The sequence below is a fragment of the Diadema setosum genome, chromosome 15 (assembly GCF_964275005.1).
Source record: "Diadema setosum chromosome 15, eeDiaSeto1, whole genome shotgun sequence".
NCBI classification, from domain to species: Eukaryota; Metazoa; Echinodermata; class Echinoidea; order Diadematoida; family Diadematidae; genus Diadema; species Diadema setosum.
In genome coordinates this window covers 2,191,675-2,263,763 of record NC_092699.1, presented here as the reverse complement: position 1 = coordinate 2,263,763, position 72,089 = coordinate 2,191,675, and the positions used below count along the sequence as shown (strand labels likewise).

The 72,089-nt window shown below is 37.4% G+C and overlaps 1 non-coding gene across 1 annotated transcript; it reads left to right on the top strand.

Moving 5' to 3' along the window:
* The first annotated feature begins 55,462 nt into the window (after nucleotides 1-55,462).
* Nucleotides 55,463-55,563, top strand: LOC140239361 (small nucleolar RNA snR51). Its single transcript, XR_011901978.1, has one exon. It is a non-coding gene; the product is annotated as a small nucleolar RNA snR51 (small nucleolar RNA).
* The last annotated feature ends 16,526 nt before the right edge of the window (nucleotides 55,564-72,089 follow it).

Sequence of the window (72,089 nt, the reverse complement as noted above, 5' to 3'; positions counted from 1 at the left end):
TGCCTTAATTCATTCTTATTTTTCTCTTCATGACGACTTTTCTCTCATTCCCTCAATAGCCTGAACATGCTGCGACCAAATAGAAAACAAAAAACAAAACAAAACAAACCAAAACAAATCCGAAAAGTGCTACGCAATCACATTCAGGATAATGACGGAAGAAGTCTGTAATGAGCATGTGTTGAATAAGAAACGGAAAAGTTTCAAAAGGACGTGGAAGCAGTTGAATGAAAATGACTGAGAAACAGAGAAGGGAATCGAGCTCCAACACACAGAGAAAAGAATTGCCAGTGCACTCCCGTTATACCAAATTCTTCTGGAGAAGTTTTTGTTTGTTTGTTTATGTTTTTTATTCATCGAAATGCCGTCACAAGCGAACAAAAATCATGCAGTATACAATCATTGATTGATGAAAACACACAAATCCTCCGCTTATCATCACATGATGTTGTTTTATACTCATCAATGAAAAGCAATATTCATTTGTAATTTTTTCCAAGATTTGTTTTTTTTTTCATTTCACATTTAAGAGACAGAGAGATCGTCAATTTGTTTGTGCATTTGTGCTTACTTTGAAAACACATGTTAAAAAAAGTAATGATTAAGAATAGGTTTAAGGTTGCACTTTGATACCTTCGCTCTTCCAAAGATTCGTTACACCGATGTCCAAAGGTTTGTTATTCCAAAATGAAAAACAAAAATTGGAGTTAATTCAGGAGGTTTGTCATTAGAAATGTTCTTCGAAAAATAGATATTAAGGATCATTGTTTTTAGGTCCGTTCTTCTAAAAGTGGAATGGGCCTAATATTCGTTTAGGTGAAAACGGTTACTATGAGGTTTTGAAATTGGAGGATTTTAGTTGTTAACTTGTTTCTCCGCATTTGGATAAGCGAACATAATTTTTCATGTTCCAATTAATTAGCCTTTCGGTTAACCTTCGGAAATTTCTATCATTTACCGAATAAAAAAGCTTTATAATTATACGAACTCTATCAATTTTTGTATTGACAAACTGTATGAATAACGAGCCTCTGAAATGACGCGCTACAAAAGGTTTGTTATAACAAACCATATTGTATAATATCGAAGTCACAAACATCCATCCAAGTTATATGGACTTATTATGGACTTGTTATGACGAAACTTCGCAGTATCAAACCAATTATCACTTCTGACTAATATAATAACACAAATTCTCCTCGATAACAGTGTGTAACACAAGGAGCAAACACAGAGGGATTTCTTCCTAACGTATTCGTTTGCCCTCCCCAGCTAAACTTCGTATTTCTATAACGGAGCACAGTTTTGTTGTTTTTCTATATTAATTCTTTGTCATAATTTTAGCTGTGACCATGTTCGTTATATAAAAAGCAAATTTTGCATTGTAGACTTTATAATTATAACAACTTTAGGACCTGAATATTTACTTCATGAAAACGAAATTTTGATAAATATATTCGTTCTCAAGGATGGACTACGTCACTGAGATTACACGTACGTTTGTACGTTCATTTACGAGAGATGGGAAAATTGTTTTCTTTGATTCCCCAGTATGAGAAGATAAACAAGCTTATATAATTGAGAATTGGTAATATCTATTCAGGATTTTGCAGAGGAGTTTGTTCTCGACATGAAATTGCTGTTTGTTGAGAGTAGAATGCGTTTCCAACTCAAGAGAGCTGCATTGTTCAATATCTTGTTTGTTCCGAACGTCCGTGAGCTACATGCGAACCTCCGTGATGAAAACTATGCTATGTTTGCTGGGTTATAGAGACTGCCCAGATGAGATACATCTTAAAAAGGTATTATTATTATTTGGGAGTGAGGATTAAAGTATGGGATAGTGAAATAAGAGGTGAAAATATTGAGTTTCTGTAAAATGCGCGTAAAGTTAAGAAAGTGTTTAGCGGAAGAGCAATATTTCCACAGAAATGACGAATTTAGTTAAATCATCAGTTGTCTACCATTTACAGGTTAAGAGTACAAGCTTAATATTCTGCAATCACGTACACATGTCCCTTAAGATATTTCGTTAGGATTTTGAACTGAATCAGATCTTTGGAAAGTATGCTAAATGGTATTCAAATGTATGTGCAGTACTATTCCTCACGGACGTTCGCTGCTCTGGACATGGTAAACTTCAGCGATTGATAAAAACTTGTTCCTCTAGGAAAATCCTAGTATAATTGGGTTCATATTAAAGCTTGAGTTATACTCTTTCAGGTAAGATGAATGATTTGGAGAATGTCCTACTTTTTAAATTTTGCCTTGTTTTTGCACAATTGTACATCGTTCAAAATTCTGACCCATATATTTTATATATATATGTGTGTGTGTGTATACATGTATATTAACACTGGAAGAGTAATTTTTACATTTTTTTTTCTAAGAGCCAAGTTTAACACTAACACGTAGACTTTAAGGTTTTGAGGGTTAGGAAAAATCCGGTTCCCAATCGGAATTCACCGATCTTGACCATCTAATTTGCATAAACAAAATGGCTGCCCAGCCACAGAAATTGTCAGTTTCAGACTGGAGAAGGATCCATTGGGATGGAAAGTAAAGCTTGTAGAATAGCCGCGATCACACACTGGCAAAAGATAAAGAAGTTTAAGATCGCGATCTCTAAGATCTCAAAAGGTTTGTTCAGATTGGCAAAATGTCGAAAAGTTTAAGATCGCAATCTTTAAGATCTTGAAGTTTTACAAGTGCGTGTGACTGCAAACTTTCTGCGAAACTTCCAAATACAAAGTTTACTAGGAATGGGTAAATTGGCACCTCGTCTACAACCACCCTGTCCACTGTCCACCTAGTCTAATGCCATCTCGTCTAAACTCACTTCGTCTACTACCAACTCGTCTACCAACCATTTTGTCTATATGCCAATTAGTCTAATTGTCATTTCGTCTACTAGCCATTTTATCTAATGTCCAATTTGTCTAAGTCACATTTCGTCTAACACCCATTATGTCTATTGACCATTTCGTCTATTAATCATAAGGTCTATGAATAAAATAGTCTACAGCTCATTTTGTCTAATAGCCAATTGGTCTACAACTCATTATCTAATAGTCAATTAGTCTAATAACCAGTCAGTCTACTCCCAACTGGTCTACTGCCAACTGGTCTACTCCCAATTGGTCTAATCCCAACTGGTCTACACCCAATTGGTCTACTCCCAACTCGTCTACACCCAACTGGTCTACACCCAACTCGTCTACTGCCAACTCATCTACTGCCAACTAGTCTACTCCCAACTGGTCTACTACTAGTTATAGTTTTTTTTTTTTTATTTAAGTCTACTTCATCCAGTTTCTTTTTTCCCAGTGAAATAGGTTGAACACTCTTGGTGCCCCATTTGGTTTAAATTTTTATGTTCTAATTATGACAATTTTTTAGGAAAAAAAGATAATGTCACAGTGTGAAAAACTTGCTGTGTTATTTTTGTGGTGGATGTGTAATTTATATCAGAAGCAATCACGCAGCATTTATATGTCCAAACTTCAACACTCCATCTATTCAACTTTGATACACAATCATAAGTATGGTAAAAATGAAAAGGAACACATTAGAAGTACATTATCAGTATTCTTTATTCTGTCTGCCACGTACTGATGTATGTAAACGGTTAAATGCACAAAAAAAAGGTTGAAACATATACACAAAAATATGATTCATGTACAATATATAGCTACTACTAAGATGAATAATTTACTTGCCTGCAATGTACTCAATACACGTTTCGCGAGGAACCCTAAATAAGCATTTATTTGTCCAAACTTCAACACTCCATCCATTCAACTTTGATACACAATCATAAGTATGGTAAAAATGAAAAGGAACACTTTAGAAGTACATTATCAGTATTCTTTATTCTGTCTGCCACGTACTGATGTATGTAAACGGTTAAATGCACAAAAAAGGTTGAAACATATACACAAAAATATGATTCATGTACAATATATAGCTACTATTATATAAAAAAAAAAAAAACTTTGACTATTATATAATGAAGGGATCATGTATTTTTACATTAATTAAGTTTTGGGGCAGTGGCTCTTCTCTAAATTTTGGCAAGATACGGAAATTTAGAAAATATTTGACCGGCGACACGTAGTATTTCATTACTACATCGGATGCCTTTCCTGATTTCTCATTTTTTGGCAGAAGAAGGTCATTGATATGGATTTTATCTTCAAGAGTGAACCTTGTATAATAAATAAAACATCCTAGCGTGATCATTCAATGTCCATAAAGCAAAAACACGGGCGACACATATTTCACGCAATTGCGCCGAGATAGTGGGTTTGACCCAAGTGTGACTGAGGTATAAGGGATCACTTTGGGGTCGTTCTGTCCGAGACTCTGTCCGTCCGTCCGTCTGTCCGTCTGTCTGTTACGCGTTAAAATCTTGAATTTCTAGGTGCCATTAAGTGCTCCAATTTCAATCAAACTTGGATGGAAGATTGGTAATACAGACTTAAAAATTTTGAGGTATGCAATGGTCAACACAAGGTCCAAGGTCACCGGCAGGGGTCAATATCCTTTTTGAGGTCAACGTTAAGTTTTTTGAGCAAGTTTCTATTATGGCCCATAACTTTGCATCCATTTACCCAATAATTGGGACTTTTCATGTTTACGTTTAAAGTCGTTATTTATTCAAAAATAAATCAAATGTTACATCACACAACAGTTCAGTTTCTCTCCATTTTGTGTCAATCCTCTTCCTTACAAAGCAGATTTCCAAAACTCCATTCAAACCATACACACTTCATACTTCATGTATAACTCAGCACAAACACACACACACACACACACACGCGCGCACAAAACACCTGTTATTTCAAATTATAGTCAACATTCACGAGAACAACAACTAAAAACAATACGAAATTTCCATGACATTCATTTATTCATGTCAAATTCTAAAAGTACATTTAATATCGGTTATTATATGCACAACTATACCACCATACGTCTACGAGTATGTCTGCTAGTAATTACAATCAAGCAATTACAACTCAGCATTCAAATACCGCACCTTGCCATCGTGTGATAACAGTCTTTCGCTAAAGGATATTGGTAAATTGCTAATTTTGTGAATCAGTAGAATGATCTGAACATTGCGTCTTTTGGGCCACACTCTCGAAGGTTACCGAAACAAAGAGGTCACCCCGGCCACTGGACAACAACCTACTGCATCTCTCTCACAGTTACTGTAACCACATCCCAGCACAACATACATGTAAACGTAAACACACACACACACACACACACACACACACACACACAGACACACACACACACACACACACACAGACACACACACACACACACACACACACACACACACACACAAACGGAACACAGTACTAGTATACGCGAGCATCCGGTGTCAATCCATCCAACTACACGCCCACATCGCGCGGATCGTTAGTACCTTCACTAGTGTACCAAACGCAATGAAAATCAAATTACACTCGTACTCGATAATTCCTCATTCGGGATCCCGCCAAGATCGCTGCATGCATGCGCACGGAGGTACGGGTGGACTGGGGTGGTCGGTCGAAATGTAATTCTGTTTCGTATGACTGACAATTCGTTTGTGATGGAGGATTGTAACTGAGCTAGTTTATCATTATTTAGTTATTTTACGGTCAGAATGTAGACTGGATAGTCATGTCTCACCATTGATTAGTATGTCTTTATATTCAGCATGTGCGGAATAATTAACAACTAGAATAGTCTAATATTGATTTTTGTGCTAATCAAGGGCAGGGTTTAATATGAATAGTTCATGACAGTGAGACGGACTGGACACTAGACGAAGTGGTATATTCATTATTAGCATGACCAGATGGAAATGATCAGTTTGGGTAAATTGTTGAGAGTAAAACTATATCAGTTGGGAGTACACCAATTGGGTATAGACGAGTATAGACCAATTGGGAGTAGATAAGTTGGGAGTAGACCACTTGGGAGTAGACCAATTTGGAGTAGACCAATTTGGAGTAGACCAATTTGGAGTAGACCAGTTGGGAGTAGACCAGTTGGTAGTAGACCAGTTGGGAGTAGACCAATTGGGAGTAGACGAGTTGGGAGTAGACCAGATGGGTATAGACCATATTGGGTATGGACAAACTAAGGGTTGGACGATATGATAACTAGACAAAGTGAATGTAGACTAAATGACTTGTAGACGAGGTGGGAGTAGACTAACTAGTAGTAGACAAAATAGATATTAGACGACATGGCAAATAGACATTGTGAGTGTAGACGATTTGGCTATTAGATGAATTGTTTTGTAGACGAAATGCTCCTTAGACGAGTTGGGTATTAGACAGTACGGGTAGTGGGCAAAGTGACTATTAGACAATATGGGTACTGGACAAAACGAGTTGTAGACCAAATGCGTATTAGACGAATCGGTAATAGACGATATGCCAGTAGACCAATTGGAAAATAGACATAGTGGCTGTAGACGAGGTCACTATAAACCTAGGAATCTGACTCGGATGTTTTAAGAGTATATGCCATCCCCGCCAAACTTCTCGATCTCTTACCAGTGTGACCGGACAACAAAACTTGAGATCGTGAAGACTTCGCGATCTTAAATTTTGCGATCTTTTGCCACTCTGATCGCGCCTTCTCATGATAAAGTTAAATAACGATGTTAGAATAGCAGTAAGGGAGTAGAAATGAAAACAAAAGAAAGAAATGTGGCATACATCTAGCTAGATTTGATCGTTCTACATCTGTTTGTAGAATGTAACTTTGTCAACTTCCAAGACAGTTAGAACTCTGAAATTGCCTCGGCCAGTGCAATCTGCGAAATAAGGGGTTCACATCTTTCTGGTCCTTTTTGTTTTGTTTGTTTGTTTTTTCGTTATATGTGGATAACATGCCGCCAGTGATAACCACCAGGTATTGATGCATTTTTTATTTATTCTTAACTGAAGGACGCCACGCTTCCTTGTCTGTCTGACTTTGCTAAATGGGTAAATTATCCGGTCCCATTCCTCGAAAAATTATATTGGTATGCATCTTAATCAGCGAGAAGTGATATACCTTATAATCCACTTCCATTGATTATGTCATTTTCTGTTGATCATTATAATTTTAGGTATCGAGCTTAGATCCATGTTCCATGTTAGTCTAGAAGACACATTTATGATAAATCTCACCAGTGTGATTCAGATCATAGAAATGACATTCTTAGCAAATAGGCCTCTAGCTTTAAGGACCAGTGGTTTGTAATAACTAATGAATACTGAATACTCATACGAAACCATGTTACATACAGAAGATTCCAGTTCGTATAAGAGGTAAATGGTCACCGTTTTGCCTCTCATGAAATGCTTTATCAAGTATAGGTTTTGAATATCCATGTTGTCACTTGAACTTCTGCCCAAGAATTAGGACATGGATCTTTTTATAGGGGACCTGGTTTTTCCACCACCTTGCGAACATGAGTTACTTTTGTTCCCTTGAGAGATAACATCGATCCGATAGCTACCTTAAAGATGCCTTCTTCCTTATAGATACTGGAGTTGTGCTTTTTCTGCCAGACTGATACTGACAGTAGCAGTCTTAGAAAAGCAAGAGATCAAGAACTCACAGTCATCAAGGATGCTGCTTGTACGAGAAGAAAACTAAAGGATTTCAAGAACATGGTTATTTTCAGTCGTCTTATCAGTCAGTAAGAATAAACTTATATTCTTTTCAAAAGATGCATCACGCTCGTTTGGCAGAAAATATGTTCCGCCCATTTTACAGACAAAAGTAAACTGAACGCTCGCGGAAGCAGTTCAACGACAATACTCCTGTATAAAAAAAAAAAAAAATAAGAAGAAAAACCTTCTTACTGTGCCAGTAGACAATGGGTGGGAACGTTTTGATCTGGCCTAAAGCCTGCACTGATGTATCTAGCTCCAATCCTGCAAAGTTGCCTTGAGATGATTTCATGTGCATACAAAAGTAATGCAGAACGTTTCGATGCAAATATCACAAACCAGGCCTACGATGTACAGCAGTGCGTGCATGTTAGCAACAATGTGATGATGCAAACCTTGCATGAATGTAGATTAATTCAGCTCGATTGGGAAATAGACTTTTCAACTCAGATTATGTTTTTTCGACAGCCAAAATATAAAGGTGTTAATGACTGAAGATTTACAAAGTCATCTGTCCTTTCTGTTTCCGATATTCCAGGATTTTTCTAACAATTTTTTTTTTCAGCCTGCAGAGCGAGTAAAGAGAAAGACTAAAAAACACATAATTTATGTTCGCAGACGAGATTTATGATAGTTGCCACTTTATTTTACATTCAACTGCAGAATCAAAAATATTTATATCAATTTATCCAATAAAAACGACAAAGTACTGGAAAAGATGAAGTGACCTTGCACTAATTTATCGAGCAATGTATTCTGATGTGATTGCCCAATAACTTATCCTTCCTACATGACGCCATGATACACTTTGCTAGCAAGACCTTGTTTTGGTGGAAAATATGCATAGAAAAATGATAAATATTTGCATAATTTATTATGCAAATGAGATGATAGAGGTGTGTTGTTTAGTAGTAGCAGTTACTTTTTGTATCTCTTAATCACAACAGGAATCTTCATTATTGCGGCAGTGCGTTGTAGAATCTCGAAACCTGCCTGGTCTACGGCCTCTTGAATACCAATTTGCAAAAATATTTCCGTAAGTGTTATTCAGTCTGTTCTTCTTTATTGATTGATTCCAGTACTTGATTTACCTCGGACTCTGACGACACTACCTTGTTTGCCCGATAACTTACATTTGTAGCTGTTTTTCAGTACGCCAAGGTACATGTTGATAGCAAGACTTTGTTTTAGGGAAAATATTCATATAAATGGCCAACTATTTGCATAATTCATTATGCAAATCAGATTATTAAGGTATTTCAAATAGCGTTTTTTGCTTGTATCTCTTTATCACAAAAGAATCATCAACTTAGGTCTTGATATGATAACTATGATTCATATTCGCGGCAATGTGTTGTAGAATCTCGAAGCCTGTCGTAGTTTAGCCTCTTGCATACCAATTTGCATACGTAATTGCCAATATTGTTATTCATTTTTTTTTTCGAATTTGTTGATTCCGGTACTTGATTTCCCTCGGACTCTGATGACACAATTAATGACACTTTGTTTGACCGATAGCCTATCTATTTTTCATTACGCCAAGGTACATTTTGACAACGAAACTTTGTTTTAAGGACGTTCCTCAGTTAACGTGAAGTCCATGTCATTTTCTTCAAACTTTCCATGCCGTAACTCTGACCCATCCGAAGCCCAAATATGTAAATAAAACCAGAGGTTCATGTGCTTGTTTTTCTTCTACGGGACTTTTAGTCTAGTGGGATTTGGGGAAAATGTGACTGTCAGAGGCATTTTTTTGGTAAAAGTTGGGAACCGGTTTATTTTGTATAATTCAAGTACGCTGAATCAAAATATTCCGGTTCCCAAGCGGAATCTTGAGTCTAAGAGCATCTAATTTGCATAAACAAAATGGCCGCCAATTCATAGGGTGTTTCGATGATCTAATTTTCATAAAATCTCCCTAGACATGCAGAAACAGTAATAATTCCAGAAATTAATGTGCAAAGACAATAGCTAGGTCATCAATTGTTCATAAATTTCACTTATATATGCAAATTAAGAGGTGAAATATGCAAATTAGGAGTTGCCGCTGATACAGGAATGCAATAGCGCATACATATGCACGTGTATAATACCTATATGTTCACTTCTGTTTTTGATTATTTTAACAAGTTATCGGACAAACAAAAAGTACTTGGTGTCGTCAGAGTCGAATCAAAATGAATCATTTCAAAAGAATTCAATCAATTCAAAGGAATTGAATTACACTTATGCAATGCAAATTGGTATACAAGACGATACAGATCTGGCAGGGTTCTAGATTCTACAACGCATTGCCGCAATATATGAATCTCAATCATAATTCTGATGATAGTTATGATTGTATCAAGACCGGTTCACGATTCCTAGTGTGATAAAGAGATACAAAAGCCAACTCTCTCTAAGTATTGAAATAAAACATGCATCTCATTTGCATAATACATTATGCAAATATTTTTTCCATATTCTCACATATTTTTCCCTAAAACAAAGTTTTGCTATCAAAATGTACCTTGACGTAGTGAAAACAGATATGCTAGCGGTCAAACAAAGTGTACATGGTGTCATCTGAGTCCGAGGAAAGTCAAGTTGTGGAATCAACCAATTCAGAAAAAAAAATGAATAACAATATTTGCAATTACGTATGCAAATTGGTATGCAAGAGACTATACCACGACAGGCTTCGAGATTCTACATCACAGTGCCGCGACATATGAATATGTTCATTATAGTTATAATATCATGACCTAAGTTGATGATTCTTTTTGTGATAAAGAGATACAAGAAAAAAACAGGTATTATAAATACCCTAATAATCTAATTTGCATAATGAATTATACAAATAGTTGCGTATCCGGGCACTTACCCCCTGGGCAACTACCCTCCGGATAACTACCACCCGGATAATTACCCCCCAGGTCTATTCCCCCTTAGGGCAACTACCCCCCGGACAATTACCCTCCTAGGGTAATCACCCTCCAGGGCCATTACCCCCTAGGACAACTACCACCCTGTCATCTACCCTCCTAGGGCAACTACCCCCAAGGGCAATTACCCCTAGGACATCTACCCCCTGGATAACTACCCCCTGGGAAACTACCCCCTGGATGTTGTAATTTTTCCATAAGTTCATAACACCATATCAGAAGATGCATCTTTCTCTTACACTGTCATCATTTGTGACCCTGCACCTCAAAACAAATAAAAAGTCGCCAGATATGAATTTTTGTAGTTAAGACCATATTCTGAAAGAGCAGACCTTAAGCTTTAAAATGATGTATAACTCAAATCAAATGGACTCTCCTAACCTATCTAAATATTGAAAAGAAAGCACAAACTCAGGAAAAGTGGGAACTGAGAAAAGAGGCTCTGAAGTACAGTGTCTATTAAAGCGCTTAATCTTTACCAAACCGTGCTGGCTGTGCGATGAATGGGACAAAAAACAGGAAGTAAACCACCAGATTTACAACAATGAAGGGATTATCAGATTAAACTGAAATTAAGCATGCCTCATTAACACATTCTGTCCATAATTAATTCCAATTTTCAAAGCAGTAGCACTATCCTTTCAAAAGTTATTAGAGTTGAAAGTGAAGAGTGTGGACAAGGTTTTTCAGAAATGAAAAAGGGATTCTAAAGACACGCCTAATCACATTATTCTACCAAAAATGTTCGAGATAAACTGCTTAGAAAACACACTTTCCTGCCCATTTTATGATACCAAATTTTAGCATAATGTAAAAGAAGAACCGCTCTTTCAGAAAATATGAAAAAGTCAAGTTCGGCTAGGTTGACCCATTTCACTTATTTCAGTCCTCACGCAAAATCAGTGTGTGCGACTTTATGTTCGTTTTGAGGTGCACGGTCACATTTACTCTTTTGGCTTGTCATTTTCTACCGTTATAACACATTAGACGACAAACATAAGAAAAGGAGAGTTGATTTCACTGCAATTCATATTCTCTTAACATTAGAGAGGGACCCTTCGATATAAAGCCATAATTTCTGATAGGATCCGGGCGCGGTTTTATGAAATTATCAGTCCTGACAAGCTGTCAGTTCCACACAATTATCAATCGTTGGAGGTCCATCAAAGCAGGTCCATGGTAACAAGTCAGTGACTCGAGCTTATTAATCAAGCAGAACCCATGGTTTTATTGAAATTATTAGAGACTAACAAGATGTCATAACTGGCAACTTTTATCAAACGGTGCCCTAATCTGTCATAAGAGTAACATTACAGCTTGTTTTACATACAAGTAGAATTGTGCTAGTTTTCAAATTAAATGTTCTCGACACTTTTAGAGGAAATCCAGTTCAAATATAAGTTAGTCTCATTAGAAAGAGTAAAATATTACGAGTTTAACGGTATTTCTTTTTTTTTTACAAAACACCCCTAGTTGTTAACGAAGTCTTTTGTCCTGCAACCTCTTTTTGAATAGATCTATAGAGAGTTGTAGTTGACAGAATCCTTTTTACATAATAGGGCTGCTCTGTTTTATCCCGGCCATTTCAAGAGTATTTTTTTTTTCCACAAAAACTTGAATCCTTCTTGGAATAACATGCTCTTTAATATTTCGTAAGGGGTTTCTAATTATTTCACCCAAAAGATGTTTAAAACCTGAAGTTAGGTCTCGACCAAAACCAGATGATATTATTTTTTTTTTCAATTCAAATAGCAAACGTTGTTCAAAAATAACAATGAGAGACGTACTTTTCTGGGGGAGAGTTATTGTAAGAGGGGTGATTGTTTGGAGCCTAATTTTAATATGGAGTAATTGTCAAGGGAGGCCATGCTCTGCGGTGATCATACCAAGGAGGTGACAATCTCTTTCCACATCCTTGATATACTAGTTGATAATGCCCAATAATGCAGTAGGGCAATTCTGAAATGAGCGTTAACGGTATAACAGTAAAATAGTTACAAAATTGATGAAACAATACAAAGAAAGCACATTAAGACAGAGATGAAGTACACAAATAAAGATACAGTGCACTCCCGTTACAACGAACACGGTTATAACGAAATTTCGTCATAACGAAGCAAAACTTCTGGTCCCAAAATTATCGCCATTAAAGTCTGTGGTACAAAATGCGCTTATAACGAAGACGGTTATAACAAAATTTTCGTTATCACGAAGTCTTTTCTGAGCGCCACTGACAAAGAAAAACAAAAGAAATGTGCTCCGTTATAACGAAATGCGGATCGCATTCGAAAATGCATAGCGGAACAAGCATTTTTAAAGCATCTCAGTCTGCATGAGCGAACGCATCATTGAATGTTCACTCCCGTGTATCACGCACAGTTTCCGAGGGGAACTTGCGTTATTGTAATACAGTAATCTGAATTCAGATAAGGTTTGTTTCATTGTTCCGAAGTCCTTTAATACAAAACACACAGATTCTGATACAACTGAATGTCCGTTAGTTCGGAAATGAAAGAGGGTTTGTTATTAAGCATATTTTGGCGTTATTCCAAAGGTTCGTTAATCCGATAATAAAATATAGTCCTTATTCTTATTCTTATACGGTTCGTTAGTCCGAAAATGACAGGAATTCAAAACGTTCGTTCATCGGAACATTACAAAAAGTATCGTTAATCCATGGTGGAAAAAGGAGAGTATACACAACAAAACTTAAGAATGGCAATTCTTATAATCGTCTTAAGATAAATAAATCTTCGAAATAACAAGCCTTTCTCATTTTTTTTTCATTAACAAAATTTCTTCGGAATAACGAACCTTATTTCATTTTCGGATGAAAAAGCCTTCGGAACAACGGACTTTCTGAATAGTGAACCTTTCTCTCTTTTTTTTTAATTTATAAACCTTCAGAATGACGAACCTCATTTCATTTTCAGATCAACTAACCTTCGGAAAATGAACAATATATTATTTTGATCTAAATTATGAACTCTCGGAATAATGATTCTGCGGAAATGCGAACCTTCACATAAACAAACCATCGGAATCCCGGGGATGGCGAAACTTCGGAATAAGGAGCCTTCGGAGTAACGCACTTTAGTAAGAAAAGAACCTTTGGAATAGCGAACTGTAACCAAATCGTACACCGTCATTTTCTACACATGTGTGACAACACAAACACACTAACAACTTTATGCTCTTTTTAAAATGTAATACTTAAACGAAATTAAAAAGGTAATCTCCCATTTCACGTAGCTTTCCAGCGTATGATGAGGATTCAACAAACATAATTTTTTATGCGTGGTTTCCTTCTTTTCGTTATACATTGCATATTATATTTGTTCGGTTATAACGAAATTTCGCTAAAACGAAAAAAAAAAAAACAAAACTGCCGGTCCTGAGCATTTCGTTTTAATGGGAGTGCACTGCACATGAACACACACGAGATAAATCCCTTGTTATGAGAGAAAGAGGAAAGGTGAGTTATGAATGACAGGAATAGACTTCCTTCACGGTGGACAGAGAAAAGCGAGAGGGAAGAGGAAGATGATGGGTCAAAACCAGGGCACGTGAGGCATGAGATATAAGCTCCTCAAGTGTAACATGGAGTTGTGGTAAACGATAGACGATTGTGGTTAAGAAAATATTGCAAAAAGTTTAAGTCATTCTGAAGTGTAACATTTCTTCAAAATGTCTTTAGTTCAATGGTAAAGGCATTCAAACTTAAAACCCTTTTTATACTATACTATCAAGAGAAATCCAAAATTTCGGAACAGTAAAAGAAAATACAGATTTAGCGAAAATAGTTTTGGTTAAAGGCATTGACATTTACTGGATTACCGGGTAGGATATGAAGGGACAGCTTCGTTTTTTATGAACATAGAGTCAAAATACAGAGGGAGAAATTAAGCTTGTACATAAATCGTCCTAAATGCAAACGATACGAATCGTAAATCCTTAAGAGGTTGTTTTCATAAGATGATGTATCAGTATGGCATCTCCGTGATTCCTGGCAAATAATACAAAGAACTTCGTTTCCTGTAGTAATGATATTCTTTTTATTAAAAGTAAGATTGGTGGTGGGGGTGGGGGCAATGACCCGGGAGGTAGTTACCCAGGGGGTAATTGGCGTGGTGCACTGTCCTGGGGGTAATTTTCCTCTTGTTAGTTATAGGGAAGGGGGAGTTGTAGGCCTATTTATCCGGGGTAATCATCCATTGGAAGTCATCTGGGGTCTAGTTTTCGGAGGAGGGGGTAATTAACCTGGGGATAATTATCCTGGTGGTAATTATCTGGAGGGGGGGTAGTTATCGGGGGAGGGGTGATTATCCGGGGGGTAATTATCCGGGGGGTAATTATCCGGGGGGTAATTATCCGAGGGGTAATTATCCGGGGGGGGGGGGGGTAGTTATCCGGGGGGTAGTTATCCTGGGGGTAGTTACCCAGGGGGTAGTTCTCCGGGGGGTAGTTACCCAGGAGGTAGTTCTCCGGGGGGTAGTTACCCAGGGGGTAGTTCTCCGCGGGGTAGTTATCCAGGGGGTAGTTCTCCGGGGTGTAGTTACCCAGGGGGTAGTTTTCCGGGGGGTAGTTATCCAGGGGGTAGTTATCCGAGGGGGTAGTTATCCAGGGGTAGTTATCCGAGGGGTAGTTATCCAGGGGGTAGTTTTCCTAAGGGGGAATTGCCCAAGGGGGTGATTGCCCTAGGAGGGTAGTTGTCCGGGGGGTAGTTGTCCTAGGGGGTAATTACCCTGGAGGGTAATTGCCCTTGGAGGGTAGTTGTCCGGGGGGGTAGTTGCCCTAGGGGGGAATTGTCCTGGGGGGTAATCATCCGGGTGGTAGTTATCCGGAGGGTGGTTTTCCAGGGGGTAGTGTTCCTAGAACCAAATAGTTGGCCATTTCTATGGATATATTCCCTAAAACAAAGTCTTGCTATCAAAATGTACCTTTGTGTACTGGATTACAGCTAAGTTATCGGGCAAACAAGTTGCACATTATGATGTCGTCAGAGTCCGAAGTAAATCAAATACTGGAATCAATCAATAAAGAAGAACTGAATGACACTAAAAGGGAATTTGTTTGCAAATTGATATTCAAATGGCCGTAGACCAGACAGGTTTCGAGATTCTACAACGCACTGCCGCAATATATGAATATGCTTCAGAACAGTTATAACATCAAGACCAGGTGTGATTAAGAGATGCAAAAATTAACTGCAACTACTGAACAACACACCTCTATTATCTCATTTGCATAATAAATTATGCCAAAATTCACCCATTTTCTATGCATATTTACCACCAAAACAAGGTCTTGCCATCAAAGTTATCAGGCAATCACATCACTATACATTACTCTATGGATTAGTGCAAGGTCACTTTATCCTTCCCTGGACTTTGTTGTTTTCATTGGATAGATTGGTTTATAATTATTTTCTGTTGAATTTAAAATCAAGTGGCAACTTTCATAATCTCGTCTGCGAACATAATTTTTGTCTTTTTTATCTATCTCTTCACCCACTGTGCAGGCTCAAGCAAAAAAAAAAAAAAAATGTAAGAAAAATCTTGGTATCTCGGACAGTGTCGGAAACAGAAACGAAGGATGAACTTTGTAATTCTAGTCATCAACACCTTTATATTTTGGCTGTCGAAGAAACATAATCTGAGTCGAAAAGTCTATTTCTCAATCGAACTAAATTGATCTACATTCATGCAAGGTTTGCATCATCACATTGTTGCTAACATGCACCCACTGCTGTACATTGTAGGCCTGATTTGTGACATTTGCATCGAAATGTTCTGCATTGATTTCGCATGCACATGAAATCATCTCAAGAAAACTTTGCAGGATTGGAGCTAGATATATCAGTTGTACAGGCTGTAGACCAGATCAAAACGTTCCCACCCATTGTCTACTGGTGAAGAAAGATCAGGTCTGGCACAATGAGCAGGATTTTCTATTTTTTTATCTTTTTTTTTTAATACAGGAGTATTGTCGTTGAACTGCTTCCGCGAGCGTTCAGTATACTTTTATCGATAAACATGGTGAAATGGCGGAACATAATGTTTTTGTGCCAAACGAGCTTGTGTGATTCATCTTTTGAATTGAATTTAAATTTATTCCTAAAAAGGCGACTGATAACAACCATGTTCTTGAAACCCTTTAGTTCTCTTCTCGTACAAGCAGCATCATTGATGATTGTGAGTCCTTGATCACTTGCTTTAATAAGAGTGCTACTGTCAGTATCAGTCTGGCAGAAAAAGCACAACTCCAGTATCTACGGAATAAGGCCTCTTTAAGGTAGCTATCGGATCGATGTTATCTCTCAAGGGAACAAAAGTAACTTCATGTTCGCAAGGTGTTGGAAAACCCAGGTCCGCCATGAAAACATTCTATCCTAATTCTTGGGCAGAAATTCAGGTGACAACATGGATATTCAAAAACTATACTTGATAAAGCATATAATGAGAGGCAAATTTACGTCTGATACGAAGTGGAATTTTCTGTATGTAACATGGTTTCTAATGAGTATTCATTATTCCTTAGTTCTTACTACAATCCACTAGCCCTTAAAGCTAGAGGCCTGTTTGCTAAGAATGTCATTTCTATGATCTGAATCACACCTGGTGAGATATATCAGAAGTCAGACAGACAAGGCGGAGCGTGGCGTCGTCCATTTAAGAATAAATTGAAATGCACCAATACCTGGTAGTTATGACTGACGGCATGTTATCCACGTATATTGAAAACGAAAACAAAAAGGAACAGGAAGGTGTAAACCCCTTATTTCGCAGATTGCACTGGCCGAGGCAATTTCACAGTTCGAACTGTCTTGGAATTTGACTATGTTCTATTCTTATAACAGATGTAGAAGGATCAAATCTAGGTAGATGTGTGCCACGCGTCTTTTTTTTTTCATTTCCTCTCCCTCACTGCTATTCTAACATCGTTATTTAAGTTTATCATGATAAGGCGCGGTAAGAGTGGCAAAAGATCGCAAAGTTTAAGATCGCGAAGTCTTCACGATCTTTTGTTGTCCGGTCACACTGGCAAGAGATCGAGAAGTTTGGCGGAGACAGCATTATAAAATGAAATATCCCTACCTGTAGTGGGAAGTTTCGCGGAAAGTTTGCAGTCACACGCACTTGAAAATCTTCAGGATCTTAAAGATTGCGATCTTAAACTTTTCGATAATTTGCCAATTTGACCGCGCCTTTTGAGATCTTGGAGATCGCGATCTTAAACTTCTTGATCTTTTGCCAGTGTGTGATCGCGGCTATTCTACACGCTTAACTTCCCAATGGATCCTTCTCCAGTCTTAAATATATATGTATATGTATATATATATATATATATATATATATATATATATATATATGTATATATATGTACATATATATATACATATACATGTATGTATGTATATTCATCTAACAGACTTAGAACATAATTTTGTTTATTCATTGAGGAATCAGTAATGTTTGTTGTGACATTTAAGGTATTTTTCGTCGACTTGCAAGAAAAAAAAAAACGCCTCAAGAGAAAATATAATAAAACCACCTATTAGTAGAGGCTACTATGTAGTCCCGTGAGATTTTCGTGCCAAAATTGATTTTTTTTTTGGCTAACTTTGTTAATTTTGGGGTGCTGAATCCAAAAAACTTTGGTTCCATTTTTTTCAACCACGTCTTCAGCCACCATTTTGAATTTCAAAATGGCCGCCATAGCAAATTGTATATTTTGGTCTTGGGTAACATGGATGAACTCTTGGGTAAATTTGGGTTTATCCTCCAACTTCATAATGATTCAGAAAGGCATAGTATAGGTTCCTTTTTAGTTCAGTTTCATACATATCAACGTATATGATTACATTCTCATGCAATAACATCCATGATGAAGATGGGGGAGGGAAGAGAAACTGCGGGAGGGGGGAGCTAGTAATCATCGATTTTGATCGATGAAATTTCTCTATAAATATTTTAATTTAATCAGATTTAAAAAGGCATTCTGGATCGGCATTTAAAAATCAAAAGATGTGCTATTTCCATCATAATCAATTCATTTTCCCAGTCCATACATGTGCAAAATTGTTCTAGTATCACGGTTTGAATTGCTCTATCAATAATTCTTTGATGTTCATTTTATCATTGCCAACCCTATAGTCCTTCTCATCACTTACCATCGTCACCTCTACCATCACGACCATCACTGAAGGAAACCGAAACCCAAAAAGAAATGTGAATTGAGTGAAAGCAGCAACATTAGTAGAACACATCAGTGAAAGTTTGAGAAAAATCGGGCAATCGATGCAAAAGTTATGAATTTTTTAAGTTTGGATGTTGGAACCACTGGATGCATGACATCATGTGTGGGCAACAACATAAAGAAAATATAAAGAAAACAAACATGTTTTCACTTTTCTTGAGTAATGGAAGAGCATTTGATTAACCACTTTCAGAAAGTAGGGGGAATGATTACTACCCTTAACATTAATTATGTCAGTATCAATTAAGTTGATGGAATGTATAATTTTATCGATTTTTTTTTTTGGTGGAATTCTCTTCATATTTTCTTTACATTGTTGCCCATCATGGTCTCTAGTAGTCCCTTTATTCAGTGATTACAACACAAAAAATATAAAAACGAAAACTTTGCATCGATTGTCCGATTTTTCCTCAAACGTTCACTGATGTATAATGCTAATGTTGCTGCGTTCACTCAATCCGTATTGGTCTTTGGGTTTTGGTTTCCTTTAATATCAACCAATCATCACTACCATCATTGCTTTTATTAGATTACCATGTACGACCATAAACATCATTACTATCATTTCACAACTGGATATCATCTTATCATCATCACCACGATTATCACTTGTATTACCATCGTATACATATCACCACAAGCAATATATCTTCCACTACTATCAATACTTTTTTCCATGTCATCAATCCATCAACAACAACTTCACGAAATCTCTTTCAAAGTTATCAGCATCATCATCATTATCATAAGTCTAAATTTATTTAATGTGACCGTGCATCTCAAAACGAACATAAAGTCGCACACACTGATTTTGCGTGAGGACTGAAAGTAAGTGAAATGGGTCAACCTAGCCGAACTTGACTTTTTCATAGAATAATTATTTTCTGAAAGAGCGGGTCTTCTTTTACATTATGCTAAAGTTTGGTATCATAAAACGGGCAGGAACGTGTGTTTTTTTAGCAGTTTATCTCGAACATTTTTGGTAGAGTAGTGTGATTAGGAGTGTCTTTAGAATCCCTTTTTCATTTCTGAAAAACCTTGTCCACACTTTTCACTTCCAACTCTAATAACTTTTAAAAAGATAGTGCTACTGCTTTGAAGGTTGGCATTAATTATGGACAGAATGTGTTAATGAGGCATGCTAAATTTCAGTTTAATCTGATAATCCCTTCATTGTTGTTACTCTGGTGGTTTACTTCCTGTTTTTTGTCCCATTCATCGCACAGCCAGCACGGTTTGATAAAGATTAAGCGCTTGAATAGACACTGTACTTCAGAGCCTCTTTTCTCAGTTCACACTCAGTTCACAACAAATGGTTTATACACATTTAAAGTCATGAACCCACCTGGGAATCTGATACCAGTTAAAGCCTGGTGTTTGTTTCTATAATATATCGATCATGAAGTTTATAAAAAGTTGCGAGTATAACAAGAACTCTCGAGTTTTGGAGCGCGCTCGGTGACCAGCTATTTTGTACGTGTGAATGCGGCTAGTGTTCTTACAAACAAACAAACAAACAAATCAGTGTTTTGATATTCAATCGTTTCTCTTCATCATTTCAATTACGTGTGCTAGGCCATGTGGGCATTGGAGGGAGGTATAGAGTATGAATATATTGCCAGTCGCAATGCTTATCTAGACTGGTGATAATGATGATGATGCTGAAAACTTTGAAAGAGATTTCGTGAAGTTGTTGTTGATTGATTGATGACATTGAAAAAAGTATTGATAGTGGTGGAAGATATATTGCTTGTGGTTTCGGATTAACGAACCTTTGGAAAACAAAACTTCGGAATAACGAACCTTCGGAATAACGTACATTCGGAATAACGAATCTTTGGAATAACGAACCTTCGGAATAAAGAACCTTCGGAATAACGAACCTTCTCAATAATGAACTGTAACCATGATATTTTGGGTGCTATCATCGTTCAAACTTATAGTTATCAGTTTCCTATGAATGTATTTCATAAAAACTCGAAAGTAGCCTCTGTGACTCTGAACTAATGGTCGTTGCTCCAACTTAATGAAAAGATCTTAAATTTGGCTAATATTTGGCAAATTGATTTTCATTTGGTTATCGATTGATATTATTAAAAATAAGTGAAATTATTTTGTGCCAAATAACACATTATAAAACGATCGTTTCAAATCTCTTCTACAAATGTGTTTTACTTGAGAATCGGAGCTGTGGGTTTGATTTTTTTTTTCTCTCTCTCTATCACATAGTAAACATATGTGACCCGCTACAACAAAATGGTCCTAAAGTCGCGCACGGTCGAAGCCGTGAAAATCGAGTTTGAAGTTAGAGCATCAAAATTGGTCAAAACTTACGATTTTCTGAATTTGACATATTATTAGAGTCTGACATGTCTTCTATCATCTGTTGAAATTTTGAAGCAAAATGATGAAAGGAAAGACCAAAAAATAGCGTTTTTCTGGGCCATGTTTTTTTGGCGTTTCAACGAAGCAGAAACTGGTTCGAACATTTGGATTGAGCGCCACACATAGGCTCCGCCCCTAACAACGACCAGAGTGATCTCATTGGTCAGTTTGCTGCTTGCCGCTAACCGAAGCGTGAAGCTCGCACACTGCCCAGTCGACTGGTGCGTGCGGGCGGGTTGCGATTTTTTTTTTCCGTAACCCTAACGCGTCGAAATTGCCCATTGTGTCACTTGAGCAAAGACTATCAGTGTACAAGTTGGTTTTTGTACGCATGTGCGTGGACTTCTGTTAGGCCTTGAGTTCGTACTGTTACACAGTATATACAGAGTACCATTGGCATGGTCGTCTGCTAACCACAGAATCAGATTGCAACGTGAGAATGGGACGCCGTCCTTCAACCAGAAACATAACAACGGGTTTGTGTGTATGGGTATGTGTATGGGCGTGTGTGAGTGTTTGTTTGTGTGTTGTGTATGTGTGTGTGTGTGTGTGTGTGTGTGTGTGTGTGTGTGTGTGTTTCCACTTCACATGTCATCGCCATCGCGTTCCGCTTTGCCTTAGGTGGTATTTCTGTAGTTTTGTTCGCCGTCTGCTGACACTTTTCCTGTGTCTCGCGAGACTTGCGCCAGTAAGGATGCATGCAAACTCGACGTCGTCATCAATATCTTGCAAAAAGTAAATTGGAAATCTAATTGAAGCTTGGAATAAATCATAATCAAAGTATTATATCTACGTAGCGACACGTAGCGGTAGGTTAGTGAAGCAACCTTCTTTGTCAAATTTGTAATCTGGTATTTACATGTAGATTAACGTCTGTATATATCTTCATTTTACTCATGTTTGTATTCCCATATACAACACTATAATCTTGCATATCTTTTGTGTCATGTGTAATCTTTGTGTATTGTATTTACTGGTATATTGTTATTTATACTCTTTGTTTGCTACTCTCATACCCCGAGAGGGGGTCGAAAGAGTCAATAAAATTCACAAAATTCACAAATATTTAGGTCTGCAGCGATTGCTATTGTTAACATTGATCATGTTTATTAAGCCCCACAAAACCAGATTAGAAGAGGGCACTTGGTCTTGGGTAACATGGATGAACTCCTGGGTTAATTTGGATTATCCTCCAACTTCACAATGATTCAGAAAGGCGTATTATAGGCTTCTTTTTAGTTCAGGTTCATATATCAACGTATATGGTTACATTCTCATGCAATAACATCCATGATGAAGATGGGGAAGCCGGGAAGAGAAACTGCGGGAGGGGGGGGGGAAGCTAGTAATCATCGATTTTGATCGATATCGATGAAATCTCTCTATAAAAATTTTAATTTAATCAGCTTTAAAAAGGCATTTTGGATCGGCATTTAAAAATCAAAAGATGTGCTATTTCCATCATAATCAATTCATTTTCCAAGTCCATACATGTGCAAAATTGCTCTAGTATCACGGTTTGAATTGCTCTATCAATAATTTTTTGATGTTCACTTTATCATTGCCAACCCTATAGTCCTTCTCATCACTTACCATCGTCACCTCTACCATCACGATCATCATTGCAGGAAACCAAAACCCAAAAAGAAATGTGGATTGAGTGAAAGCAGCAACATTAGTAGAACACATCAGTGAAAGTTTAAGGAAAATCGGGCAATCGATGCAAAAGTTATAAATTTTTAACGTTTGGATGTTGGAACCACTGGATGCATGACATCGTGTGGGCAACAACATAAAGAAAATATAAAGAAAACAAACATGTTTTCACTTTTCTTGAGTAATGGAAGAGCATTTGATTAACATAAGTCAGTATCAATTAAGTTGATGGAATGTATAATTTTATTGATTTTTTTGTGTGTGGAATTCTCTTCATATTTTCTTTACATTGTTGCCCATCATGGTCTCTAGTAGTCTCTTTATTCAGTGATTACAACACAAAAAATATACAAACGAAAAACTTTGCATCGATTGTCCGATTTTTCCTCTTCACTGATGTATAATGCTAATGTTGCTGCGTTCACTCAATCCATATTGGTCTTTGGGTTTTGGTTTCCTTTAACAGTCAGGGAGACAGCCGATTTTTAGGGAATGGAGATATTCGCGAATAATCGGGAAAGTTGGACTCAATGAACTATTCATGACCTTTCCGCAGTCTCTGGCCGAAGCTCGACGCGTACAAAGTCAATGGCTATCACTGCATCGTTTTGACATGCATGTCTTTAAAAATTCACCATAAAAAATCCTCATTTAATGTTGATATTGAAATTTCACCCAATGAAAGATGAACAAATAAAGTTTATCTCCTCCAAAAATCAATATTCACATATAGTGAGGAAAATTTGTAATTGAAGGATGAAAACGCGGATCCAAAGTGTATTTTTTGAATCTCCGTGTGATAGTTTCTTTCAAGGCGTTCTTATTTTGCAGCGATTATTCAATGAAACACTGGGACGGACTGTGTGTGTGTCTGCAATGCGCTATGCAATGAATCGCGTTAACACAGTGCACGCACGTATACCGTGCGTACGTGAGCGCTGTTACCGCTGAGCTTCAACGTCTATGGGAATTGTGGTAGCCTGTCATGCTTTTGCCGATATTTCTATCAACAATTCAGTTATTTTTTCGTCAAATGATCAAGAGTTGGTGAGAACTGGTATTGTACTTAGATAGTCCGGTCCCCTAAACTCCTGGTTTGCCCGTATTTCTGTGGAATGTCCGAATGAAAAGAGCAAGAGACGGAAGGCACCGCCACCGTAGGTGTTCTAATCGGTTGCATGACAGTGTTATCGCTGGAGCTCTCGCACAGCTGTCGAACGTCAACTGCGGACCGCCGGAGCTCCGGGGTTCTTTCTTTTGCTAAATGACCATCAGTGTCCTCATACTTTCTTGCTCTCTTGCGATCATGCTCACTGGTTTAAAAGTTACAAGCCTCATGCAACCACAAGGTTACCTCATCTAGATCATCGCAACATCACACGTACACTATCACGGTAATGAACCAGGGAACTATAATTGCGACATTCACCCTCACTTTGTCTCTAGAAATGTTTGATCAACACGTCACAATCACATATGCTTTTAACTAAAATAGTTGAAATTGAAATAGAGTTAATAGATGATGATTGCCTCTCACTATTAGTCTTGTCTTGTGAAGGTTTGTTCTTCAAACTTGCATGTCTCTTCCTCGAGCTCTAACTTCGATCAAAACATAGGTCTGCATGACCTTGCTTCGCCTTCCAACAACACAATGTCGATGTGTATGGTCAGTTCACTTGCTGTTTTGTCTTTTCTGCCTTTTCTGGGGGTCGCGAAAGGTACTACATGTTTAAGTGATTGGGGATTTTGCTTATCAGCATCATCACTGATCACGGGTACGCAGCAACAGAACGATGGAGGAGAGAGGGGGAGAGAGAGGAGCGCTAAAAATAGCTACACACAACGATCCGTCCTCCAACTCGATGCGGATGACCCTCCGTGTGTGTACGCTCGCGTGTGTGTACATGTGTTTCTCTCTCTCCCTCTTGGTGAATTATTCTCATAGCGACTGGAAAAAGAACATCTGTAACGGTTCGCTCTGACCATATCGCGTCGCTCCGTTACGTAACATCTGCTCGCGGCTCAATGTTCCCTCTTTGGGGGGATTTCAATCTTCCCTCAAAATAGGTAGTCTCCCTGACTGTTTAATATCAACCAATCATCACTACCATCATTGCTTTTATTAATTACCATGCACGACCATAAACATCATTACTATCATTTCACAACTGGATATCATCTTATCATCATCACCACGATTATCACTCGTATTACCATCGTATACATATCACCACAAGCAATATCTTCCACCACTATCAATACTTTTTTTCATGTCATCAATCCATCAACAACAACTTCACGAAATCCCTTTAAAAGTTCAAGTTCAGCATCATCATCATTATCATAAGTCTAAATAAGCATTGCGACTGGCAATATATTCATACTCGATACCTCCCTCCAATGCCCACATGGCCTAGCACCCGTAATTGAAATGATGAAGAGAAACGATTGAATATTAAAACACTGATTTGTTGGTTTGTTTGTTTGTTCGTTTGTAAGAACACTATAGTAGCCGCATTCACACGTACAAAATAGCTGGTTACCGAGCGCGCTCAAAACTCGAGAGTTCTTGTTATATTCGCAACTTTTTATAAACTTCATGATCGATATATCATAGAAACAAACACCAGGCTTTAACTGGTATCAGATTCCCAGGTGGGTTCATGACTTTAAATGTGTATAAACCATTTGTTGTCGACTGACACCCAAAAAGGGAAGCCATGCGTGATTTGTTGTCTCGAAGTCGTGCAGTATCGTACACATAAAAAGTGATGAGATATTAGAGCTGTGATAGAAGTTTACCAGTATATGAAGTTTATCAATATCAGCATAGCCATATGTTTACTATATGAGAGAGAGAGAAAAAAAAAATCAAACCCACAGCTCCGATTCTCAAGTAAAACACATTTGTAGAAGAGATTTGAAACGATCGTTTTATAATGTGTTATTTGGCACAAAATAATTTCACTTATTTTTAATAATATTAATCGATAACCAAATGAAAATCAATTTGCCCGATATTAGCCAAATTTAAGATCTTTTCATTAAGTTGGAGCAACGAGCATTAGTGATGCTGATTGGTGATGATGATATCCAGTTCTGAAATGATAGTAATGATGTTTATGGTCGTGCATGGTAATCTAATAAAAGCAATGATGGTAGTGATGATTGGTTGATATTAAAGGAAACCAAAACCCAAAGACCAATATGGATTGAGTGAACGCAGCAACATTAGCATTATACATCAGTGAAAGTTTGAGGAAAAATCGGACAATCGATGCAAAGATTTCGTTTTTATATTTTTTGTGTTGTAATCACTGAATAAAGAGACTACTAGAGACCATGATGGGCAACAATGTAAAGAAAATATGAAGAGAATTCCACATAAAAAATCAATAAAATTATACATTCCATCAACTTAATTGATACTGACTTATGTTAAGGGTATCATTCCCCCTATACTTTCTGTAAGTGGTTAATCAAATGCTCTTCCATTACTCAAGAAAAGTGAAAACATGTTTGTTTTCTTTATATTTTCTTCATGTTGTTGCCCACACATGATGTCATGCATCCAGTGGTTCCAACATCCAAACTTTAAAAATTCATAACTTTTGCATCGATTGCCCAATTTTCCTTAAACTTTCACTGATGTGTTCTATGTTGCTGCTTTCACTCAATCCACATTTCTTTTTGGGTTTTGGTTTCCTGCAATGATGGTCGTGATGGTAGAGGTGACGATGGTAAGTGATGAGAAGGACTATAAGGGTTGGCAATGATAAAGTGAACAAAAAATTATTGATAGAGCAATTCAAACCGTGATACTAGAGCAATTTTGCACATGTATGGACTGGGAAAATGAATTGATTTTGAGTGGAAATAGCACATCTTTTGATTTTTAAATGCCGATCCAAAATACCTTTTTAAAGCTGATTAAATTAAAATATTTATAGAGAGATTTCATCGATATCGATCAAAATCGATGATTACTAGCTCCCCCCCCCCCCCCTCCCGCAGTTTGTCTTCCCGGCTTCCCCATCTTCATCATGGATGTTATTGCATGAGAATGTAACCATATACGTTGATGTATGAACCTGAACTAAAAAGGAGCCTATACTACGCCTTTCTGAATCATTGTGAAGTTGGAGGATAAACCCAAATTAACCCAGGAGTTCATCCATGTTACCCAAGACCAAGTGCCCTCTTCTAATCTGGTTCAATGTTAACAATATAGCAATCGCTGCAGACCTAAATATTTGTGAATTTTGTGAATTTTATTGACTCTTTCGACCCCCTCTCGGGGTATGAGAGTAGCAAACAAAGAGTATAAATAACAATATACCAGTGAATACAATACTCAAAGATTACACATGACACAAAAGATATACAAGATTATAGTGTATATGGGAATACAAACATGAGTAAAATGAAAATATATACAGACGTTAATCTACATGTAAATAGCAGATTACAAATTTGACAAAGAAGGTTGCTTCACTAACCTACCGCTACGTGTCGCTACGTAGATATAATACTTTGATTATGATTTATTCCAAGCTTCAATTAGATTTCCAATTTGCTTTTTGCAAGATATTGATGACGACGTCGAGTTTGCATGCATCCTTACTGGCGCAAGTCTCGCGAGACACAGGAAAAGTGTCAGCAGACGGCGAACAAAACTACAGAAATACCACCTAAGGCAAAGCGGAACGCGATGGCGATGACATGTGAAGTGGAAACACACACACACACACACACACACACACACACACACACTCACACATACACACAAACAAACACTCACACACGCGCATACACATACCCATACACACAAACCCGTTGTTATGTTTCTGGTTGAAGGACGGCGTCCCATTCTTATTGTCTGATTCTGTGGTTAGCAGACGACCATGCCAATGGTACTCTGTATATGCGTACTCTGTATATACTGTGTAATAGTACGAACTCAACGCCTAACAAAGTCCACGCACATGCGTACAAAAACCAACTTGTACACTGATAGTCTTTGCTCAAGTGACACAATTGGCAATTTCGACGCGTTAGGGTTACGGAAAAAAAAAATCGCGGGCGGGTTGCACTATGCCTAGCCGCTTCTCCTGACATCCTGGTCACTGATTGGTCGGTGAGGAGACCGCCGACGCTGTGCTTGAATGAGCATTTCGGGGGTTGCTAGGGCTTAACTTCTATTGTCCGGAGGTGAATACTGACTTGCGTGTCTCTTGATTGTGATTGCGTCGCAAGGAGAACTTTTAGGGCGCTTTTCTCGAAACAGTGATTTCCCAGACGTCTTGACATGCTCTCTTTTAAACATCGATATCTCCGCAGCCGATTACTTTTATGAGACGTGTTGTATATCGATTTAAAGCAGAAAGATTAGTGAATTGTGTCATGCAATTTTCAAATAATCGACCTCGCCCGGCTTTAGGATCATTTTGTTGTAGCGGGTCACATATGGCTATGCTGATATTGATAAACTTCATATACTGGTAAACTTCTATCACAGCTCTAATATCTCATCACTTTTTATGTGTACGATACTGCACGATTCGAGACAACAAATCAGGCATGGCTTCCCTTTTTTGGTGTCAGTCGACAACAAATACAACAAAATGAATGGTTTATACACATTCAAAGTCATGAACCCACCTGGGAATCTGATATCAGTTAAAAGCCTGGTGTTTGTTTCTATAATATATCGATCATGAAGTTTATAAAAAGTTGCGAGTATAACAAGAACTCTCGAGTTTTGGAGCGCGCTCGGTAACCAGCTATTTTGTACGTGTGAATGCGGCTAGTGTTCTTACAAATAAACAAACAAACAAATCAGTGTTTTGATATTCAATCGTTTCTCTTCATCATTTCAATTACGGGCGCTAGGCCATGTGGGCATTGGAGGGAGGAATCGAGTATGAATATATTGCCAGTCGCAATGCTTATCTAGACTGGTGATAATGATGATGATGCTGAAAACTTTGAAAGAGATTTCGTGAAGTTGTTGTTGATGGATTCTGACATTGAAAAAAGTATTGATAGTGGTGGAAGATATATTGCTTGTGGTGATATGTATACGATGGTAATACGAGTGATAATCGTGGTGATAAGATGATATCCAGTTGTGAAATGATAGTAATGATGTTTATGGTCGTCCATGGTAATCTAATAAAAGCAATGATGGCAGTGATGATTGGTTGATATTAAAGGAAACCAAAAAAGACCAATATGGATTGAGTGAACGCAGCAACATTAGCATTATGCATCAGTGAAAGTTGAGGAAAAATCGGACAATCGATGCAAAGTTTTTCGTTTTTATATTTTTTTGTGTTGTAATCACTGAATAAAGAGACTACTAGAGACCATGATGGGCAACAATGTAAAGAAAATATGAAGAGAATTCCACCAACAAAAAAAAATCGATAAAATTATACATTCCTTGAACTTAATTGATACTGACATAATTTATGTTAAGGGTAGTAATCATTCCCCCTACTTTCTGAAAGTGGTTAATTAAGTGCTCTTCCATTACACAAGAAAAGTGAAAACATGTTTGCTTTCTTTATATTTTCTTTATGTCGTTACCCACACATGATGTCATGCATCCAGTGGTTCCAACATCCAAACTTTAAAAATTCATAACTTTTGCATCGATTGCCCGATTTTCCTTAAACTTTCACTGATGTGTTCTACTAATGTTGGCTTTACTTGGCTTTACTTTGGATAAACACTTAACTCTTAAACACCATATCACAAACATTTGTAAGTCTGCATCATGGGGTATTTTCAAAATAGGGAAGATCAGGCGTCTGCTTGATCAATCATCAGCTGAGCGGCTCGTCCATGCCTTCGTCTCTTCCTATCTGGACTACTGCAACTCCCTCCTTGCCGGCCTCCCTCTTTCCCACATATCCCCTCTCCAACGTATCCAAAATTCAGCCGCTAGATTAGTCTCCCTTAGTAGGAGACATGACCATATATCTCCTGTTCTCCGCTCACTCCATTGGCTTCCAGTCCATTCCCGTATTACTTTCAAGATCCTACTTCTGACGTACAAAATCACACGTAATCTTGCACTCATATATCTTCAAAACCTAGTCTCTCTCCGCTCCTCCTCTTTTGCCAGACCCCTCCGTTCATCTTCCTCTCTCCAATTACTTCATGGCCCACGTACAAAAACCCGTTATATCGACCGAGCCTTCTCTTCCGTTGCTCCCACTCTTTGGAATAAACTCCCTCTTTATATTCAGAATGCCTCATCTGTCGAATCATTTAAAATTCTTCTCAAAACTCACCTGTTTAATAAGCTGTAATTTTTTTTTCTTTCTGGAGGCGCACACAGTTATCAATTATTGTACCATTGTATCACATGTCTTTCTTTTTCTTTTCTTTTCTTTCTTCTTCTTTTGTTACTGTTAACGCTGATTTTGTTAATGTTATTGCGTTTTTAGTCTATTTGTATGAGTAGCAAAAGTGCGCTTATAAACGTCAGTATGAAGCGCCATATAAATGCAATTATTATTATTATTATTATTATTATTATTATTATTATTATTATTATTATTATTATTATTATTATTATTATTATGTTGCTGCTTTCACTCAATCCACATTTCTTGTTGGGTTTTGGTTTCCTTCAATGATGGTCGTGGTGGTAGAGGTGACGATGGTAGGTGATGAGAAGGACTACTATTGGCAATGATAAAGTGAACGTCAAAGAATTATTGATAGAGCAATTCAAACCGTGATACTAGAGCAATTTTGCACATGTATGGACTAGGAAAATAAATTGATTATGATGTAAATAGCAATTTTTTTTATTTTTAAATGCCGATCCAAAATGCCTTTTTAGAGCTGATTAAATTAGAATATTTATAGAGAGATTTCATCGATCAAAATCGATGATTACTAGATCCCCCCCCCCTCCCGCAGTTTCTCTTCCCTCCCCCATCTTCATCATGGATGTTATTGCATGAGAATGTAATCATTATTATATGAACCTATACTACGCCTTTCTGAATCATTGTGAAGTTGGAGGATAAACCCAAATTAACCCAGGAGTTCATCCATGTTACCCAAGACCAAATGCCCTCTTCGAATCTGATTTTGTGGGGCTTAATAAACATAATCAATGTTAACAATAGCAATCGCTGCAGACGTAAATATTTGTGAATTTTGTGAATTTTATTGACCCTTTCGACATCCTCTCGGGGTATGAGAGTAGCAAACAAAGAGTATAAATAACAATATAGCAAACCAGTGAATACAATACTCAAAGATTACACATGACACAAAAGATATACAAGATTATAGTGTATATGGGAATACAAACATGAGTAAAATGAAAAGATATAAAGACGTTAATCTACATGTAAAGAGCAGATTACAAATTTGACAAAGAAGGTTGCTTCACTAACCTATATACCGCTCCGTGTCGCTACGTATATAATATAATACTTTGATTATGATTTATTCCAAGCTTCAATTAGACTTCCAATTTACTTTTTGCAAGATATTGATGACGACGTCGAGTTTGCATGCATCCTAGTAACGCAAGTCTCGCGAGACACAGGAAAAGTGTCAGCAGACGGCGAACAAAACTACAGAAATACCTCCTAAGGCAAAGCCGAACGCGATGGCGATGACAAGTGAAGTGGAAACACACACACACACACACACACACACACACACAAACACTCACACACGCGCATACACATACCCATACACACAAACCCGTTGTTATGTTTCTGCTTGAAGGTTGGCGTCCCATTCTTACATTGTAATCTGATTCTGTGGTTAGCAGACGACCATACCAATGGTACTCTGTATACTGTGTAACAGTACGAACTTTACGCACATGCGTACAAAAACCAACTTGTACACTGATAGTCTTTGCTCAAGTGACACAATTGGCAATTTCCACGCGTTAGGGTTACGGAAAAAAAAAAATCGCTGCCTGGATACGGCAATTTTCAGTCGTATCATGACAATATCTCTGTACAATAACATTTTCATGGCGATAACATATCTGTGACGTCATCTAGGCACCATTTTTGTGATTTTCAATGATCGATCATAACTACATAATTGAATGCTATTCTTTACATTTTTCTTTAGACATAAAGTTAAAGTCACGTCTGATCGTGCTGTACTATGCTAATTACTTAGGTCACCACGGCGTGCGCGTCTCGCGTATAAAAAATAAAGAGAATAAAAAGACAATTTTTTATTCTTTTGACGATAACTTCAAAAATATACCTTTATATGTGGTGACCAATATATCATTTAAAGGTATTATTTTGTACTTTATGACAGAGACCGTATTTCAAAATCTTAAAAAATGGACTTATCGGGTTTTGCAAACAAACTCTTTTTATCCAAAATTCGGATATGTTGTACTTTAAACATTTCTCTTTCAAGTCCATGTCATTCTTTTGCAATTTATTTGATAACGTCACTATACGGGAAATTGTGATTAAAGCCAAAAGACTCAAAATCAGCCAAGTTTACGTTTTATGTCTATGGGTGTTGATTTTTTTTTTTTTTTTACAACCATGCATTGACTTCATAACGTTCAAGCACCTTTACCTCAGCTGAATTTGCTCCATTTCCTCTGAAAATTAAGTATGTTGTAGCTGAGACAATAAGCTGCTGTAGTAATGGATTTTATTTTTTCAAATCTCCTTATCAGCTCGACAATTTTGCTGCTTAAAACTGAAAAAGAGAATGAAATGTGGACGAAATAATTCCTGATTTATCTGTCACATATAAGCTTACGTTTCACATCCTTTTCTCTTCGAGAGGTATAGCTGAGAGGTTAAAGGGATCGTATTGTATTGGTTGAGGCCTAATTTCAGATTTCTTACATTTTCTATGTGAGATAGCGAGATACCTCTCATGAAGTACAAAAGAGGATGCAATTCCACGAGGAATTCAACATTTATTTGATGAAAATTGGTTTTGAAATGGCTGAGATATCCAAAACGGAGCGATATGGGACCAACACTTTATTACGATCGCTTTGTTTTACTTTTTTCTGTCATTCCAAACCTGATTTTCGCCAAATAAACTTTGAATGCCTCTTAAAATGGCATGCTCTGTACTATTCCATAAGTGTTTTCTTGGTATCTCGCAAAAAGTTAAAAGCCCAATTCTCACCTCCAACAGTACTGTACCATCTCCTTTTCTTTTTCTTTTCTTCAACGGAATCATTTCACCTTCGCCCATGTAGAAATCACGTTTTCATGTAAACGTACCCATACGCACACACACAATATATATCCCTTTGTTTTGTGTTGGAGACTATATTGCTTCGACTGCTGCAAAATTTTGCAGGCTTATAGGCCCGAATTCACGAAGGTGGTACAATAATGAAACCATGGTTTAAACCATGGACAAAAACCATGGAGCGCCAAGTGTCGCATGGAATATTTCGTTACAAAATCAGTCATTTCGTCGATGAAATGATTACTTTGTAACGAAATGACAACATTTTGTAACTAAATGAACATTTCGTCCATGAAATGATAATTTCGTTAACGAAACGGTCATTTTGTCGACGAAATGACCAATTACGTAACGTGGACTTGGATTTCGAGACTTGGAGCTCCATGGTTTTTGTCCATGGTTTAAACCATGGTTTCAATTGTACCACCTTCGTGAATTCGGGCCATAGAGTTTGCCAAACTGATCGTATTCAACGACGACGAGATGAGACACATTCCTCTTGGTTATGCAAGTAATGGTCAAAGTTCAAATTTGAAAATACAAATGTGGCCGCCGACAACGGTTTCAGGCAAAAGTCTGGAATTTTGAAAATTCACTTATATATTGAATCACATTGCCTATTTCCTAAGCTTGATAAGCATTGATATAAAACACTTGTTTTCTCCGGCATCGTAAGTGGGCATGAAAAGCAAAGTATAATGCACTTTTTAAGTTGTTAGCCTGACAAAATTACGAGAAAACGGGCTTTGAAGATTCACCTCTTTCTCAAACACAATGTCCGAACGGCGATGCGAGGTGATAATCACCCATCCGTACAATGGTGCTAATCGAGATTACGCTCCGCCTCTAGCAACCACACGGCGTCTGATTGGCTCTCTGAAAGAGTCAAATTTCCCGGGCACCTTCCTCGGAACTCGGCGTTTGGAGCCGACATACAGAATGTGTTTCGCTCGGGTTTGTTTACCAGTTCGTCTTTGAAGATGGCGGATACAATAGTCACATGCACTGAAGGCTAACGGTGTACGTGTGTGTGGTGCAATACCCAATCGCATCAACACGCCATGCCCGTGTGTAAACGTAACTGAGCGGGTGGAAAATCCGTATCTACATCTTTACAAATCGTGGTTTAACTATGGTAACGTTGATTTGTCTTTAAATCATTGGGGATGTTTCGAATGCTGAAAAAGAAAAAAATTGCTAGAGCTGGCAAGGGTCACGCTTCCTTTTTTTGTCAAGCCATGTATGTGGTGCACTGTGCGGTGGTGTTTATTATAATAAAACACACAAACAAACACGATTAGTTAGTTTTCAGGTGCAATCTTGACATGTAGTATAGGTTTTCCCGGTCAATTTCATACTTTTGTCATTCAAATTCATTAATGTGCATTCAAATTCACACAGCGCACGCATGCGAAAACATTCGGGCATTCAAATTCAGAATCCGAGCCATCAATTTCATTTCTGGGCGTTCTATTTCGTTTTCGTCAAATCAAATTCACGAATGGGCATTCAATTTCCAAATGCGAGCACCGATTTTCTTACTCGTGCATTCAGATTCATGCGATAGTCATGTGATAGTCCCAATGAGCTTGTTTGGAGCGTTCAATTTCATTTTTAGGCGATCAAGTTCTTACTTCGTGCAATCAATTTAACAAGGAAAATGGAGTAGACTTTTTTAAGAAAGGAAAAAGGGCCAACACAACCAATGATGGCTTGCATATAGTGCAATTATGATTGTTTACAGTTTCTACATTGTTCTCTGTTCATGTATTCTTTGTTTTTCATCTCAATAAATTTCAGATTGTAAGATCCAATCAGCAGTGAATCCAAACAACACAACAACAATTTAATCATATTTCTTGATGATTTACTGCATGCTGAAAACCCCCCAACACCAACCACATGAGGAAACATAAGGAAACAAAAATCAAACATATCATGAATAAACATATCCCAAAGAAAACAGCCGCTAAACCAGGTAGCCTACCGTGGTTTACTAGGCACCACCACCGACTCAGACGCAGAAAACAGAGGGCGTACAACAGGGCAAGGAAAACTCGAGACAAAAGAGACTGGGATGCTTTTGTATTGTGCCAAAAGGAATTAAGGAAAGAATTAAATAAAGCTGAACAAGATTTTACATCAAAGAATCTCATCACAGCAATGAAGGAGAATACTAAGCAGTTCTGGTCTTACATGAAACGCCTGGGAAATGGAGAGAAGGGAGTTGCAGATCTTGTGGTAAACAATACTATTATAAGCGATAGCAAGGGGAAAGCGGAAGCACTCAATCACCAATTTGCAAGTGTATTCACAAAAGAAAGCAAGGAAAGTGTTCCATCAATGGGACCCAGCGCCATTGGGGATATTCCAGAATTAATCATCTCTGAAGCGGGAGTTTTGAAACAACTGATGAATTTGATGCCAAATAAAGCACCAGGACCAGACCAGTTGCCACCATGGTTCCTGAAGATGTTCGCTATAAAATTAGCACCAATACTCACAGATTTATTCCAGTCCTCAATTGACCAAGGATCACTACCACGGCAGTGGAAGGAAGCAAACATCTGTGCGATATTCAAGAAGGGAAGTAAGGAAGCACCCGATAGTTACAGACCAGTCTCTTTGACTAGCATCACATGCAAGATCTTAGAACATATTATTCACTCTCACATCATGGGCCATTTTGAAGAGAATGAAGTACTTGTGGATTCACAACATGAAACCAGAGCAAAACGCTCAACAGAAACAGAGTTAATAGTCACAGTTGATGATATTTCACAGTCACTGGACAAAGGGGAATCCACTCACATGGCAATACTGGACTTCTCAAAGGCATTCGATAAAGTACCCCATGAAAGGTTATTAGGAAAACTTGAGTATTATGGTATTAGAAACAACCTACAAGTATGGATCAGGGACTTCCTTACAAACCGGATACAAAGGGTGGTCTGTGAAGGAAGCATGTCCTCAGAAGAACAAGTTCTGTCGGGCGTACCTCAAGGCACGGTTCTTGGACCCCTTTTGTTCCTGACGTACATAAACGACCTCCCAGAACACATTAAATGTACAACGCGGCTCTTCGCAGACGATTGTCTGATATACACATCTGTCACAGAAGAAGAACATATGGACATCCTGCAAGAAGATCTCAGGGCTCTTGAAACATGGCAAGACACATGGAAGATGTCATTTAATCCTTCTAAGTGTTCTATTGTGGTTATCTCTAACAAAAAGAAACCACCCACTCGAGACTATACCTTTTGTGGGCAGACCCTCCATCATTCAAGTTCCCAGCCCTATCTCGGAGTTCAAATTGACAGCAAGCTTTCGTGGGGGGAACATGTAGACAATACTGTCGCTAAAGCAAATCGGACAATGGGATTCTTGAGAAGGAACCTCTGGTTTTGTCCCAAGGAAGTAAAAGCAACAGCTTATTCCACACTAGTAAGACCCATACTGGAGTACGCATCTTGCGCCTGGGATCCACACAAGATAGGCCAGATTGAGAAGCTGGAAAGGATACAAAGGAAAGCAGCACGCTTCTGCCTAGGAAACTACAGCAAGAGTAGCAGTGTCACACAGATGCTAGCAGATTTGAAATGGGAAACACTGGAAACAAGAAGAGAAAGGAATAGATTGACCATGTTATTTAAGATACAGCGGGGAATGGTGGGGATATCAGCCAATAAGTACATCACATATTTGCCAGAGAGGAAAACAAGGAGGAAAAATGATATGCAAATTCAAATACCATTCACTTCACAAGAACGGATAGAACTCATTTTTTGTAAGGACTCCCATGGCATGGAATAAATTAGAAAATGATATAGTTAAGGTGCCATCGTCGGAGAGCTTCAAGGGGGCACTTACAGCATAACCACGCACGTGTATTCAACACCAAAGTCAGCGATATGCAGTGTGCTGCCCTGCTGGCTATAACTTTCAGAAGGTTCAGAAGGTTCAGAAGGACAATTCATCAATTTAAAGACAAACTGACACACAATGATCTCACATAGTCCCGCAAAAGTAAACCAATAAGATAGCAGTACACAACAAACAAGACGTATAAAATGTTCATGTATCAGTTTCAATATAGTCAACTTTTTTTTCCTCAAAGGTGTCAACCAACCCTCCGTATTATGCTCGTCTGTAGGCCTATACAGTGCCTAATGTTTGTTTGTTTGTTTGTTTCATTTTCCATCAAAGAAGATGGCTGGATAACCCATATTCAGCTGCAATAGCTGGTCTTCCATATGGGGTCCAGTTGGATGTAAGCCTTAAAGGTAGGGAATCCCATTTGCATGCCTTAAATGAAGAGTTGTATAAATACAGTGGTATGTTGAAGAGAGTATCATTTTAGAAACTCCAATAAAGTATTGAAAGTGGAAGGTAACATTTAGTACATTTTTATTGACCGTTAGATTTTGAATTGAATTTTTTTCGGGGCTCACCGTAAATTCCAGTACATTACTAGGCTACCTTTGCAGACCCAATGCACTACATGTGTGTCCATCATGTATATTTTGTGAAGAAAGTTCATCAAAACTTACGAACATTTCTATATACATTCTTGCCACACACTCTATATGTTATTACGTCAGCTCTTATACTTTTAGATTTGTGTTTATAGATTTAAAAACAAATACAGAAGACTGCAACAAAAAGGCTTAAGTGTGGCTGACACACAGAACTACTGAGTAGTTGAGTTTTGTGCATTATTCAAATTGTAGATAACTGTTGACTTCCAAATTTCTCAGCAGTGGCCTAAACAAGTCCCCTGAAGTCCATATTTAATGTTTTGCTGCATTTTAGGAGGTCTGTAAAAGTATCCCCTACCTTTAAACACCCTGCTCTTTGCGATGAATAAATGTAGTTGGATCTTTTACGTGCATGAGTTGTGACTCTCTCACACATGGGACCTCCATTTTGTGTCCAATCCGAGGGACATGTGCCTGTATATTCCTTTTCGCTAAGCGCGAGTTCAAAATTTTCACTGAACAGGTGGACCTCTTCTGCAAAATAAAATAATCATCGTAAATCCCAATTATATTCAAAGCCAAATGAAAAACACATGCATACACGGCCCCAAACTAACTAAATTCAGGACTTCTTTTAAATTGAATGCAGTTTTTTGGAACATGGTTGCCTATTCACGAATTTGAAAGACCGACGAGATTCCGTCGCCAGCTTGACATGAATTTGAATGCTCATTGATGAAATGCGTGCTCCTCTCTTAAATTTGAATGCTCCGATAGTGAATTTGAATGTTCCAACAGTGAATTTGAATGTTGCGATAGTCAATTTGAATGCTCCGACAGTGAATTTGAATGCTCGGATAGTGAATTCAAATGACCGGATTTTTAATTTGATTGCTGATTCGGTGCTGCGAGCGTGGTGTGCGTGAAATCGAATGCTCGGAATAGGAACTTGAATGACAAAAGTATGAAATTGACCGGGAAAACATATATTTGATATTGGTCATTTATGACCGCTCCTTTCTCCAATCTAATGTCATTTGAGTCAACCTGCTGTCATAATATTTACTAAGAGTTGACAGTTTCGCAAATATTGTAAGTTTTCTTTTCACACAGTTATGTCATATTATTGCAGCAATATTGACTGATTAATGAGTTTGCGATCGCGTGTTGCACGATTTTTGTGGTGATTCGCGACTTCTGATGTGATCAAACCATGTACCCTGTGAATCTGCTTTCACGTTGAAAGTTTGCACTGCCGTTCATTTTTTTTTTTTTTTTCACTGCCGTTGTCGAACATTGCGGTAGTGAAGCGCGGATAGATAACCAATTACAGCATACACTACAGGGCGAGCGTATCTATTGTAGCAAGCTGCAAGAACAATGGAGCATAATGTATGCACGCGTGGACAAAACATGCCAGAAACGCTCGAGACGTGTCTCCGAAAGCCGAACTATGTAAATACGTGCAATGCACCAGCCAATCGCATGCGAAACCATGCGCCGTAGCAACACTGGGTATATTGGCGCGCCGTTCGAAAAGAAGCTCGAAACCGACGAGTGCGATCCAACATAGGGTGTTTAAAATTCCATTTTTCGAAAAAAAAAAACTTAGTCTTACGATCTATGAAATTTCGCGTAGACGTAGAAAACATATCAAAAATTAGATTTTTGCAAGAAAAAAAGAAAAAAATCGACTAAAATAATGGTCAAAATCTTTGTACCCCGCCTAGGAGGGAATTTGCTCTTGCGACTTTTGCCTGAAACCGTTGTCGCGGGTCACCAATGTTCAATTCAATCAATTCAATTCAAAGTTTATTTCATTTTTCGACAAAACATATAAGTTACACTTCTTTTGACAACAGAGAATAAGGTAAACAGAACATTATGTATCGAAAAGAAAATAAAACAATTGAGGAGGACCTTATAGTAATTGTACATTGTAGTAAAATGAAGTAAATGTTAAAGTGAAGGTGACTTTTAAAAGACTTTATTGCCATGTTTGATTTCTGTTCTTTCTTTTTTTTTACATTTTGAAGACCTATTGGTACATATTCAGTTACATAGCCAGTCTAATCTACATAGTTGCACACGCCGACACGCGCATGAAATTTCTTTTTTGGTTACATGACAGAAACAATTTTGATCTGAATTATGTAGGACTATATAAAGAACTGGACTTCACGAATGTTTCTCAATATAAGTTCAAGTCGCTATTTTACATCATTTTCGTTGTCGATCACCTGTGACCGATATCTGATCACCCCCAACGTATCACCTAAGTCGTCTTCAGTTTGACTAGTTTCATATCTCGTTATTATTAAGAATTATTAAAAGAAAGAAAGAAGTTTATTTTCTGGTTCGCATTTTTACCTTTGACTTAATATTATAAGTGCAAATTTTCTGATAACAAGTGAGGTACTTCTTTTTGTGCTTCGCCTCCCCCTTCAAACACGTTCCGCCTCCTCTATCAGTGATAAAGGATGAGCAGTGCTTGTTTGTGATATGTAGCGAGGAACTAAATGACTGTGATAAATTTGAGATTCAATATTACCAAAAATGTACCATTGTTATTATTATTATTATGGTTTTATTTCCAAAGGGTAGTCTCATCAAGACCAGCAGGTCCTGCTCTTCCAGAGAGCCCTGCTTATAATAAAAATACATAAATATTCATCTTAAAACAAAATTGACATTCATATATTATTGCATAGTAAAACATTAAAATCTACACACTTGAATACTTATTATAATACAAACAGAATCAAATCAAATCATATCAATAAATATAATTCTTTACATCAAATAGGGGTGAAATGACCCATTTCCCCCCTCCAAAAAAAAAAATAGTACAAACCCACACGTCTACGTACGTACACACAATTTAGGCCACTTGGCGCAGACACGGTGGTGCACTAATCCGAAAATCTAACCCTACACGTAGTATACTCCCACGCACGCACGCACACATGTATACCGTTACACAACACACACTCACACACCACACACACACACATACACACACACACACACACACACACAAACATGCACACACACACCCGCGCACACACACACACACACACACACACATGAACACACACATACACACGCACACTCACACATCTTCCCATACTTTCTTACACATCCACTTCCAAATGCATAGCGAACTCATGCATAATACATATACAATGTGCCTGTATAGGGGATGCACACACACAAGCGGGAAGGTGATACCACCGTGAGTACCCGTACGCCTACACTGTACGTACATACACGTGCTCACGTGTTATCTATATACATAACATGCGAAGTTGTTGTTGTTGTCGCGGCCTTATGTATTTCCTGTTTTATTCCGGCGTTGCTGGATTGTCTATCTCCTCCCGAGCCGTCGGCTCCGGGCAGCTGCGACCGGTGCCGTCGGCCGCGGGAGAGTATCCTGCATCGAATGGCGCGGGTTTCGTCCCCGCTCCGCCTCCGTGTCGACGTCGAGGACGAAAAAGAAAAATTAATTAGATAGATGCATAATGCATTTTTGTGCGTGACGAAAGAGCCGAGCGTTTTAATATTCACCAATTCTGCGCTGGACTCCTACTTTCTAGATAGTGCATCTTTTAACTTGCAGAGACAGTGGGATATAAAGATGATGCAGCAGAAAGATGGTGCAGCGAAATCTCTGACATCTTCCGACGGACACGCACGCACGCACACAATGTGCTCTCGGGTGGGTACGGTATGCCAGTGTGTGGCCTGCGCCTGTGTATGTATTGACGATGGTTACACGAAACACTATCTGCTTGCGTGTGATATGGACTCTCATATGGTATAATACACGGCGCGGTACAAGGGCATTTACGTACAGTGAGGTTCGCCTTTGGCATTGGCGTGCCCTAATGAAAACAACGAATGCTGTTATTGTATTGTATTTTGCATATGCAGGATACTATAATATGCAGCTCAGGTACGTCATTTAGTTTTAATACTCTCAAGTCGGTTATCATTGTACTCAGACTGTTTAGGACGGCTAAATATCCACTTAAATTTTGTTCTTGCCTATCGTATCCTTCGATAACACGCGCCGCTTTCCATTCGTTTACTGCAGAGCTGCTGTAAACATGAATATTCATACGATGATCAAGCGGACGTAGAGGAAACCCTCGCTTTGCCGACCGCCGTTTTTTTTTTTTTGAATTTCCAAGTGGAAATAAAACGGGTAGTTCTATGGTCCATCAGACCAAGTTTTGGTGATAAAAATAAAAAAGAGGGAGCAAATGAAGACAAAAATAATTTTCTTTCTCCCATAACGTGGGAAAAGAGTTAAAGAAAAAATACGAGACCCTGAAATCCAGAGATTCCGACAGGTGCCTACTTATTAAACCTAATGACTGTAATATGTGACCCTGCACCTTAAAACGAACAAAAAGTCGCCAGACATGAATTTTTAGTTAAGACCACATTCTAAAAGAACAGACTTTAAGCTTTGAAATGATGTATAACTCAAATCAAATGGACTCTCCTAACCTATCTAAATATTGGAAAGAAAGCACAAACTCAGGAAAAGTGTGAACTGAGAAATGAGGCTCTGAAGTACAGTGTCTATTCAAGCGCTTAATCTTTACCAAACCGTGCTGGCTGTGCGATGAATGGGACAAAAAACAGGAAGTAAACCACCAGAGTAACAACAATGAAGGGATTATCAGATTAAACTGAAATTAAGCATGCCTCATAAACACATTCTGTCCATAATTAATGCCAACTTTCAAAGCAGTAGCATTATCATTTCAAAAGTTATTAGAGTTGAAAGTGAAGAGTGTGGACAAGGTTTTTCAGAAATGAAAAAGGGATTCTAAAGACACACCTAATCACACTATTCTACCAAAAATGTTCGAGATAAACTGCTAAAAAAAAAACACACTTTCCTGCCCGTTTTATGATACCAAATTTTCGCGTAATGTAAAAGAAGACCCGCTCTTTCAGTAAATATGAAAAAGTCAAGTTCGGCTAGGTTGACCAATTTCACTTATTTTCGGTCCTCACGCAAAATCAGTGTGTGTGACTTTATGTTCGTTTTGAGGTGCACGGTCACATATGATCTCCACCTCCACAAATAATAATGGAGATTATAGTGGTAATATCATAATAATAATAAATTAATAATAATAATGATAATAATAATAATAATAATGATAATATAATAATAATAATAATAATGATAATGGTAATAATAATGAAATAATGGTAATAATATTAAAATAATCATAATAATAATGGTGATATTCATAGCAATAATAATAACAACAATGATGATAAAATGTACATGTGTCTGAAGCAGATAAACGGGTGGTTCTATGATCTATCAAACCAAGGTTTGGTGATAAAAAAAGAGCAAATAAAGACGAAAATATTTTATTTCTCTCAGCACAATAGCAACAATAGTCCTGCTCAGCACAAGATTACGTATTTTAGTGCAGTGAAGCAGTTTTGGACAGTTTGCGCAGGACTGTCTTCAGAAAGGCTTTTTATCAAGAGCAGAAAAATGGGGGAAACAGACTTTTACAATTCTTAACAAATTAACATTTCCGCCTCCCTATGTTGATCATCCCTATATTATGACTCTACTCTCTCCTCTCCCCTAAATGATAATAATAATAATATTAGTAATAACAAAAATGATAATAACAATAACAATAATACACTGCAATAATGATAATAAGAGAATAGGCCAATGCAGATGAATGGGGAGGGGTGCTATGATCCATAACTAAGAGTGGGCAGAAGAGACGCAATGTTTGAATTATGAAATATCAATGATAATGAAGCTATTTGAAATAAGTAACCTTGAGAGTAACCTTGACATGACGGACAAAAAGATTCACTATCCTTGACCGATAAACTTTTTTTCTTAATTCCCTTGAGTCATCCCTATGTCAATGAATTATACAGAATAATAATGAAACCGAATGACTATGATCTCCCCTCCCTCAAAATAATGATAATGATAATAATAATCATAATCATAATCAATTATTATAATGATAATAAAAGCAATAAACAGTATCAATGAGATAAACAGGCGGTTCTAGATCCATCAACCCAAGTTTTGATTATGAAAACAGAATGAGGGAGCAAATGAAGACGAAACTATTCTTTGTGTATTTCTTCTCTCATAACGTGGTTGAAGAAATATTAAAGAAAGAATACGAAGCCCTGAGACCCGTGGATTTCCACGGGTTTCTTATACTTATAAAGCCTATTTTGATCACAATAATAATACAACAGTAGGGGCATAATAAGAATATGATAATGATAATGATGATGTTTAGTCTGAAGCAGATAAACGGATGGTTCTATGATATATCAAACCAAGTTTTGGTGATTAAAAACAAAATGAGGGAGCAATAATTGAAGACGAAAATACTATATTTTTCTCTCATAACGTGGGAAAAGAAATAGGAATTGTAAAAAAAAAAAATGCGATGCCTTGACCCTCGGGTGCCTGCATGGATGCAAGAGCAGGGGTTATAATTAATATCAAAGTCATAGTGTCAATAGCATCTCCGCGTTCAGAGAATATCATACATAAGCGCTTTTGGGTGATTTTTCCCTGAATGTTTGTTTGTTTGTTTGTTTGTTTGTTCTGCGAGGGCGAAAATGTGAGTGGGGGGAAGGTGGTCATGGGTAGAAGAGAGCACAAGTGACGAAAGAATGAGAAAACTTTTCTTTTTATTTCATCAATAAAAAGTGCAAAATCGTATATATGAGAGAAAAAAAAAAACCTCTCAGACCCGTGGATTTCCACGGGTGCTGCTAGTACTCAATAACATTCTATACATACAGTACGATGACCAGTTATTCATGTGCGTGTATAAAATGTGACCGTGCATCACAAAATAAACAAAAAGTCGCACACACTGATTTTGTGTGAGGACTGAAAATAGGTGAAATTGGTCAACCGAGGCGATTTTAACTTTTTCATATTTTCTGAAAGAGCAAGTCTTCTTCTACATTGTGCTAAAATTTGGGATCATAAAATAGGCAGGGAAGTGTGTTTTTTAGCAGTTTATCTGGAACTTTTTTCGGCAGAATAGTGTGCCTAATTGTGTCTTTGGAGTCCCCTTTACATTTCTTATAAACCTTGTACACACTCTTCACTTTCATCTCCTTTAACTTTTGAAAAGTTGATGCTACTACTTTGAAAGTTGGCATTCATTAAGGACAGAATATTTTAATAAGGCATGTTCAATTTCAGTTTAATCTGATAATCCCTTCATTGTTGCTAGTCCGGTGGTTTACGTCCTGTTTTTTGTCCCATTCATCGCACAGCCAGCACGGCTTGGTGAGGATGAAGCGCTTGAATACACACTGTACTTCAGAGCCTCTTTTCTCATTTCACACTTTTCCCGAGTGTGTGTTTTCTTTCCAATATTTATATAGGTTTGGAGAGTCCATTTGATTTGAGTAATACATCATTTTAAAGCTCAAAGTCTGCTCTTTCAGAATATGCTCTTAACTAAAATTTCATGTCTGGCGATTTTTTGTTTGTTTTGTGGTGCAGGGTCACAAATAGTCAAGATTGAAAACAAAACAAAAATGTAACACATACGTCTATAAATTGTACTAAGAACCTTCATAAAAAGTGGTATGGGGAAATCACCTTCAGCATGCAAATACGAGTAAAAGGATCGAGGCACCGCTACAGACAAAATAAACAAACAGACAAAGAAACAAACTAACTAACAAAAGTAGGTACCCGCACTCCTTCCCGTGCAGGGTCACAGAAATAACTTATATGTGTGTGATTTCCTTGCCACCTTACCCTGGACTTTAAAGCAAAATTAATAAAATCCGAAGTTGCTGTTTAAAACACTGCAAAGATTTACGGTTTTGAATGAATAACGGTAGTTTGTTAAACAGTATTGCCCCGGTAATTGCTATGATGCGAACCTTAAAATCTGTCTCACATCTGGGAATAAATAAGGGACTATTAATAGCATATCGTGTAGAATAATGTACTGGTCGTTTACTAATACTTGAATTCAAATACATAGGGGCTATATCATTCAATGTTTTAAAAACTATTAAACACTGTTGGTATTTAATCCTTTGTTGCACTGTTTGCCAATTCAAAATAATGATAAGGTTGCTTTGTGGGGTAGAATAATCTGCACTTAGTATTAATCGTGCATACCTATTTTGTAACTTTTACAATTTTGCTATGTTTGCTTTAGAGGTGTTTCCCCATACGGTGTACAATAATCTATATGCGGCAGTATCAACGAATAATGATAACTTTCTTAAAAGTCTCTTGGATAAATAATGCTGAACTCGTCGAATGCAAACAATCGTATTTGACACCTTTTTTTACGATATCATGTGTGTGTAGACCATGATAAATGCTTGTCAATCATAACACCAAGGTACTTGATTTTATCTACTGATTCTAACAGATTGCTGTGGATTTGATGGAAATATGAGTATTTTGAATTTTTCTCCTAGAGCCAAAAAGTGTCGTTTTTGTTTTAGCTGCATTTAAACACATACCATTGCATTGTAACCATCGAACTACACGATTGAAATGTTTTTGCAGATTGTTTTCACATGATTGTTGATCCTTTGCCTGATTAAACAATGCCGTGTCATCTGCATACAGGGAGACAGGGAGATAGTTGTCTCCGGATGGAGATTTAGATTACAAATATCATTGACGTACAAACAAAATATCAGCGGTCCTAAAATGGAACCTTGTGGTACACCGGTTTTCACTGTGAGATAGTTACTCATGGTTCCTTGTATACTATAGTACAGTGTTACCTATTCAAAAAGTATGATTTAAACCACGCCAATTCAACCTCATTAATGCCGTAACATGACATTTTTTGAAGGATCAAATGATGAGGTATAAGATCAAAGGCCCTTTTCAAATCTAGGAAAACGGCATCTGTGATACTGCCTTTATCCATGTCTTCAAGAATTTTCTCTGTTATATGTGTTAAGCCTGTTGAATGACCAGGTCTATATCCTGACTGACATTCGCTTAGCATTTAGTGTTTGTTTAAGTATGTATATAATTGCGTATGCACAGCTTTTTCGAGAATTTTTGACAATACTGGCAGCACAGAGATGGGTCTATAATTACCTAGTTGCATTCGATTTCCTCCTTTGTGAATAGGGGTTATTTTTGCTATTTTAAACTCGCTCGGAAAACAACCATATTCTAATGAACAATTAAACAACATTATTAAAGCACCAGCTACGTTTTTTTTTTTTCAATCTTGCGTAACTTCAATCTTTTGTTATATAATTTTCTGTGTTTTTTTTTATTCATTTATTTATTCAATCACCTCTCAATACATATCTTTGCTACATGACTGTGCAATACCTTTGTGTTATATGTACTAAGGCAGTCAAAGACAACCAAAGGAGATTACAATGCACCCAATGCTCAGCCTGGTCGCACACAATATGTGAAGGAGTAAAAAAAATGAACATTATGATGATGTACAATACGAATTTTTGGACTGGAGACGTACATAATGCGTTTTTCAGTGCTTACCTTTTGCTAATTGTATACCCGATGAGTCAAATATCGATACTAGAGATTCCATCACACCTACTGTGAACTCGAGTTACGATGATGGGTATGATTGTTCTGATATATCACGACAATACGACCACTTCAAAAATAGTGATTTTAAATGTACTCACCTTAATATTCGTAGCTTATATCGTGATGTCGAAGAAATAAAACTGTTTTTATATGATAATGATATTCATATTTTAGCTTTGAATGAAACACTTTTGGATGATTCTATAAGTGATAATGTAATAGGTATTCAACATTACGATATAGTCCGTAAGGATCGGAATCGTAATGGCGGTGGTGTCGCTATTTATATTCGCAGTTCAATTCCTTATGAGGTGATACATTCTGATGTAACTGATTCGCATGAACTTATTTTAATCAGAGTCCGACCTAAATCATGTAGGCCTTCTTTGTTTATATCCTGGTACCGCCATCCTGACAGCAAAATTGAAATTATGAATATATATGAAAATGTTTTAACCTTTGTTGATACTTTCAGATTAAATATTATTGTGATGGGAGATATAAATTGTGATATTTGCAAGAGATATAAGTCGAAAGTTTTGAAACGTTTCGAAGAAATAAATACATTATTTTCATTGCAGCAAATAAAAACCTCGCAGTTTACTCGAGTCACGCATAATACTAGGAGTTTAATAGACCATATGATGACAAATGCGATTGATATAGTAAAAGCTTATGGAGTAATTAATGTTGAACTGAGTGATCACAATTTATGTTATTTCATTTTGAATTTTAAATCTGTGCAAAGTCCTAGGATTATAAGTTACCGAAATTTTAAAAATGTAGATTTGGAAGCTTTTCGTATTCATTTGTCTAATCATCCTTGGCATGAAATACCAGCAGCCACAACTATTGATGAAGCAATTGAACTTTGGGAAACATATTTTATGGATTCGATTGAAAAAATTGCCCCTGTTAAAAAGAAACGCGTACGAAAACAGCCTGCCCCCTGGATAAACGCAAATATTAAAATGTTAATGAAAAAGAGAGATGATCTGAAACGGAAGGCCTCAAAATACAATGATGAATATATTATGAATATGTATCGTAAAATCAGAAACTTAGTAACAAAGCAATGCAGATTGGCAAAAAAAAAGAATACTTCTCTAAACAGTTATCAAATGTTTTTAATTGCTCTTCTGGTGAAAACGTTTGGTCGGTGCTTAAACCGCTCCTACCGTCAAAAAAGTTTGTTAACAACAGCACTGATAGCAACAACAGTTCAGTTTTGGCTAATCAATTCAATGATTATTTTTTTTGCAAATATAGGATCCAAACAAGCGGCTACTATTCCGGATTTCAGAAATAATATTCTTGAAATTAATTCTGTGCACTCATGTTTTGAATTTAATCCAGTAACGGAAGATGATGTAATGAAGACAATTCTGGGAATGAGTAATAAGAAATCTACGGGAGTAGACAATATTTCTATATTAAAGGTACTAGCCCACATTTGCAAACCCACGAAAATCAAAACTGCATAAAACAGGTCCAATATGACTTCAAGTACAAGTTATAACAGTAACATACCTCACCTGTCGCTCTTTGTCTATACCATTCGATAAAAGAGAGAAAAATCATCGTTTTAAAATCATTTTTCAAACCGGGTCAACCCGACCCAAAATCGAATTACGAGCGCGGGCTATAGCTACGTACATTGTACATGTAACACTTACGTGGACCGGAGCTAGCGAGCGTTATACGCTTGCATACGGATTACGGTGCATTTTCATTTATTTTTATGAAAGTAATGGACTAATTGGAACGAAATTTTGCACAGGTGTTACTGCAATCATACCCAAACTCCATGCTAACTATGAGACCAATTGCTGCAGGTTTACAAATGTGGGCTAATTCCTTTAATGTTAAAAATGACTGTTCCGGTTATTGTTTCTTCATTGACCCACATATTCAATAGATCTTTATCAGAATGTACATTTCCTTCCAATTGGAAGAGATCAAAAATAATTCCAATTTATAAAACTGGAGACAGAGCATCCCCAAATAATTATAGACCTATTTCTATTTTGCCTTCGGTATCTAAAATATTGGAAAAGCTTGTTAAGTCAAACTGACTAATTATTTGAAAGATAACAACATTTTATCCCAAGCTCAGCCGGGCTTTAGGAAAAAATCATTCAACCATTTCTATTTTACTAAAAGTACCTGATGATTGGCTGACCGCCATAGACCACTGTCAGTACACCGGTGCAGTGTTTATAGACTTACGCAAAGTGTTTGATACTATTGATCCTTGCATTCTGTTAAAAAAGGTTGTCTGCTATAGGTGTTGCTGAGAGTTGTTTGCCATGGTCCTCTAGTTATTTAACTGATCGCAGACATGAGGCAAATCTCTCGTTTGAAGAAGCTACACCCCTGTAGACAATGCCAGTGTATATCTCGGCAATCAAGGACTTAAAAACCAAAGATATAAAACACCTGTTTCTTGACCCTGGCCTAATCTAAGCATCAGTCACCGCCACAGCGGAGGGCCACCCGCGAGAGGAGGAAATTGTTTTGGTTTTGGCATGGGCTATGTAGCTCCATGGTGCGTGTGTGTGTACGTGTGTGTGTGCGAGTGTATACATTTTCGTTATTTATGGGTCAAATTTTTTCATTCGAAATCTAAAACGGATGACCATAGAATTTCTCAATAGAATATAAAATTGAAAACTTTAGAAAGAATAGAGAAAATTGAGTTCACTTTGAATGGTCTGCCACAGGCAGATATCCTTATCATGCTCTTACGTAATATGACAGCTGTTGTAGTCATTAAAACGTGGCGTGGCCTCCAGGTTTGCCACGCCTGAGTAGAAAGTTATTTTGCAATGGGCAAATACATATCCTCCCACTTCTCAAACGAGGACTCGTTTGGGGGGGGGGGGGTATAGCACCCCATCAGCTTCGTTTGACGGCATGATATACACACATTTTAGTTCATCAACATCAGTGGAAGCCAATAGTACGGTGTTCCGCAAGGGTCAATTTTGGGCAAATTCCTGTTCAATACATTTATGCGCTGATGAAACTGTTCTTTATTTTTCACATTCAGACATCACTATGATTGAGTCTGTTTTGAATTCTGAACTACAGAACATTTTCAGTTGGTTGTTTAAATCGAAGTTGTGCCTCAATCAAGATAAAACTGTTTGTATGTTATTTGGCTCTCAGATGAAGTTAAAAAGTGCAATAAACTGCATTAATTGTAAATGAAAATACTATCTGTCAGGTACATTCTACGAAATATCTTGGCATGATCCTAGATCCATGTCTGAAATGGAACATCCATATTGATAAGATGTGCATTCGAATAAGTAAATTGGTACAATTGTGATCCCGATTACGACATACAATCAATTTGTCCAATCTAAAAGTTGTCTATAACGCAATTATTCTTCCTATTTTTGATTATGGTATGGTTCAACCAGTACTAAACACATAATGTTATCACAGAAACTTCAAAACAGAGCATGTCGAATAATATTAGGAATGAGTCCGTATAGACATATGTCGGTCAGAGAGCTGCATGCACGTCTAGGCTGGAAGTCTTTGGCAGCTCGACGTTGTTGCCACTTGAACACCGTGGTTTTTAAGGCATTAAATGATTTTGCACCTCCGTATTTAAAAAATCAATTCCAATATTGTCATTTTAATTAGTTACTTAGGTCAACAGGTAACTTACCATTGCCAAAACCCAGGACAGAATACTGTAAAAGAACTTTTTATCATAGGGGTGCTGTGCAATTCAACAATCTCCCTCCAAGCTTAAACGTTGTTTGTAGTCCTGCTTTATTTTCTAGTAAATTAATATCATTTGTTCCAGATTTTTTATAATCCCTCTATAGTATAAGTTTATTTTCTTTGTAGCGTAGTCAACATACAATGTAGTTTTTTTCCTCTTGTCAGAGATATACATATTTTTTACAGTTTGAATGGTTTTTTTTTAATCCTGATATCAATATCAATCTTATATTAGGACCCCATGGAAGAACAGCCATGTCTTCGTAGACTGAGCTGAATGGGCTATCCCACCGTACATTTTGGTTGCTTATTTTTTTCTCTCTCTCTTGTTTTCTCCCCTTTTCCATATTTGATGCATTCTATGTATTATTCTACTGTTGATCATATGTTGTATATTGCTTGTCATACTTTAACTGTACTCTTTTCTATGCTGAATTTACGGTGAATAAATAAATAAAAAAATAAAAGGAGCAGCTATTTTAAGCAACCTTGGAGGTATATCATCAACTCCAACTGCTTTAGACGTATCAAGCTGCGATAGTTCCTTTAATACAAATTCTCCCTTGAGTTCAACAAACTTAAATACATTTTCAGTCTGATGTCTTTAATGCATTTGCATTAAGGTTTCGGTTACCTAAAATTTCATTTTGTACACTATTAAACACTTTATTGAAAGGTTCAGCAACTTTTCCTTTCAAATTCATGAAATGCTCATGAGCAGCTTTCATTGCAACTGATTGACAAATTGCCCTGCATCGACGTTATTAAGCACTGAATTGATCAGTGTTTAGTAGTAGCCATGATAAAAAATCATGGGCGTACATACTCGAATGGGACTTTTTCTTTCTCTTCAAGAATTTCATTATTAAAAAAGATTAATTTCAGAACTAAAATCTTGTTTAGGCAACAATTGCTTCAATACTCTCCATTATGTTTTCGTATCACAATTCTTATTACATAAGTTTTTATAATAATTTCGTTTCAGATTCTTATTCAGGACATTTGCTGCATTTCTCAAATTTCAATACTTTTCCCAATAATCCAAACTTTTATTATACTTATCATATTTGCGCTTAAAATAATCACGATCACGTGCTTTACTCAAATACTCATTCGTTATCCATGGTGAACCTTTAGACTTTTTTCTTTTACAGTGATGTAGGGAGCATGACGATCACAGACCTCTTTTACTCTACATTTGAAGATATGCCACATCTTTTCTACGTTTTCATTTCTCGCAAACTGATCATCCCACTTTATGGTCTCGAGGTCTTGCTTGAATGCATCTTCATCAAAATGCCTATATGAAAGAAATTTTATCAGTGAACATCTTGATGCTGGTGATTTTTCTTTTAAGACAAGGTAAACCAATGAATGGTCACTAATTCCCATTGACTGTGTGCCACTTTCCAATGATTCTAAATTATTTGTAACAAGAATCAAATAAATGAGGGTTTTAATGTTTAGCGTTATCCTTGTAGAGTTTTTGAATAATTGAGTAAATTGCATGTTATCACATAAATCAAAAATTGCCCCGATAAATTATTCTTTGTAAACATATTGCAATTAAAATTACCAAGTATCAAAATGTCCTTTGATAAATCACTAACATTTTCTAAATTTAATTCAAAACGATTAAGAAATGTATTTCCACTGTTTGGCTGACGATACACAATACCAAGTAACTTTGAATTGTGATGTTGTTGTCTTATTTCAAGCCACAGCATTTTCTATCTCACTGTCTTCGAGATCACTTCTTCTTACATATGAAATACTAGCTTTCAGAAAACAACCAACTCCTCCACATTTTCATCTATACCCCTCCTTTCAAAACAATATCATCTATCTGTAATAAAGAGTTAGATATACACAGAGCCACGTTTCTGAGATGGAAAGTATTTCATATGGGTTATTTTCCAAAAATAATTTTAAATCATCAACCTTATTTCTCAAACTTCTTATGTTAATATGCGAAATCTTTGATCCCTTACTATTTGGAAATTCAGATGAAATTCTTGTGGACTCATCATCAAATGACATTTGTGACAAATCAACCAGTTGGGGCTGCTGAAATGTAGTATTTATATCAGCGTTCCAAAATGGCATTTGTTGAAAAAGACTCCTGGGACATTCCCACTTAATAAACTGACAAGATGTATCATTATACTGCCTAAGAGAGACACATCCGCATTTTATGTGTATCCATTGAGTGCAATTTGTACAGAGTAAGGCTTTATGATTGCATTTGACGGGTTTTTGAAAAACGTTACAAAGAAATGATTCAACCATGAATAAAAAAAAAACAACTTGCGGAAGATGCTCTTTCTAATGATGTCAAAAAATATATCACTTTTAGAACGCAAGGTACTGAAAATCCACCGTTCCGCTTTTTTGTGGACACCTGGTATATCATATATATATATATATATATATATATATATATATATATATATATATATAAATGTCTGAAGAACGTTCTCGCAAAAGGGCCCCTATTCACTTTAGCAGAACACTTAAAAGACCTTATTGGTTCCACTAGTTTTCACATTTTACTTCCTCACGCATGCAATGGCAGGAATATTCAGAAACAACAATAAAAAAATGTACCGTAGCTCCTGCCATTTATCTATCTTTTTACGATATAAAGAAACAATAAAGATAATTCCATAAAATTTCATTTTTATAAAAAGTGCACAATCCATCGACATGTTACTGACACATGTTAGGAGTAATATCGTTCCCTCTACTTTCTGAAAGAGGTTACAGTTATTCTAGTTAGAATAGTTAGAGTTAAGTCGGAAAAATCGTATTGATTTTGTTTGTACAAAAAATTATCGATTTATTGGAATTTTAAATCGACTGAAATAAGATTTGCCAAGTTACATTTTGTTCGCTCATTATAATGGGTATTTTTTTTTTATATCTTACTGCAATTCACTCTGGGGATATACGTATTCTTGCCAGATTTAAAGACTTTTTATACTACAAAAGAAGGCAATTCAAATTTGTGCAAAGCCAGATTATAGAGCATCAACATCTAAACTTTTTAAATCGTTGCACAATCTTAAATTGCAAAATTTGAATAAAATGCAAATATGTTCTTTTATGCAACTCTTTCACCTTATCTACAAAATATGTCTTCTGCGGACTCTGATGTACATAATCGTTATACAAGATCGTCAAATCATTTTCATCGATGGCGTTTTTGAACAGACAAATCTAAATATTCGTTGCGTCATACTGGTCCCATTTTATGGAATACTTTAGAACTGAGCAAATTCAATATACAGTTTATTAATATTTTCATAAGACAGTACAAAAAAAAAAATATTGATTAATAAGTATTCATATAATTCCTTTGAATGGGTATATATTGGTCTCTCTTCTATTTTTATTATGGTGTTTAATGTTGTTGTTTTTTGTTATGATTGACTTGATTTTTTTAAAGTACTTTTGCAATGATTTTAACGCGGGGTATGTGCAACATATATTAGGAAGCCTATTCTGGCTTTCTACGCGCACACATCAATTTGTCGATCATCCAAACACACAATGTTAATGAGTTTGTGTTCTTTATGTACCTGTGGTATCTGTTTTCCCCATGTGTTTTTTATTATTTTGTTTTTATCATAATCTCGCCTTGTTTTGTTAAACGTTTCCATTGTTTTTTATGCCCTCCGCCACTAAGTGTCGCCGGAGTTGTCCGTCCGTCCGTCCGTCCGTCCGTCCTTCTGTCCGTAATGAATTTTGTGGACAGCGTATCTAAAAAAAAACCGTTAGAGGCATCCTAATGAAACTTGGCATGTGTATGTATATGACTGGGCGACGCTGTGCCTATCGACTTTTGGTCTCACATGCTCAAGGTCAAGGTCAAAAAATAATTGATGATCAAAAATTCACTATTTCTCCTATATCTATGCAATGCCTACAGGTATTTTTTTTAACTTGGTGTATACATGAACCATCAAATAAAGATTCCCAAGATAGAGTTTTGGGACATGAGGTCAAAGGTCAAGTGAAACTGTTAAAATTTCACTTTTTTCTTCCATATGTCAAAAATATTTCAAAGTATCTTAATGGAACTTAGTACATATATATATATATATATATATATATATATATATATATATATGCATTTACTGACTGACAGTGATCATGTAGGGAATTTAGGTGTCATGGGTTAAACGTAAGGGGGTCAAAGGTCAGGGTCAACTATTTCAAATGTCATAGATTCCCTCTTATCTATGCAATGCCTGCATGATTTTTTTCATGAAACTTAGTGTATGCATGTATTACCCAATACAGATTCTCTTCGAAGTTTCTTGCTAAAAGGTCAAAGGTTCAAAAGGTCAAAGGTCATGTTAATGTGCTAGATTTCACTTCTTTAACTTATAAGAGTCAAAAGCCGGGTATAAATCATCAAATCCCCAAATACCTGCACTCTTCATAGACAGTATAGCCATTCATCCTGTCGATAAACCTAGTTCAAGGAAAGAGAACATTCAATGCATTTGTGACAATTTATTACATTCACATTGTACAGGAAATGGATTTCAACCCCGACTGCTCGATGATTACAATATACAATACAATATTTAATGACTCACACTGAACGATTTTTTTCGTAGATGCTGACCCCGTCAGGAAAATCCAAATCGAGAAACTGACCATTCTGGTACCAGATGCATATTATTGTGAAATGTGTGCAGCTCTGGGGTTTGAGGACGGAGAAGCACAGCAGATACTAGAGAAGGCAAACGGTGACTACAAACAAGCCAAGTCCGATGTCTTCAACAGCTGGGTAAACAAAGAAGAAAGGAGCCAAGGTGACCTCAAGGAGGCTCTAAATCGGGTCAACTTGAGCGGTCTCTACGATAGTATGTGGTAAGATGCACTTTTATTTGGATGTTTGTCTGTGTAAATGCATATTATGCGTACTGAAGTAGACACACACATTATCATGTTAACGTCTTATCTTTTTCCACTATTTTTATAAGGTTGGACATTGTGACTTATGAAAAATATTATTAATTTCAACACTACTAACATACCATTCACCATACCTTCTACGATTAATGCATACAAAACGATACAAGGGAAATATAAAGATAACTATGAAAAAAGTATACATTTCCTCGACTTGTTACTGACATGTTCAGGCTACATTGTTCCCACTGTCCTTCTAGAGAGGTACAGCGCTTTTTATTTTGCTAGAGATATGAAAATATATTCCATTCTCTATACTTTTTTCTTTATGTTGTTGTACACAAGTGACCTCACAGGTTGTCATAGTTGTAGGGCCTAGTAGTTTTCTCATTTAGCTATGGCTTCACAGAGAGTTGAAAGATTCATTGCTTTTGTACAGATTGTCCGATTTTCCTTAGTTATGCTAATGTGTTCATTTAGCTTCTTTGACTCAATTTGCAAATAATTTTGGGTGAATTTGTCCTTTATGTCCTTTGGTTTTTATTTACTGCCTAAGAATCACGGTATTCCCTACTTGGGGTGATTTTGATGGCATCTTATGTATTTATATGATAAGAATAGCTGAATTCGTGTGAGTTTGTTGTGGTTATATTTCTTCCTACATTGCAATATATTTCTTGGGAATTTGTAAAGAAAAAATCCACCACGTTTTTACTTTCAATTTCATAAGAAAGACAAAAACAAAATCCGGCAGAAAAGTGCAAAAATGATCTAAATCGGATAAGAAATAAGGAAGTTATGACATTCTAATTTTTTACAATTTTCCGAAGGACACTTCTTAACCAGTCGTTATGAATATTAAAATCAAGAAGTTGGCGATGTCTAGCTCTGACATTTTTTTATTCATTTCATGTATACAAATGACAAAAATCTCATATTTCTGTTGTATAAATTAAAACTTGCCTTTAAACCAGCAAAATTAAACAAAGCAAATGATATCAACTAATGCTATAAAACAGTGAAGAAATGAAATAATTAGAAGTGTTAAATAATGCCTGTAAGATATTGTACACAGATTTGAAGCAGTTAGATTCTGAGCCAAGGCAGAGACAAAACTGTCTCCTACACTCTGAGAAAAATAGGTTCAACTTTGCATCTTTACGTGTGATGCAATGGCAGCACCTTTTACAGGTGCAACTTTGCAGTTTTTACGGGTGCAACATTGAACTTTTCAGACCAGTGAGCACCCTTAAAGATGCGGCTCTGCACGCGTAGAAATACAAAGTTGAACATTTTTTTCCAGATTGTGTACTAGCCAATGCAAATCTTCATTAATACATATATATATATATATATATATATATATATATATAGATATATGGGTGAGAATTTTGAACGATGTACAATTGCCAATGTTTGCACCTTATGACACTCTTTCCCTTAGAACACACCAAGATGATCTAAGAAACCAGATTCTTTCATGTCATCTCAAAGCCTGGTAAATTTCCTTTCAGGAAATGTATGGTTTGGTTGACTTTTGACGGATATTTTGCATTTGACAAGGACTTAAAGCGTAAAAATACAGGAAAACGCTATTTTCACAATAATTTCGTTTTTTCAAACCAATGATGTGCCTTTTTTCATGGTACGTAGCATCTAATATCTGACCGTTTTCTGCACTGCGATCTGACATATCATGGAAATGTACCACAAAATTATAAGAACTTTATAAGAACGTATAAAATTACAGAGAACAATTGAAATATCAAAGTCCTAAACAGACGAACGTCCGAGATGCTATTTTTTCTATCGCTGCTGCAAATTCTACTTTGTTGTCCCAACTGTAATGTATACGCAAATTCGTTGTTCCACCTAATGTACATATCCTGCAAAAAAATTGTACGTCTGCTGGCTGTACATGGGACGTAGCATTTTTTTATACAAGATTATACTCAATTTTCGTCACGGACGTTCGTCCGCTATTTACTAATAAAGATCGTAGCCCATTAAACGTTATTGGCGATATTGTTCTGAGTCTTAATCAACTAAGATCTAGCCACACAATAGTATGTTTGTTTTGAGTTTCTGTTCATCCCTTGTCAAATGAGAGCCGAAATTACATTTTTAGACGAACCTCCGGGAAAAAAAAGAACGTCCGTGATGATTCAAACGTTATCGAGTGGGGCACCATCTGGATTTGATGGCAAAGGTACATTTTACCTTTGGCTCTTTAGCCGAGGAGATGCATATCATGCTAGGAGCGGACTGGGGCTTGTCTGCAGTTTTTGGACAATACGATTCACCGAAAACCAAACAAATAATTAATATTTTCTCTGAAAATTCACCTTCTAATCCCTCTCTGAGCATTATATGTTGAAAGGGTGTCAAATTTCTTATAATTTGCAATACCTTTTCAAATTTTTGAAAGAGTTAGGAAGGCTACGTAGTCTCTGTCGATTAGGTACCCGTCCTGGAACATGACCCTAGTAGTAGAACGAACGTCCGTGACAATCTTAGCGAACGTCCGTGACGTACGCAATCCGACCGATAGGGATAAATTGTCTCGAAAGTGTCCTTTTTTCTTTAAAACTTGTAGCTCCAATAGCGACAAATAAAGTTTTAGAAAGTAAACAATGAGCTTAGAGCAGTAGTTTCAGAATTTTTAAGGCGCGCGTATGTGATCATGATGAACGAACAACTCAAAATTTACTCGCAATTTTACGCTTGTTTTCCCTCTAATTATATAAAAACAGCTAAACACTGAAAACCAAGTTATAATTTGTAATTTGTAATTTCTGTGCATTTAAATTTCTTTCTGATGAGGTTTTGGAGACAATTTGCACTGTTATAGGTTCTGAAAGTTTCGCTCACGGACGTACGGTCCGAGAAAGGAAATTTCTGATAATTACAAATATATCACTCTACATTAAGTTAATGTTATTTGAAAATATTACCAAATCACTGAGTCTCTCATACCCAAAAGTGAATAACGTTCATCATTCAATTTACCTGTAATAACAAAAGGAAAACGTTTTGTTCACGGATGTTCGTCGGTAGAATAAGTCCATGGATTGCATAGTAGGAGATAGAGGAACAGTGCCAATTTTTAGTGACAGATGCTCTACGTGTATATCTTTTGAGGAAGGTCACTGCGGCCATCTCAAACAGAACACATACAGTTTTGGTCTCCATCACGGACGTTCGCTGTAATTGTCTCAATATTTTATGCCTTAATACATTCTTATTTTTTCTTTTCATAAAGGTTCATTCACTAAGTAGCCTGAACATGCTGCGACCAAACAGAGAAAACACAAAACAAAACAAACCCGAAAGGTCACATTCAAAATATAATGAAACAGAAAGGATGAAATGACGGTCAAAGTCTGTATATGGGCATGTGTCAAGAAGAAACGTAAAAGTTTCGAAAGGACTTGGAAGCAGTTGAATGGAAATGAGAGGAAACAGAGAAGGGATCGAGCTCCAACACATAGAGAAAAGAATTGCTAGTGCAGTCCCGTTATACCGACGCTTTCAATTTCAATTTGAAATTGAAATAAAAACTAAACAAACAAAAAAGCTCCTCTTGGAGGAGCTTTCATTGAAGCGTCGTCATAAGCGAAAGAAAATAATGAAGTATACAATTATTGTCTGATGATTATTGTCAATTAAAAGCAATGTTGATTTGCAGTTCTGTCCCAAAGGTTTTTTTTTTTCTTTATTTTACTTTTAAGAGACAGAGAGATCTCCAAGTTGTTTATGCCCTTGTGATTACTTTGCTAAAAAGGTGATGATTTAGTAATAGGTTTAAGGTCACACTTTGATACGTTCGCTCTTCCAAAGATTCGTTACCGTTACTCTGAATGTCCAAAGGTTTGTTATTCCGAAAATGAAAAAAAGGAGGGGTTCGTAGTTATAATTCAGCAGGTTTCTTATTCCGAAAGTTTGTCAATGCGAAAATTAAATATTAAGGTTCACTATTCTTTAGGTCCGTTCTTCTACAAGTGGAATGGGCCTGATATTCGTTTAGGTGAAAACGATTATTATGAGGTTTTGAAATCTGGAGGATTTGGTTGTTAATTTGTTTCTCTACATTTGGATAAACGAACCTGATTTTTCATATTCCAATTAGCAAACCTTTCGATTAAACTTCTGAGATTCCTGTCGTTCCCCAATAAAAAAGCTTCATTATTATACGAACCTTAATCAATTTTCGGATTGACAAACCGTAGGGCCTATGAATAACGAGCCTCCGAAATGACGCGCTACAAAATGTTTGTTATAAGAACCATTATTGTATAATATCGAAGTCACAAACATCCATCCAAGTTATATGGACTTACTGTGTCTTGTTATGACGAAACTTCGGAGTATCGAACTTTATATAATTTCTGACTAATATAATAACACAGATTCTCCTCGGTAACGCAGAGAGATTTCTTCCTATACACATTGAAACGTATTCATTTGTCCTCCCGAGCTAAACTTCGTATTTCGATAACAGAGCACATTTCTTTTGTTCATTTATGTGAATTCTTTGTCATATTTAGCTGTCATCATGTTCGTTATAAGTAGATTTTGCATTGCAGACTTCAGATAACAAATTTAGAACCTGAATCTTTACATCGTGATTACAAAATTTTGATAAATATATTCGTTCTCAAGGATGGACTACGTCACTGAGATTACACGTACTTTGTCCATTCATTTACGAGAGATGTAAAAAAGTGTTTTGTTTTTTTTTCAATTCCTCAGCATAGAAAGATAAACAAGCTTTTATAACTGATAATTGGTAATATTTATGTAGGATTTTGCGGAGGAGTTTGTTCTGGACATGAAATAGCTGTTTGTTGTGAATAGAATGCGTTTCCAACTCAAGAGAACTGCATTGTTCAATATCTTGTTTGTTCCAAACGTCCGTCAGTGCAGCTATAAGCGAGCCTCCGTGATGAAAACTATGCTATGTTTGTTGGGTTATAGAGACTGCCTAGATCAGTTACATCTTAAAAAGTATCTTATTATTTGGGAGTAAGGATTTAAGTATGGCATAGTGAAATAAGGGGTCGAAATACTGAGTTTCTGTAAAATGCCCGTAAATTGGAGAAAGTGGTTAGCGGAAGAGTAATATTTCAACAGAAATGACGAATTTGGTTTAATTATCAGTTGTCTACCATTACGTACAAGTTCAGAGTACAAGCTTAATATTCTGCCAACACATACATATGTCCCTTAAAATATTTCTTTACGATTTTGAATTGAATCAGATCGTTGCAAGTTATATTAATGGTATTCAAATGTATGTGCAGTACTATTCCTCACGGACGTTCGCTGCTCTGGACATGGTAAACTTCCGCGGTGAATAAAAACTTGTTCTTCTTGGAAAATCCTAGTATAATTGGGTTCATACTAAAGCTTGAATTATACTCTTTAAGGTAAGATAAATGATTTGGAGAATTTCCTACTTTTTGAATTTTGCGTTGTTTTGGCTCAATTGTACATCGTTCAAAATTCTGATCCATACATGTATGGGTGCTGTTCGTTATTCCGAAGGTTCTTTATTCCGAAGGTTCATTGATCAGAAAATAAAATAGGGTTCGCTATTCCGAAGGCTCGTTAATCCGAAAATGACCTAGGGTTCCTTATTCCGAAAGTTCGTTAATCCGAAAAAGAAATATGGTTCGAACACAGAATGTATGTCATATGAGCTTTTTTATGAGGACTGTTGGCCCTGCGAAAAGAGAATCATGGTAAAGATAAATAACATATGTGACCCTGCACCACAAAACAAACAAAAAGTCGCCAGACATGACATTTTAGGTAAGAGCATATTCTGAAAGAGCAGATTTTTAACTTTAAAATGATGTATAACTGAAATCAAATGGACTCTCCTAACCTATCTAAATATTGGAAAGAAAGCACACACTCAGGAAAAGTGTAAACTGAGAAAAGAGGCTCTGAAGTACAGCGTCTATTCAAGCGCTTAATCTTTAACAAGCCGTGTTGGATGTGCAATGAATGGGACAAAAACAGGATGTAAACCACCGAAGTAACAACAATGAAGGGATTATCAGATTAAATTGAAATTGATTATGCCTTATTAACACAGTGGGTGATTTCAAGTTCGGTGCTAGTGCTAGTGCTAGTGCTAGCCCCCGAATAACAGCGTTAAATCGAGCTCCAACACCGACGGTCAGATTGACGAGGCGATACCGATCAAAATTATCGATCACCAGCACTAGGTGTTGGAATCACAGCACCGCGAGCTCCGCGGGAATTGCGCGACGAAAAAAGTGATAGCGCATAGTTAAAGTCAAATATAAAAAGATGTAGCCATGACTGTTTAGTTTTAGACACATAACGAGGAAGAATGATTAAAATGCCACAAATTTCATCCCTTCTTTAAAACACAGTTATCCTAATTTTGCTCATAGGCTTAGATTTATAAAGCCATGTCGACGGTGTTCGTTTACGTTACGTGGGCGACCACTGCATTAGCCTAGACTTTGCACGTAAAACGTGCAACTACTTATGGACGTAAATATGAGTGCACGGCAACCCTAACACCAGCACCGAACTTGAAATGACGAAAATGATAATCCCTAGGGGCTAGTGTTAGTCAATGGAAAAAAAGCACGTAAATCGCTAACACAAACGGCGGAGCTCGGTTCAGCAGACGACATTCAACACCGAGCCCAGCACCAGCAACCGGAAATACGTAATAACTTTGAGGTCAACTCCCAACACCGACGTGATTTCAAGTTCGGTTTTATCGCCGGTGCTAGTGCTATCTCAGCACTAGCACTAGCACTAGCACCGAACTTGAAATCACCCATTCTGTCCTTAATCAATGCCAACTTTCAAAGCAGTAGCGCCATCCTTTCAAAAGTTATATGACTTGAAAGTGAAGAGTGTATACAAGGTTTTTAAGAAATGAAAACGGGACTCTAAAGACACCCAAATCACACTATTCTGCCAAATAATGTTCCAGAAAATCGGCTAAAAAGCACACTTTCCTGCCCGTTTTATGATCCCAAATTTTAGCACAATGTAGAAGAAGACGACTTGCCATTTCAGAAAATATGAAAAAGTCAACATCGGCTCTGTTGACCCATTTCACCTATTTTCAGTCCTCACACAAAATCAGTGTGTGCGACTTTTTGTTCGTTTTATGGTGCACGGTCACATAATATGTGACCATATTATGGTCTTTTACTGTTCAGTACAACCAGTTTAAAACGGAAATATGAATTCCCTTCTTATATCTATAATAGGAAAGGTGAGGCGATTTCAGGAGATTTGCAATCAATTACGTACGCAATGGCCGAAGACATCCCAAACGACGACAAAGTCATCAAGGACCTTGGAATCAATTTGGGCCTCTCTGCGAAGAAAATCAAGGAATTCATGAGAGAACGCCCTTTCCCAAAAGGACTTTGCCTAATGTTTTTTCACTGGTGTGTGAGAGCGACGCCGTCTTCACGTCGATCTGATCTGAGAATAGCTTTGAAGAACACAGGTCTAGACAGGATTGTTGACAAACATCTTCCATTACGTAGGTTACCACAAAAGGAAATGAAATTATCCGTATCAGAATTTCTAATTGGGGTGTTTTAAGGTTTTCTCTTTTGAGGAGGCAAAAGCGTTTTACTTAGTCGGAACAAGATGAAATGTAGTCATTTGGACTAAAATGGTAAATTACCATGTCATGAATTGCCTAAAAAGGATCGGCGAAATGTCGAAAGCTCAAAAGCTTGCATTTTTTTTTACAGTATCAAGTGGCTCGGTTTTCCTGCATTTATTAAATTGATAAGATCGCTTTCTTTGTATCTAGTTTCAATATGACTTTCTGCCCTTTGCAAATGGTCCATCGTGTTAAAAAAAAAAAAAAAAATAAATAGTAAAGGTCATTACTTAAGTCCAGTTTTCATATGCTATTACTTTTTGGGAATATTTCATTAAATTCTTCTGTGAAGAATAATTCAATGACAAAGACATCGGTAAACTCAAATGTTCAGTCTATTTTCAAAATATTACCCTCTTAAATTAGGGGTATGCAAATAAACATTGGTTCTTTGTTATGATATCCGTGTACAACGTATTATTATAACCTCTAGAAGAAAGGAGTCCCAACTATGTACACCTCTCATTTTGGCCGAAACCCGAACAAAACAATTATACATCACTATCTCGTTCATGAGGATTCGTCCAATGGACTTTATTTCCCAAGCGCCATGTGTGTTTCTCGAAACTCTCGAAACGTCCACCACGTGGGCTCCGCATGCGTACATAAAATTTTTGGATGATTTTGTTTTTATAAAGTAAAAACTCAAACATCAAAGAGAATATAATTCTTATCTCTCTAAAAAAAAATTCGAGTGAAAATATTTACTCTTGAAGGAGTAAATACAAAAAAGAGTGAATTTAGAGTGAAATTAGAGGGAATTTTGAGTGAAAATGTTCATTTTCACTCAGTTTGGAGTGACCTCAGGGCTCACTCGAAGATTTAGGAGTGATCCCTGAGGTCACTCTATAAAGAGTGAAAATGAGCATTTTTACCCTAAATTCACTCTTTTTTGTATTCACTCCTTCAAGAGTGAAAATTTTCACTCGATCTTTTTCGAGAGTGATAGACAAATTCAAAGTTAATTTGGTGAAGATTGAGTTTTAAATGGCAAAGATATCCAAAGAGAAGCTATACTAATAAATGGTTAGACACACATTTTATTGGGATCATTTTGCTTTACTTTGTTCATAAAGTGGTTTCTAATTTTCTTGCAAAAAAGTTAAAAGCTAAATCCATATCTCGACCAATAGTATACCATCCCTTTAAATGAGAACATGTCAACAATTTTTTCAAGCAATTGACAATTTTAATGTGATTTGGTATCGTCGGTACAAGAAACTGAAACACATGTCCAATTAGCATTCTAAATCCACTAGTCAAAACTCACTGCTCACTATGCCAGGACTCCCATTCAGAGCTAGTAGTAAAATTACACAAGCAAAACACTGAAATTCTCATTAAGATTAGATTTAAAAGAAGGAGTTATACTAATAGTATCTGCTTCGCCAGCTAATGTCAGGAATATGTACATGTTTATATTCAAAGTACCAAAAATCGGCTGTGTAGTTTAGTGTAGGAGACCCACTACAGAGGTATTGATTTTGAACGATAATTGAAAAATAAAAATATTGGACAGATTTTATTGATCTTTAATGTGTGTTGATGAATTACACTATTTAAACATACAGGTTAAGTTTGAATCCGAAATTGGAAGGTCAACGCTCAAAGGTCCCACTTCAAAATTTACCAGAATGTGTGTTAATTCCTCGCAATAGCAGCTGGACTTTGATTAATCTTTGGCATTCAGACACAACAAACTGAAATGGTAAATACAGGCTTACTAACCACAACCAGCAGGGATTTCTGTATAATATTGTATATGGGCACATGAAATGTCAGACTAGATCATTATCTACTTTCATCTTATCGTTCGATATTTTCATTTTTTTTTCTTTAATAAATTTGCTCATGTAAGGTTGTTCAGTAAACATACAACGTTGTGTATCAACGTTTGTAAACTTTGTTTGATTTGTTTCTATTGTGAAATATAAGGTCAACCTGGGGCGCAAGATCGGCCAGAGGAGACAGGCTGCAGTCAGTAGCAGTCTTCCTAGATGACTTCCGGAATAAATGGCCCCAAGTTGGATATAATAACTACAATACACAAAGACAAATTAAAAGAAGAAAATGTCCATTGGTTTACAGGTACCACAACTTCACACTGAGATGCACTCAACAAGCCTGGACGAAACAGACAAAGTGAAGCATACATCTCCACGATTCCAAAGACATCATTTTTAACAGGCTCGTTTAATCTGACAGGATATGGCAAATTACCGCAAGTAATTCAGCGACGGTTAAGAGGAAATGAGAAGGACTATACAATCTGTGAACATTGAGACTTTTGGAATATAGGCTTGTGACTTTGTAAGCACATGGGCCTACTTGTTTTTCACAGATTTAGTCTCGATACTATACAGATGGAGGGGAAGGGGTTGATGTTATACAAATATTGAATGGTCCCGAGTGCGAAGGTACAATATTTCGCATGAGGTGAAACATTTGGGCGTTTTACTCAACGAGGCGAAGTCGAGTTGAATAGTGTGCCTCTAAATCTGGATCTGATGTTTGTGTATTCAAACCAACAATTAGACCCAAAGACCCTAATTTGTCGTTAGAACCCGATGTTAAGGTTCTAAACTTTGTCCCCTGTACTTTCTGTGACACATTGGCACACATTTTCTTCTTTTTCTCATCACTGGTTCTGGCATATCTCTTTTAGAGACAATTCAAACTTGTGCCCCTGGCACAAATCTAGGGCTGTTACTGTCTAGGGCTATTACTGCCTTTGCTAAATCGTGATTTGTATAGCGGTTGACACATCCAGCAGTCTCACAGATCATCTTCATCTTATTTCCAAAATATTCATCCCAAATGGGATATTTTCATACCAAGGTCCTTCGGATGGAGTTGAAAACTTAGGTCACTGTCAAAAGGTGGTTTGGGGTTTCAAGGAAGATAGGTACTTGAGCAATAAAGCGACTGGGCATCTCGAAGAGCATGGTATTTCATACATGCGACCACCAAATTCTTCGTCTTGATTTTCACGATTGGACTTACTTTGTGAGCATATCGCGATGTTCGAAGTAATTTTGCCCATCTTCGCTAGTGTTCAGATCATAGTCGTGAACATTCCCCAAAGATTTTCAAAGCTTCTCTGTCATATATATATATATATATATATATATATATATGTATATGTCATGATATCTAGTAACATCTTGTTTTGGAGACCAAGTGTTGTCTCTGTCTCGGCGTCTTCCAACTTGAAAATCTTTACCACGTCACTGTCAGTCACTGGTGTCTTGTGCTTAAGAATCCCCTTCCCTTCCCCTTCCCTTGACCATTGTGGCTTTGAAGACCCTGTTTCTTTCCAAAAATTTATTCTCGTTTTTCCGGATTCAAAATGACGATGCACGCCATACTTGATCGTCTTCCTTATAGAATGGTGTAATAATGCGAGAGAAACCGATCCCGTTCTGACGTGGACAAACGTCAGAACAACTTCAGCTAGTATAGACCGATTCAAGCGACTGTTCATGGAAGTGCGCCCTCTTAAGGCGACGCCATAACTGGGGGCTAAACAGGCCGGGTCGGCAAGCGCCCTGCGGGCGTGGCAAGGGTGCCAGCGGCAGCCAGTGCTTTTACCACCCGGCGCCAGCCGGCCAGCTAGCTATCTCTGGCGCTGGCAGCGATCGACGCATCTGGATTTGTGACAACTAGAGTCTACATTTTTTTTTTTCGCTAGCTAATTAATAATAAATAAAATTAAGCAACTTATACCGACTATGAGCGAATGGGTAGATGACATACGGCTGTAGGCAAAACTTGAATTTCAAGGTAAATATCGGTACGATCCATGAGTGTTTGTGGACTCTATTTCTTTGGCGATGACTTGGGTACTCGCGTATAAGCCCCGTATATTCACATTTGTGTAAGAGAATAAAAACCGCTGGGGAGAATTATTGCTCGGCGCAGGCAGACGTCTTGCTAATCTTGCTAATAAGCCTAGGCTGTTGACAAGTTAACTGATATAATTAAATACAAATAATGAATAAGAATCTTGAGCTAGATATGGCGCAATAAATTGCAAGCTATCACTTAACTTAACCTTTTTAGGGCATGCTTTTGCCTTTACTTGGGAGTGTCGGGCCAGCAGGGTAGAATCTGTCTAACGTTAGATCTTGTCTAGAAATCTAGGCAAGAGTCCAGACTAGATCTAGACCTATTGACTTCTAGAACCCTACATCCTATATCATTTTCGGTTGTCGATAACTTCAGGCAAGCCTAACTAAGTAAACCAAACGGAATATAAATCTAGGCGTTTCTAGGCCGTATATGCCTAAACTTAAGTTACGACTACGTCGCCTGATGTCTACAACCAAAACTTCTACTGTTTTCGGTCTAAGTAACCTTGCATAACATGACGCTAACTCCTAATATTATAATCTACAAAAGTGATTTTTAAATCATACTTTCTTAGTATGATTATGAAACGGATGTTTGCCACCATCCATGGTTTGATATTCATAAGTATCACTTTATCAAAAGTCAAATTCAGAGTTCCAGGCCAAAATTGAATAGGCCTTTGGTCAATTCAGTGCTGAACATTGAAGAAGTGAAAACAATATAGGAATTTAACGCATCTTGAAACATTTATATAGCTGTAGTGTAGGCTGTAAAATGTTTGTCATAATAATAAAGTCTAGCCAGGAAGTGTATTCTAACTTTGGCAAGTAGGACACGAAGGATGAAAAAAAAAAAATCAGTGAATTATCAAATTCTTTGATCTAAACTTGTCTTCTATGATGAACAACATATTTTACAACTATGCAGTGAAAGCCTAAATAAATAGAGAATCTAGTGGACATAATTTGTTTCGATATCTATGTATTTTTTGTACCGTTGTATTTCACTTAATTGTCTCCAATTGCATATCTATCATGCGTCAGTGGTGTCTGAATTTCACACACTGCTGTGCAGCTTCCATTTCCATTTTTCCTGTTATTTGTGCACCCAACAACAGCACAATGTGTTTCCCTGATCCTTCGTTTGAAGCTTTCAAAGTAGATCAATATGTCTGAATCACTCAATTTGTCTAAAAGCCGCTGAATGACTTTTCTACAGTGAGTAAACAATCACAATATTAGCGCGGCGCCGGCGGTCGCCGGCCGCGGCGCAGCGGCCGCGCCCGGCTAACTATGCGCGATGGGTACGCTAGGCTGCTGAGCTGCAAGTGCAACTCGCTGGGTAGCTAGTTCGCTGGAAGCCCCCGTTGGCACCTAGTTATTGCGACCGTTATAGCGCCGCTAGCGGCGGTAGGTGAATAGGTCATCGAAATTGAATCGGTCTATATCTTGCAAATGGTTGTAACTAACTCTTGGCAAGCTTAACGTTTCTCCTAGAATTATAGGCATCAGAGTCAGAGGATGGGTCCTATTGTTCTTGATCTGTTAACAATACAAAACTTGGTCCAGCTATAATGACAAATTCAGAGGTTGTACACGTATACTCCAAAAAAAGAAAACTGAGGAGAATGTAGGTTTCATGTCTCATGTGTTGGGTACTGCATTAGAGCGCCGAGCTAGAGACTGCAGGTGTTAAGAACATAATTATATGATCATAAATTGCTTGGTGGAAATTTGATCGGCTCATGTTTTATTCAAGACAGGCTGGCCATTGTATAGCAGACTTAACCACTCGGTGTTTACAGATGTCGGATGAAGAGGTTGGGTGGTAGAGGAAGTGATATATGGTCGTGGGGGAGATGTTTAAATGAGGTCTAATGAAGCATGGTTGCAGCTAGAGATAGGCATGTGAAGATTTGTCTGGATTTTAAGTTAATCCACGGTTTCGCAGACGCTCAAGGGTACATTCGAGTCGTTTATTGTGCTTCTCGTAGTTCGTGCCAAAAACTTTGATGTCATCCGATATGTTTCTCACACCTTCCAAGCTTTGTAAGGCTTGCTGCATTGCATAATAATAGGATTAAACGAGAACTTACCTGTTTGAAGTTTGATCCTTATTTTATGAATAAGAGAAGTGAGAGCTAATGTGAAATCCCGTTCGGGCAGGCGCAGTCAGTCTTAATCTCTAGGCCTACATGCAGGTCAGAGTGCACCTACACACCCGGTAGATGTACAATTTTAGGGCCTATTTCCCTTATGAGGCCATTGCTAAATTGTTGTAGTTCGAACGTTTTGTCTTCACCACTTATTCACAATTCACTCATATACTAGTGTACCTCATGTACTATTCTATGGATGGGAGAGGATGGCACATTAGCTCTCACTCCTCTTATTCATAAAATAAGGATCAAACTTCAAACAGCTAAGTTCTCGTTTAATCCTATTATTTTATTTCATAAACGTTCGATCTAATGTGAGAATTTAAAGACACTCTGACCTGCATGTTAACATCCTACACAAGGTGGAAATAGTACCAAAAACACAGCAGTGTATACCTACCAATAGCAATGATCTCTGCATGGTGGTACAATGAAACTCAATATATACTTGTACATGTCTTACCCAAGTGTTGCAGGAATTACTGCAGGACTGCGTGAGAAAATCCACTGGCAGTACTTGGCGTGGCGACAGGTTTGTTGTAGAAGGCCTGAAAGGTCCCTTCCCCGCTCCAGCCGACATGCTGCAGAACATCTGACATGGGGACTGAGTTGCATGCGGCCTTCGAAGTTGTTGCTGCCCGTGTAGAGTGGGCCTTATACACATCTACATTGATGCCAGCGCGAGTCATCACGTCCTTGAGCCACCGTGAAATAGTATTTGTAGTGACCCGTTTATACGGCTTCCTATCGCTAATGAATAGGTACATGTACTTTTCTTGACCTCGAAGCGAGCAGGTACGACGTATATATTCTTTGAGGCAGGCAAGGACACGAATACGCTTATCCTGGGGATATGCGGCAAGAGCAACCTTTAAACCAGTCCTCCCTGGTCTGCTCTGCTTAACTAGATCTTGAACTACGAAAGTACATACAGTGGGCGACATAAGCATATCATCAATGTTCAGTAATTGCAGCGTTTGCACTCTCTAAGCATTGACGAGGGCAATCAACATACATGTCTCCAATGAAAGATTCTTAAGCGACATACTATTTAACTCCGGAAACTTGCGAAGATAATCCAGGACAAACTTGACATCCCATGTAGTCTGATATCTGGCCCTGGGAGGCTTAAGGTGGAAGACTCCCCTCATAAAACGCGAAATTAAAGGATGGGAACTGACTGTGTATCCATCCGTAAGAACAACAACCGACGCGAGTGCTGACCTCGCAGTATTTAATGCGCTGTAACCTGAATTCTGAAAAAGTAGCCTAAGGAAGTCCAATACTTCATTCACAGGCGCTTGCATTCGATTAGTCTGTCTCCGATTGCAAAATTCAACCACTTCCTTGTGTAGACTGAATACTGCTTGTGGACTGACTGCCGCCAGGCAGACAAGATGATCTTGGTAGTTTCATCTGAAAGGCCTGTACCTTGAAGGTGTTGCCGGATAATCTGCAAGACATAACATGCAAGCGTTTATACAATGGATGCGATACACCTGATACAGGCTGTGTGATTAGCTTCTCGCTCACAGGCAGAATTATTGGCTCATCTATCAGCAGATTCAACAACCTGCCAAACCAAGTGAGAGTTGGCCAATTGGGCACAATCATAAACCCCTCTGCTTTCTCTGCTTCAATCTTTTGCAGACATCTGCCAATCAAGCGAAAAAGAAAGAAAGGTGGGAATGCATAGAAATAATCTCCCTGCCAATCTATTGAGAATGCATCCACAGCACACCCCCTGGGTCAGGTAGCCATGACACATACTTGTCAACTTGAGTCTGGTGGGGAACAAATCTACCTCTGGGTTACCATAGTAATCACACAATTCACGAAACACATCCCGATTGAGCATCCATTCCAATTGGTCATTAAACTTCCTTGATTTCTCATCAGCTATTTGGTTTTGCACTCGGGCAAATGTGTAGCTGTAATCCAAATCTCACGCTCTTTGCACCATTCCCAGGTTTTCTTAGCCAGCTCATCACAATCTCTTGATTTGATGCCTCCCTTGTGGTTTATATATGCCACTGCTGTTGCATTGTCTAACCGTATTAGCACATGCAAGTGAGCAAGGTGAGTACAAAATGCCTGTAAGGCATAAGATAACAACTCTAAGAAATTAATATCATTGAGCTCTGCTCTGGCTCTCTCTCTCTGTCTCATTCCATTTACCCCCATTATGGGCGTTACCATCTGATGCACCCCAGCCTAGTCCTGAAGCATCACTAGTTATCACCACTGATGGCGGTGCTCGACTAATGCTGCCACAGCAGTAGTCTATGTTCTCTACCCACCACATTAACTCTGCTTTTGCTGCCATAGACAGGGACATTTTACGATCATAATTGCCTTTACTCTGCCCTAATGCCACAGTTTTCTCTCTCTCAAGCTGCCTATAATGCATCTGACCATAGTGAACTGCAGGGAAGGCTGCTAACAGTTTACCAATTACAGAAGCAACAGTGCGTATTGTTGGGGCATGTGCTCTTAAAAGTGCATTGCAGAGGCTCTTGATC